The 60,948-nt window shown below is 51.8% G+C and overlaps 2 protein-coding genes across 4 annotated transcripts in view; both read left to right on the forward strand.

The window, feature by feature from the left end:
* Positions 1-5,427, forward strand: part of Igdcc4 (immunoglobulin superfamily DCC subclass member 4) — a 38,154-nt gene extending 32,727 nt beyond the window's left edge. Inside the window, exons 15-21 of the mRNA XM_059269047.1 lie at positions 216-343; positions 494-664; positions 784-921; positions 2,103-2,208; positions 2,702-2,930; positions 3,467-3,631; positions 4,086-5,427. Of these exons, the coding sequence (XP_059125030.1) occupies positions 216-343; positions 494-664; positions 784-921; positions 2,103-2,208; positions 2,702-2,930; positions 3,467-3,631; positions 4,086-4,502 (1,354 nt within the window). The 3' untranslated portion in view covers positions 4,503-5,427. The remainder of the gene's footprint in view (positions 1-215; positions 344-493; positions 665-783; positions 922-2,102; positions 2,209-2,701; positions 2,931-3,466; positions 3,632-4,085) is intronic.
* Positions 5,428-10,414: 4,987 nt separating this feature from the next.
* On the forward strand, positions 10,415-53,401 carry Igdcc3 (immunoglobulin superfamily DCC subclass member 3). 3 transcript variants are annotated; one of them, XM_059266980.1, is made up of 15 exons: positions 10,415-10,529; positions 13,479-13,784; positions 43,954-44,098; positions 44,459-44,589; positions 44,961-45,098; positions 46,411-46,569; positions 47,534-47,699; positions 47,982-48,229; positions 48,423-48,587; positions 48,853-49,044; positions 49,176-49,280; positions 50,025-50,163; positions 50,280-50,484; positions 51,172-51,174; positions 51,575-53,401. In XM_059266980.1, the coding sequence occupies exons 1-15, from the start codon at positions 10,415-10,417 to the stop codon at positions 51,770-51,772; spliced, it is 2,415 nt and encodes an 804-aa protein (XP_059122963.1). In that variant the 3' UTR covers positions 51,773-53,401. The 3 variants fall into 3 exon arrangements, with proteins under 3 accessions (XP_059122963.1, XP_059122962.1, XP_059122964.1); XM_059266979.1 differs by lacking the exon at positions 51,172-51,174; XM_059266981.1 differs by lacking the exon at positions 51,172-51,174 and having other exon boundaries at positions 50,085-50,163.
* The last annotated feature ends 7,547 nt before the right edge of the window (positions 53,402-60,948 follow it).

Consider the following 60,948-nt stretch of genomic DNA (forward strand, 5'->3'; position numbering starts at 1 on the left):
AGGAGGGCCTGGTTTGGAGGTTAGACCTGGAGTAGCATACATCCAGTCTCTCTGTGGGTTACCTGGGTGTGGCGGGGAGGGGAAGTTAGAGGTCCTAAGGAGCAGCTCCCTCCAGGGGGTAGGACGGGCTGGAGACAGGGGCTTGCATCTGGGGTTCTGCCTGGCTTGAAGCCTGCCTGTCTGAGGGCACTAGCCCTATCCGTTCCCCCCGGAAGCTCCGGAGAAGACATCCTCATTGGCGGGCTGAAGCCGTTCACCAAGTATGAGTTTGCGGTACAGTCCCACGGTGTGGATATGGATGGGCCTTTTGGTTCCGTAGTAGAGCGCTCCACCCTGCCTGACCGTGAGTATCCACCGCCCTCTCCCGACATGCGCCGCCATTTGCTGGGTCCAGTGAAGGAGGAAGAAGGGGAGACTGTGTTCTCATCTCCTAACTTCCAGCCGCCCTTAGCTGGGGCTGTCTCTGACCCTTCACTCTTTCCCTGCACTGCAGGGCCTTCAACACCCCCCTCCGACCTGCGCCTGAGCCCCCTGACGCCATCCACAGTTCGGCTACACTGGTGCCCCCCCACGGAGCCCAATGGTGAGATCGTGGAGTATCTCATTCTCTACAGCAACAACCACACCCAGCCCGAGCACCAGTGGACGCTGCTCACCACAGAGGGTAAGGGTGCCATTCCACCCTTTCAGGTGACCAAGTTAGTCATGAGAATGTTCTGGGGGCTTCCGGAGTGGGGTGCTCACCCCTTCTACCTGCCACCCCGCTCTCCACTTCCCACACAGGAAACATCTTCAGTGCAGAGGTACATGGCCTGGAGAGTGACACTCGGTACTTCTTCAAGATGGGGGCCCGAACAGAGGTGGGGCCTGGGCCCTTCTCCCGTTTGCAGGATGTGATCACTCTCCAGGAGACATTCTCAGGTACCAGGGAGGAGGGAGGAGGCCTTTGGGGCAACCTGGGGCCCCAAGACCCCTGGATTGGCTCCCAAGGTCCTGCCTTTGGAAACTGCACTCTCTTGACTTTGGGGCCCTTGGGAGTGGGGCCCTTGGTAGAGGAGCTGTCATAGCTTTGAGAGGTTCTTTTATTTATTATTTTATAGTGTGTGTGTGTGTATGTGTGTGTGTCTGTCTGTCTGTCTGTCTGTGACAGGTGTGAAGGTCAGAGCACATCAGAGAGACGGCTTCTTGGGGAGCTTGCTTTGCTTAGATGATGGGCGTGGTGAGCTAGTGAGCTCTGTAAAGGGGAAGTGGACGGCAGGCTGGACAGACACTCACAGGGTTCAATTAAGATAAAAATGAGAGCCCAGGACCCCTCGTTGAAAACTATCACAGACACGAAGATGGGGCCAACAGAGCAATAAACACACGTAGGGCTGAGGAGACGCTCGGTTGGTAAAATGCTGCCACCCAAGCCTCAGGACCTGGGTAAAAGCCGGATGTGGTGGCTTACACTGTCATCCCAACGCTGAGGAAGCAGAGTCTGGATGATCTCTGGGGCAGAGAGTGGTTGGGGAAATCATTTGATGTGGACCTCTGACCTCCACAGGACACGTACATACACTTGTGCACCTCCCCTACATGAAGATATACATACACCACAGATACATGTGTACACACCACACCTAGAGCCCTTCTGGGTTAGACACACAGACACCATGAAAGCCCTTGTTGGCAGGTAAGAAAAAGACTTCACTGAAGCTTCTGCAAAGTCGTTTTGTGAGGAGCGCAAGTGATGTATAGCAGGGAAGGCCGTGGTGGGCTCAGTTAGCGTGAGGCCCGTGAGGTCCAGTCAGAAGAGAACGAGCTTCCAAGCTAGGGGTGGCGGCACATATCTTTAATCCCTTCACTCAGGAAGCAGAGGCAGGTGGATCTCTGAGTTCGAGGCCAGCCTGGTCTATAGAGGGCATTCCAGGACAGCCAGGACTACACAGAGAATCCTTATCTCAAACAAAACAAAACAAAACAAAAACAAAAGAGAAGAGAGGGAGCATCCCTCAGGGTGAGACTGAGGCCAGCTGTCTTCTGCAGAAGTCCCTCCCCGGGTTTTGGACTTACAAGCACTGTGTCCTTCTGTCCTTGAATTGCTGTGTCCTCCCCACCAGACTCCCTGGATGTGCACTCTGTCACAGGCATCATCGTGGGCATCTGCCTGGGCCTTCTCTGCCTCCTGGCCTGCATGTGTGCCGGCCTACGACGGAGCTCCCACAGGTGAACCGGGGACCCATCAGGACTAAGAGGGTTTACGGGAAGGCTGCAGAGTGGACAAGGGAGTCTATACTTCCCTGCTGCACATGGAACCCCATTAAAGTTAGGGCTTTGGAAGTGGGATGGGTTCAGTGCTACATTTGTCCAGCCTGTGTGAAGCCCTGGGCTCGACCCTCAGCAGCCGAAAAAACGGCTCAATAATCTATTTATTAGCATTCTGAGATGAAGAATCGAGGCACCATTCTCATGAGAATGTGGGGTGAACTTAGGGGAGCCCCAGTCTCCCCACCCCAGCAAAAGCAGGCAGAGCCACCCTGTGGGCTTCCAGAAGTGTGGATGGAGACGCCCCACCTCTCCAAACCAGGAAGGGTGCCGTTTGAGGGGTCAGGCTGGGCGGACAGTAGAGGAATACTACACTGGTTACACACCTTTCTGGTTGCATATGCCACACCAGGAAACCCTATCCACTCTTGTTGACCATTTTGTCCTGTTGCAGGGAAGCCCTCCCAGGGCTGTCCTCCACAGCCACCTCCGGGAACCCAGCACTGTACTCCAGAGCGCGGCTTGGGCCCCCCAATCTCCCTTCTGCCCATGAGTTGGAGTCCCTCGTGCACCCCCGCCCCCAAGACTGGTCCCCACCACCCTCGGATATGGAAGACAAGGCTGAAGTGCACAGCCTTATGGGTGGCAGCGTTTCAGATTGCCGGGGCCACTCTAAGAGAAAGGTGAGACCGAGTCCAGGTAGGACAGAGGCCTACATGGACCCATTCCCAAACTAAACACGAGGGGGCAACCAAGCACAACTTCTGACCGGGAGACGTACACCAGGCCCTGAGCCTGCCAGAGAAGCCTCTGTCCATGTCCAGCCTTATTCTCACCTGGGAGGGCACCAGAGCTGTATTTACTCAGAACACCCAGATCTCTCCTCACTTCCCTGATCACTTTGGCAGTGGCCAAGTAGGGCCGGGCCCAGGATAAGGTAAGACCGCATAGGCCAGGTTCTCTGGGAGCTGCAGTAGTGGCACACCCTGACCAGGAAGACAGTCAGTCCCCCTTTACTCTGTGATGAGGAAGACTCCACCAGGCTTGGCAGCCTCGGGCTTTGCCTATCAAGTGTTGTTAGGGTTATGACTGCCCTTCCTATGCGCCCTACCCCAGTCCCCACGCCTGCCTAGGGGAGGGACTCTAGCATGGAACCTGTCTGGAGATAGCAGGGGTCTACAGGCCTGGACCCTGCATATGACGTCTTCCTTCTCTGCAGATCTCCTGGGCCCAGCCAGGTGGGCTGAGCTGGACAGGCTCCTGGGCAGGCTGTGAGCTGCCTCAGGGTAGCGGACCTAGGCCTGCTCTGACCCGTGCTCTGCTGCCTCCAGCCGGAACTGGACAGACACTCTTGCTGCAGGCTCTGGTGTATGATGCCATAAAGGTCCGTGTCCTGAGAGGAAGGGGAGGCAGGAGGGAAGGGCCCCCTATGCCTTCCCAGGGACTGAAGTGTATTCAGAAGGCCTTGTAGTTTCCAAACGGGAGTAGGTGACAGGAAGTCCAGTTTGGGGACAGTTCCTTCTTACCTGGAACTAAGCGGCCCACAGTAGAATTACAGAGTAAGCGAGGGTAACCTTACCCCTCACATACATTCAGTCCCTTCCTGCACTTCATGGAGGTCCTGTGTCTAGTACTTTCTGGAAGCCCGAATGTAGGCCAACAGGTGACATTCTCTATTTCCTGCCTTTGCCAGAGGCTGACCACCTCAGGTGGGACAGTCCTTGTTGTGTTATCTAGTGGAGGAGGGCCAGCCTCTCTCCACCTCACATATGTTGGCTATCTTTCTGGTGGCCATTCCCAGTGATGCTCACCTGGCCTTTTGTTCTCTGCTCTACCAGAGCAACGGGAGAAAGAAGCCGCCCCCAGCCTGCAGGAATCAGGTGGAGGCTGAGGTCATCGTCCACTCTGACTTCGGTGCATCCAAAGGAAGTCCTGACTTCCACCTCCGAGACCTGGAGCCCGAGGAACCCCTGCCTACAGAGGCTCTGCCCTCCACCTCAGGGGCTGTGGATCTGTCTCAAGGAGCAGACTGGATAGGCAGGGAACCGGAAGGGTGCGAAGAGGCAACCACCGGGCCAGAGAGGCTCGCCTGCTTGCCAGAGGCAGCCAGTGCCTCCTGCTCCTGCCCAGAGCTCCAGCCCAGCACTGCTCTAGAGGAGGTCCCTGGGAAAAGCTGCCAGGTCAAAGCCCTGTGCCCTCTAGCAGTCAGCCCAAGCCTCCCCAGGGCCCCTGTCTCCTCTGCTCAGCTTCCCTGAGCAAAAGGCTGATATGGCTCAGGAACATGACACGCATGGCCACACATATGTGTGCTGAAGATACCAACAAGCCTTTTGGAGCCTCTTAGGATCCTTTGGCTGGGATGGGGGAGAACCTGACTCACTCCCCCGTATTCTGCACCACATATGTGATACTGGAGGGACTTGAGACAGAGCTCCATGTGATGGACGTATGTGAAGTCACCTGTGTGTGCTGGTTGAGCTGGGAAACCTCGCCCTAGGTAGCAGTCACTGTGGCCTAAATGATCCTCCGTGGCAGGATGGCGTAACAGTGACCCGTGCCGGCTCTTTGAATCGCGGCTTGGTCGCCCAGCCTTTTATTACACTCTGAGAGTGTCTCCAATGCCGTGTCTACGAAGACAGCCCCAGCCCCTCTGCTGTCAGCTGGGCTGAGCCGAGTGCCAGTCAACGCTGCAGGCCTGCGTTGCAGCCTGCAAGCTGCATGGCCGTCATCCCCCTGCCGGCCTCCTACGGCCCAGAAGGCTGGGTGAGCCCAGCTCAGCGCCCCTCCCCTTTGAGCAACTCTGCACCTAATTTTGTAATATGGGAAGTGCCTGGTTTGGGGAATCTTCTTTCTCTCCCTGTCCCCTCTTCTGTACCCCTTCGTCGTTCTAGTCATCTGCCTCGTGTCGCCTCTCCCGGGGGCCTTCTCTTCCCTGCGATGCCTCTCATCTCTCTGTCGCCCATGTTTGTCATTGTGTCGTGTGTATCTTGTCCCTGGGTTCAACCTATGCACCCTTCCCTAACAACATGACTACCTCATGTCTGCTTCAGACCATCGCGTGACCCCTGGGTCCCCACGGCTCCCCTGCCACCCCCTTTGCTGGGCAAATGACCCACTCCCGGTAGATTTGGGAAAGAGCTTCTGGCTGCCCTGGCCTCCTCCTCCTCCTCCTCCTCCTCCTCCTCCTCCTCCTCCTCCTCCTCCTCCGTGAGATTGAGATGGGTAGGTTTTCTGTGGAGGTGATGAATCCAGGCTGCGCCGGGGAAGCCACGAGAAGGGGTAGGGACTGAACCCCGGAGGCCACCCATGTGCACAGAAAAACGGGTGTGCGCTTTTGCCCTGCAGTCTCCTGTTCTGGCTGAAGCTGGAGGGGGTGAGGGGAACTGAGTTCACAGGGCAGCGGTGGGTCAGCTCCCTGACCCTTGAGCCTGACTGGATTCAGAGTGGGAAGAGTTTCCTCCAAGATGCTAGAAGGGAGGTCTGTGCACAGGAAAAGGGTGGCTGGCTCGTTTTGTTTTCTTTTTCTTAAAGTTTGAATCCTGAGGTCATCTCACCACACAGGGACAAGCCTGACTTGTACTTCCTGTGTTGTGAGAGCCCGGCCATCTACTAGTCATCTTCCAGGAGTGGAGAATGTGGGATCATCTTGGCTCTCTCACGGAGCGTCTTTTTATTTTAACTGGCTGGCATATCAAGTGTTAACTCTGGCTTCTGGGCCAAATTAGAAATAACCAGTGTATCTTTCCTTTTTTTTTTTTTTTTTTTTTTATGTTTTTGACATACATTCAGCAGAGTTGCAGCCTCCTCGGCCCCTGAAAGCATCTGTGTTTATTACCCTCGTGTGTCACTCACGTTTGACACCTACATCTCCTCCTCTTCCCTCTTCAGCCAGCCTATGATAACACTAAAGATTATTAATGGTGGTTTCGTGTCTCGTTAAAAACAGGATTGTCACTTGAACTACTTCTATAGCATTCAGAGTGGCCACGGCCAACCCCACTGTGCTGTTTCCTCATTGCTCTGAAGGTCAAAAGCCTCATTTTATTTTGCTGGTTAGATTTTCTCTTCCTTGCCGTGAATGAAGTAGCCGTTTCAACAGTAGGCGCTTAGCATCACACCACAGTCATTTCTCATGGTCTTGTTTAACAGGCACTGAGGTTCTGGTTTGAATTCAATAGCTGCAAATGAGACAATTTATAACCCATTAGGTTGGGTGGAAAATTGTTTCTCAAAAGCAAATAAGTAATAAATCTGGTATCTGCCTATAACTCACAGTTGATAAGAAAGTAGCCGTTACTCATGAGCATTGCATATGATTTGGGTTCTGAGGAACTGGGGAGTGTTCGGTTTGTGTCTTTATAGCAGCAGGTTTTATTAGAAAGGAGTCTATTGGCCTTTTACAGGGTAGTAATCCCTTTGTCGCTTGCCATGGATGCCTTAAATTCTTTTGAGTCTCATTTAAAAATCTTCCTTTTCTTGACGCATGACAAGTGTACTCAATACTTACATGCTCACTTATTTACTCATACTTAGTTTATGCTGTATTATTTCATTGCATTTTCCAACATCCTGTTTCCTCCTTACAAATATGATAGTCTTTAGTGTTACACTAAGGCATTGATCATGTATCTGTCCCTATAATGAATTAATAAACTATTTTCCAGACATGTTGTTCTCTTTTCTAAACTTTTCCTCAAAGATTGTGTATGTGTGTATGTGTATGCGCACTCAGGATACACATGCATAATTTTATGTGGACCACATGTATGCAGGTGCTCACAGGGGCCAGAGTGCTTCAGATCCTCTGGAACTGGACTTTCTAGTAGTTGTGAGCCATCCCATATAGGTACTGAGAACCAAGCAAGGGTCCTCTGAAAAAGCAGTGAGCACTCTCAACCACTGAGCCATCCCCCAGCCTCAGGATGTTCTTTATAGAACCGAATGACTGGAGTTTCCTCAGTCTTGCTGGTCTAGGAAGTTTATTTCCTACCAGGACGGGAAATGGTAAATTTTGAGAGGGAAGATGGTCCCAAGGGGGAGGGGGGACTGGAGCCTTTTTCTCACTCAGTTGGCACTTAGGAAACACACATACACGCACACACACATACAAGCATACACTCTCATAGACACATACATACAAACCTGATTATTTTTTTCAAACTTCAAATTAAGACAAGGGGGCTGAAAATGTCATGGTGTGGTTGAGAATGAGCACACCTAGCATGTGTCATGAGTGTTGCCTGCATGTCTACATGTGCACCACATGCCTGCCTGCAGGGAGAGGTTGGAAGAGTGTATCAGATCCCCTGCCAACTTTTTGAAATTTTGACATACATTGGGGCCCACAGATGTGTTGAGCCACATTACTGCTCTCCTAGGATGTACCTGCTGTCAGTCCACTCCTCAGCTCACATCTGCATGCTCATCTTCACAAATACCTTGCTATCCAAGAACTCACATGTATACACAGTCTCACGGATCGTACTCCACACATCGCTGGATCACAGCTGACAACTGCCCTTCTCTGAAATCTTTAAGGAGCCTACAAAGTGCTTTTTCACTGGAAGGAACCATGAGCCAGCAGAGGCTGTCATGCCCAGGACCACCCCCAAAGTGGCTGGTGGGCCAGGCTCAGAGTTAATTGACAGATCACACAGAGAGATACTGCACATTTTGCATGCAGCAGAAAAGCCATTATTTGCATATCACTCTCAGACCAAGGGTTGTGATAAAGAAAAATTAAACACTTGTCAAGATGAATTTAAAATGACAGCAATTCAGGACAGCAACTTGACCTCTCTGGAGTTCCGAACATGCCAAGAAGGGGTGGTTGATGATTCAAGGCCTGCAGGAGGGCATTCCGGGACTTCAGGCCCCAGAGAGGTCCCTCCTTCAAAACCACCTTCCCTGTTGTCTGCAGGGGCCTCGCTCTGGCCCTTCCTCAATGAATCCTTTTGTGGCAATGACAGACCCAGGTCCCTGCTCTTGAATCTCTCCATTGCTCACATGACTCCAGACTTTGGCTTATATTAATTCGGATCTGTGTGTGTACAGGCACCTGATTTCTAGAGACCTGAAGGAGTTTTTATTTATCTATTTATTATTAATTAATTAATGTTGTTGTTATTGTTGTTTTGAGGGTTGTTTTTTAATTTTTTAATTCTTTTTCGAGACAGGGTTTCTCTGTGTAGTTTTGGTGCCTGTCCTGGATCTTGCTGTGTAGACCAGGCTGGTCTCAGACTCACAGAGATCAACCTGCCTCTGCCTCCTGAGTGCTGGGATTAAAGGTGTATACCACCACTGCCCGGGGAGGTTTTTTGGTTTTTGTTTGTTTGCTTGGTTGGTTGTTTTTTTTTTTTTTCTTTTCTTTTCTTTTCTTTCTTTCTTTCTTTTTTTTTTTTTTTTTTTTTTTTGAGCCAGGCTTTCACTATGTAGCTTTGGCTGTCTGGGAACTTGCTATGTAGACCAGGCTGGCCTCAAACTCATACAGATCCACCTGCCTCTGGCCCCCAAGTGCTGGGATTAAAGATTTACACCACTATGCCTGGCTCTTCTGAACGTTTTCTTAAATTAGAAAATTTTAATATATTTAATTTATTTATTGTGGGGTGTGTGTGTGTGTGTGTGTGTGTGTACATGTGCCACGGAGCAAGTGTGGCTGGCTGTCAGAGGACAATTTGCTGTGGGTGTCATTTTTCTCCTTCCGTCATGTAGGTCCCAGGGGTGGAACTTGGTCAGTCAGGCTTGGCCACTGGTGCCTTTCCCTCCTGAACCATCTCATGAGCCCCAAGCCTGCACTTTCTTTACTTACCTGTACCAAAGCATGTGGCACATACTCATAATCCTAGCACTTGGGATGTGGAGGCAGAAGGATTAAAGAGTCCAAGGTCGGCATCCGATACAAAGTGCATTCAACGCCAGGCTGGGCTGTATCAGAGGTGAGAGAGACTTAGTACGTTTCCACCATTCCTGTCGTGTCAGAGCACCTTTGTGAGGCAGACACTGCCACCTTTAAGTCTCTAGCCCCCAGGATTTATTTTTCATTAACTCACCCATTAAGTTGGACCCACCGGGTGGTTGTATAGAGCAGGGAAAGGCCAAGATTCAAGATCTCTGTGGGGTAACATACGTATGTCTCTCTTAAGAGTTGCCTTCCCATATGTGAAACATCAGATACAGCACTGAGATGATCCTGGCAACTCTAACTTCCAGTGTGCTTACTCAGTTCCCGGATCATTTGCTGGACCTTTGCTTTTAAAGATCTACAAAGTTGAGGGGGGATACTGCTGTCTTCAGGTTTCAGACCTACTCAGTGAGAATGATTGGGCTGATCAGCCGGCAGAACCGGGTGGAGTCTCGGGTTTCTATGGGACTCTTATTGTCGTGCTGGGGCTGCTCTTCCCAGGTCATCTACCGGGGTGCCCCAATTCCTCAGTCTAGAGAGTCAGTCTTGTAGCGACACGACCCATCCCTTGAACAGAAGGACCAGGAACTAGGGAATACCGAATTTCTAACAACTTTGAGCAGTTTTAAGAGAATTGTCTTTAAAACAGAGTTGAGCATTGTGGAAGAGGGCCCCGCAGAGAAAGTGGGGGAGAGCAAACCCCTCAGCTTTGCGTGTTTTTTTCCCGCAGCCCGGACCCTCTCTCACAGTCTTCACTTTCCCGGATCCTAAAGTCCGGACCGGCCACGAGGAGCGGATACCAGGCTGCGGCCCGGGTCGGCGCCGGCTACTCCCGCTGCAGTTCAAAGCGCAGGGGGCGCGTCCGCCGCGCAGCCGGGAATGTCCGGCAGCTTAAAGCGCTCGCCGGCTCTTTTGTTCCCCAGACCCGGCCTCCGGGGAGAAGGGGCTGGGGGAGGGGAGAGGAGGGGGGCGGCGGGCAGAGGAGGAGGGCGGTGCGGGCGCGGGCGGAGAGCGGAGCGCGCACCCCGGGCGCGGCTGACAGATCGCCGCGGTGGGTGCAAGATGGCGCAAGCGGTGCTCTCCCTGATCTCCGCTCCCCGCTAAGGCCACCATGCGGCCCCAGCCTCCCGCCGCCCGGGCTCGGCCCCGGCCGGAGCCCCGGCCCCGGCCCCGGCGCCGGCCCCGCGGGGCGCTGTGAGCCCGCGAGAGGCCCCCACCCCGGGTAGCGCCGCGCGTCGCCGAGCCCAGCGGACCGAGAGCCCCATGGCTGCGCCGCGCACCGCGTCCCCGCGCCGCCCGCCCGAGCTGCGCCGGCCCCGGCTCCTGCCGCCGTTGCTGCCGCTGCTGCTACTGTTGCCGCTGCCCGCGCCAAGCCGGGGTGAGCCGGGGATCAGAACCCAGGAGAGAGGGGCGGACCTGCGCTAGGAGCGCGTGCTGGAGAGACCAGGCGGGACAGCGCGCTGTGGGCACAGGGAGAGCCACTCTGGCAAGGCTACCTGTGGTTGGAAGGACTGCGGGGGGCAGAACCTCGGGAGAGGGGTGGGGGTGAGGTCGGTTCCCTGGGCCTCGGGGACTCGGGATAAGTCCAGGGCTGGACCCTGATTCTGGACGGAGGAGCTGAGAGCGCGGCAAAGCGGGAGTTGGGGAGGCAGGCTGGCGTTGGGGGCTGAAGGAAACCAGCCAGAGGAAAATGAGCGGACGAGTCCCAACCGAGGAGAGCGAGTTAGGGTGCGCAGAGCTGGGCTGGCTGGAGGACCCTCAGTAACCAGAGGCAACCGAAGCCGGAAGCAGCAGATCGGGGTCCGGGGATGGGGGCGCGCCTGCACGGGACTGAGAAGGCATCATTCCACCCCACTCCCCAACACCCAACAGTGTTTGGAGGTGGAGGTGGGACTGGGTCCAGACGTATACGAGGAAGAGGAAAGAAAGATTCCCGGTGGGCGGAGAGGGCGACCCTACCAAGAGCCCAGAGAGCCAGAGGAGAGATGATGTCGCCCAGGGCAAGCGCCTGCCAGCCGCACTGCCCAGGGCCCCGCCCTTCCCCGAGGGAGCTCTCTGGGAGTCCCTGCCCTGGGTTTGCGGGGCCACCCGTCACTTCCTCGGTGGCTGTAAAAGATTCACGTCACCCAAGAAGGATGTGGATCTAGGTCCTCCTCTTTCTCAATTCCTTCGCAGACACACATTTGGACTATTCTCTTTCCTTTCCTTCCTTACCAAAAAGCAAAATATTGCTCTTCACCCAGGAGAAACTTTATACCCTACGGCTTCAGCGGGGTTGGCTTGGAGGCGGAGGCGGCTCAAACTTAGGGTGTGTGGAGGATGCGAGGGATTTGAAAGAGTGTGAGCTTCGAACATCTTAAACTGTTCTTATCCTAGAGTGGAGGCAATACCTAGACCCCCTTCCCCCAAGACTAGGTCTCGCTCATCAGGGAAGGGCTGGAGTCTGTAAAGGAGAACCCGGGTCCAGGATCGCAAGGCCCTAGAAATGTGAGGAGGGGGCTCTATGCTCGCAGACAAGGAGGGCTCACTCATTCCTCTTGGAGTGAAGTCATAGCCGATCTGGTAAATTGCTTGCTTGAAAGACTAGCTGCCATCCGTGGGATATAAGTGCATATTCCTTTTGCCCGGGCTCTGATTCATTCCTGGGCACCGTCTCACACACACACACACACACACACACACACACACACACACACGCTCATTTTTATCCTGCTGGAGCAGTGAAGTTAACTGGGAGTGAAGATTTTATACACACACGCACTTTCTGCTAAATTTAGGATATCTATATTGATGTTTACTATTTCTGATCTCTCCTTATAACAAAGGCCAAAGGACCAACACCCAGAGCCCTGGGTAAGGGGGAGAGCACAGGCCACACACAGCCTAGCCTGTACCCTGAGTACTGGGTACTGGGCCCATACCTGCTTCTCCCAACCAGGCATTGGACCAGGTCTCTGATAGTTTTGCCAGCAAATGGAAACCCAGTTTATTACTATCTCACTCTACTTTTTAGGTTTGGTTTGGTTTTTCAAGACAGAGTTTCTCTGTGTAACCCTGACTGACCTGGAACGCCTAACTCACTCTATAGACCGGGCTGGCCTCGAACTCAGAGATCCACTGGCCTCTACCTTCCAAGCGCTGGGACTAAAGGTGTGTGCCACCACACCAGGCTTTTTTTTTTTTTTTTTTTTCTTATTCACAGTGAGGGAGCATCTTTGTCACCCTTGTATGTGGATGGCCAAAATGCGTCCCTGCTTCATTGATCCACCTGCCTCCACCTCACCAGTGCTGGGATTACAACCGTGTTGGATTTTAGTGCTGGGGCCCAACACTTTATGTATGCTAGGCAAACACACTACCAGCTGAGCTGCATTCCCAGCCCTTGGCCTTGCTTTAGTGATTTTAATTTTCCGCAGTGCTCTCTTGTTAATCATGTCACAAGCCACATTTAAATAGTTGACGAGGGGTCACCAGGATACATTGAAAATTTTAAGGTCACATCCCGGAAAGTCTGTGAGGCTTCAGTGCCTGTGCCGAGTGACGGCAAGGGTGGCAGCCGGGAGCTGGCACCGGTCTTGCTTTTCAGACTCTGATTTTTTTTTTGGGGGGGGCGGTTGGGTCGGTAGGGCAGCGTTTCTCTGTGTAGCCCTGGCTGTCCTGGAACTCACTCTGTAGACCAGGCTAGCCTCGAATTCAGAGACCCACCTGCCTCTGCCTCCTGAGTGCTGGGATTAAAGGCGTGTGCCCAGCTGAGACTCGGCTTTTTTTTATTTTGGTGTATTTTATGTGCGCTGGTGTTTTGCTTGCATGCATATCTGTCTGTCTCTTCTGTGCCTGGTTCACATGGAGGCCAGAAGAGGGCATTAAACCCCCAGGACTGGATGCAGATGGTGGTTGTGTCCCCGTGCGGGGGCAGGAAATCGAACCTCAGCCCTCTGGAAGAGAAGTCAGTGCTTTTAATCACTGAGCCGTCTCTCCAGCCTTCCAAGGCTCAGATTTGCAATGACCAACTGTGAGGCCCTGGGCAGGTCCCCTAACGTCTTGAGGCCTCAGTTTTCTTATCTGTGAAAGAAGGAGTGGTACAAATGGCATTCACCTTTCTGCAGTGGTTGGAGTCAAGTAAAATACTGCACAGGACGGCAGTTTGTAACACATAAGAGTTCTGTGTATAGTAGGGATTCCTATTAAGGCTGAAGACACAGCACAGGAATGTGATGGGTACAGAGAACCATCGAACTTGAAATTTCCGTGGATGGCGTTCTTCCTGGCTGTAGGTACATTTCATGCTAACTTCTCCTTTCCTTCCATTTCTCCTTCCCCGATGCAGGTCTGGGCCACTCTGCTGAACTGGCGTTTGCTGTGGAGCCAAATGATGCTGTTGCAGTCCCTGGACAACCCATAATGCTGGGCTGCAAAGTGGAGGGAACCCCTCCAGTGCAGGTCTCCTGGAGGAAGAACGGAGCAGAGCTGCCCGAGGGCACCCACTCCACCCTCCTGGCCAATGGGTCCTTGCTGATCCACCACTTCAGGCTGGAGCAGGGAGGAAGCCCTTCAGACGAGGGTGACTACGAATGTGTGGCGCAGAACCGCTTTGGGCTGCTGGTCAGTCGGAAGGCTCGTATCCAGGCTGCAAGTAAGTAGATGTCCCTTTTTTCCCTTTACGTAGATCAGACTGGTGACCAGGGTCATTCTATGTCATGGGAGCCAGGGAGGAGGCCCATTCTCTATGTCATGGGAGCCGGGGAGGAGGCCCATTCTGTGAAGCTCAGGAGAACACATTTTCTAGCCTGGGTCAGTGGACAGGTGGCACAGTGGTGACTTTGTGTGGCACAGTTATGTCATGTGCTCTTTTTAGTGACTGGAATGTAAACTGACAAGATTGTAGCCAAAGACTCATAGGCTGGAGGTGGGGCCTCATCCACGTCTTCATTCAGGGTATCAAGGTTTTCACCTGTATGTCATACCGTGAGCATCCTGGTCCATTGAATATGTTCTGGTGTTTAAACATAGAAAAACTTGCCTGAGGCTGGAGAGATGGCTCAGAGGTTAAGAGCACTGGCTGCTCTTCCAGAGGACCTGAGTTCAATTCCCAGCAACCACATGGTGGCTCACAACCATCTCTAGTGGGATCTGGTGCCCTCTTCTGGCGTGCAGACAGAACACTGTATACATAATAAATAAATCTTAAAAAAGAAAAGAAAAGAAAAGAAAAACTTGCCTTATTTTAAGGGGGGCACTTAGATTTTCAAAGAGTTTAACAACATGAAATTTATAACTATAGGTTAATTTTCAGTAGGGTGACTTCACTATACCAGTAATAGAGTTCTCAAACCTGTCAATAATTCTCTTTAAAAACAAAACAACAACAAAAACCTGTGGTCGGTGGTGCTGGGGAAACTGTCGGAAAAGCACTTGCTGCACAAGCTTGGGGGCCTGAGTTTGATCCCCAAAACCCTGTAAAAAGCTGAGTGTGGTAGCAGCAGCCTGTAATTAGTGCCGGGGAAGTGAAGACAGGGAGATCCTTGAAGCTCACTGTCCAGCCAGCCCAGTTGAATTGGCTAGCCCTAGGTGCCAGTGAGAGACCTTGTCTCAAAAAAACATGGTGGACAATGTTGCTGAAGAAGATACCTGAGGTTGACCTCCGGCCTACACACACACACACACACACACACACACACACACACAATCAATCAATCAATCAATCACTCAATCAATAGATGTTAAAAAGAGAAGAGATTGCCAGGCATTGGTGGCAAATGCCCTTAATCCCAGCACTCGGGAGGCAGGGGCAGGTGGATCTCTGAGTTCAAGGCCAGCCTGGTCTACAGAGTGAGTTCCAGGACATCCAGGGCTGTTACACAAAGAAATCCTGTCTTGAACCAGAGAGAGAGGAAGAGAGATTTATTGGAGGAAGAGGAAGAAAAGGAAGGAAGGAAGGAGGAAGAAAAGACAGTCCTCTTGAGAAATGGCAGAGTTGAGAGGCCAGTGAACAGTGTTCTCCACCCTAAATCTCTGTGCTTCAGGGGAGCAGCTGTCCCCTGGAAAGGCCGCTTTGACTTTGGTAACAGTGCTAGGCAGCATTTATTTGGTACGTGCTGCATGCTGAGCACCCAGAACGCTTTAGGTGACTTATTCCATTGAACCTTCATGCCTGAGGGAGACACTCGCTAACATTCCCCTTTTAGAGATGAGAAATCTGGGCATGGAGGAGGGTGGGACTCAGTGGTGACATTCTGGGAGGCAGAAGAGCCAGGCTGCAGCCTGGGCAACCTGAACTCCCTACCCTCCCACCTAACTCCTATGGCATGCTGCCTCCTTCCCTGTGAACGCTGACAAGTTCCTTCCTGGCCCAGAGGACATTTGCACTGTTCCTGTGAGCGGGCTGGTGAGTGATGAATTGTTCCAGGCAGGAGCCATCGTGCTGGGCTGAAGATGCCCCTTTGTTCTGAGGAAGGCTGATCCAGGCCCCCATATGGAGCTTGCTGGGAAGCAGCCCTGGACTTTGAGATGGGAATCACTTCTGGCTCAGCCACCCCTGGCCCTGGCCCTCTCCACCAGGCAAAGAGAGACTGGTACAGTCTCTGAGCAGATGGCCGGGTGTGTGAGTGGAGGTTGGGAACCAGAGGAAGACCTGGAGTCTGGGAATGGGAGGAATGAGGGTGGGGGGAGCTTCCCAGGACCACACTGCCTGTCTCCGTGGTCCGTTTTATTTTATTGTATTTATTTTGGCAGGTGCAGTGAACTTTATTGATGGTGTTCAAGAGAGTAGTGCTCCCTAAGCCCTTCCCCTTCTTCTGTGGGTCTGGACCGGAAACTGTAAGGGGAGATACTCAGAGTTTCAGGGCTGACTTGGGACAGGGACTCCTCAGCAGCTGAGGGCCTCTCTCTTCCTCTCTGCTCTTTCTAGGTAGATGGTCCAAGGCTGCTTGCTTATTCCTTGGAGGCCACGTAAGCCATCCACCACCCTGTTGCTGTAGCGGCATTCATTGTCATCGGAATGACAGGGAATGAGCTTTACAGAGTTGTTGTTGAGAACAATACCGGCCCCAGCATCAGAGGAGGATGGGTGGGCAGCACTGTTAGAGACTGAAGAGACAGCCTGGTCCTCAGTGTAGCCCAGGATGCCCTTTAGTGAGCCCTCCAAAGCCTGCTTCACCACCCTCTTGATGTTACTGCAGATTTCTCCATGTGGCATGTCAGATCCACGACAGACATGCCAGGGGTAGGAACATGAAAGGCCATTCCAGTGAGCATCCCCTTCAGCTTGAGGTGACCTTGCCCACATCCTTGGCAGTGCCAGTGGGTACAGGGATGATGTTCTGGGAAGTCCCACAGCCAGCATGACACAGCTTCCCAGAGGGGCCACCACAGCCTTCTGCGTGGCAGTGATGGTAAGGGCTATGGTCAGAGTCCTTCCACAATGCCACGGCCAGTTTTAGTGAGGAGAGATAGAGGCCTGTTGGGTCCAGCAAAGGATCCTGGGAGGTAAAACTTCAGAAAAAGAGAGAAGAGCTGTAAAGGGGAAAAATGGTAGATGAATTTTTCTTTTCTTTTCTTTTTTTCATGCTGGGAGTCAAACCTAGGGACTTGAACATACTAAGTTAGCATTCTATCAGTCTCATTGTATGTGTGCACATGTTCATGTGTGTGCATGTATGAGGGGATGTACATACATGTATGGAGGACAGAAGTTGATGTCAGGTGTCCTCCTTAACCACGATTGACCTTACTTTTTAAATAGTGTTTCTCATTAAGCTCAGAGCTCACTGATATAGCCAGACCAACTGGCCAGCAAGTCCCGGGGGTCCTGCTGTTTCCACCTCCCCAGCCCTGGGATTATAGGCCCGGCTTTTTACATTGGTTCTGGAGATTCCAACCCAGGTCCTCACGGGTGTGCGGCTGGATATCAACCAACCAAACATGGCCTATCAAGTTGCAGTGAGATTAGGCACCTCCCCGCATTTCAACTCTAGCAATGTAAGGAATTGAGCTGTGGGTGGAGCTGGCCTGGTTAATTCTTCGGGGTCCCAGGAACAGCTAAGGGTGTTGTCTCCGAGTGTTAGTCTGAGGTAGTCTTCCCCTCCCCTCCTTAAGGCTGTGCCCGGTGGGGACTTGCTTTGGCCCCAAGCAACTGTGTAAGTGATTCCATCTTTTTACTTCACAGGCTAATGTCCCTGGAGCTTTAGAGCTGATTATCAGCCTGAGGTCCCTCCTTGGGTAGTCACCCCTGGCCTTGCCCGCAGGCTCTGCGGATGGATGTTGTGAGACACGGGAGGGTGGCTTTATGAAAAGGTGTGAGGAGCCCGGAGGGCCCTGCTTCTCCTGTGAGCCCATGGGGGTGACATGCTTGGTACTGCTCACAGGCAGGTCTGCTGGGACATCAGAGTTCTAGGCCAGAGGCCACTCTGACCACTCCAGATGCTGTCCTTGAACCGAATTCTTCCCAAGGTAGGCTGTGCTGCAGGCTGGCTTATCCTTGGAACTTGGGTTTGGGATACAGCAGCTCAGGTTCTGTGATCTATTCATGGTCTCAGGATTCTTGGACTCGGGCTTGCTGTCTCCCAGGCCAATAGTGTGAGGGTTGAAAACCGAGACTCGCTGATGTGGAGATCCCGTTCCCTTGGCCGAGTCTCCTGGCCCACGGCACAAGGTGTATATCATCCTACCTTGAAGGAGAGTCAAAAGGACCAGGGCATCCTAAACTCTGCCTGACAAATAGGAATCACTCAGGAACCCATGTTTGTTTAAAGTCGGCTTCACAGACAAAAACCTTTCAAGGTAATCTCCAGCTGAAGCCAACGGCCTGATTCCACTCCCAGCCTGGGAGTTCTCACTTGTTGGCATTCATCTAGAGAAAGCTCCATGTAAACCTACCAGGCCAGGAGTCTGTGAGCTCCATGCTCTGTTGTAACCCTTCCCGGCCTAACTACCACAGACACTCTGGTATCCCTCTGGGGGGGACGCATGCATTCATTGACTCCCTCTTGCCGAGTGAGATTTTTGTGCCTGGTTTACTTCAAAAAGGGATGATTTCAGGGCTGGAGAGATGGCTCAGCGGTTTGGTTAAGAGCACCTGTAGCTCTTTCAGAGGGCCCAGGTTCAGTTCCCCGCACTCACACGGCACCTTACAACTGTCAGGAACTCCAGTCCCAGATAGGTTAACGCTTTCTCCTGGCTTCCTAGGGCATCAGGCATAGGTGTGATGGTGCACAGGGATACGTGCAGGCAAAACACCCAAACACATGAAATGAAAATTTTAAAGCGGGGGATGGCCTATGCTCAGGTGGTAGAGATTAGTAAGGGATCCATTCCTAGCTCTTTGCCCTCCGGTAGAAGCTCTCCATCCTGCCTCTTGATTCTTGGTCCCAGGCTCCTGGGGGAATGGAAGAGAAACACCCTGTGGTCAAGAGCAGGATTCCCCAAATTGAACCCATCCTGACCACCCCCCAGGGTGGGGGGATCTTGATAAGATATGATTTTGAATCTAAATATCTAGACAAGGCCCTGATTTCTGCATCTAATGAGAACCCAGGTAACAGCAATGCCGGTGACCCACGGCTGACTCTGAGGGGCTACCCAGTCTCACGTCGTAATCTCACATCATAATCTATAGTTTGGGAAACTGTGGGTGGCCTACTGAAGTCCATAGAACAAAGGCTTCAGGGGCAGAGGCTGGGTGGGTTTGAACCAGCTCTGCCACACATGGATCAGAAGCCCTGCGCAAATGTTACTTAACCTTCTTGAGCTACTGTATCCCCACCTGGGCAAAAGCTGTAACCCCCTCTGTGTATCTGGCTTTGGGAACACTCCCCCCCCACCCCCAGCTAAGGACCGAACCCAGGGCCTTGCACTTGGTAGGCAAGCGCTCTACCACTGAGCTAAATCCCAAACCCCATAAAGATTTATTTATTTGTTTTGTATACAGCATGTATGACTACAGGTGAGAAGAGGGCACCAGATCTCATTACAGATGGTTGTGAGCCACCATGTGGATGCTGGGAATTGAACTCAGGACCTCTGGAAGAGCAGTTGGTGCTCTTAACCTCTGAGCCATCTCTCCAGCCCTGGGAACACTTCTGAGGTAGTGGAATAAAAGGCTTAAGATCTAGGAAAAGCTCAAAAGCATCCTGGGTAGTGGTAGGCATTGTCCACTAATGCCAGCTGATGCTTTTCAAGCAGGCTGGGCGGTCCTAACAGTGAGTTCAGATGTGGGCTGATACAAGCAGACCTGAGCAGGGTGGCCTTGGGCCTTAGTCCCCACAACCCACTGGCTCTGGGACCTTGGGCAAGTCACTTAACCTCTTGGAGCCCCAGATTTCCTAGGATTATGTGCACAAAGAGTTCAGCACAGGCCATAGGCAGTGCTTTTGACTATTGATAAAGAATCAACAGCAGGGCGATGGTGGCGCACGCCTTTAATCCCAGCACTTGGGAGGCAGAGCCAGGCAGATCTCTGTGAATTCGAGGCCAGCCTGGTCTATAGAGCAAGATCCCGAACAGGCACCAAAACTACACAGAGAAACCCTGTCTCAAAAAAAAACAACAAAAAAAAGGAATCAACAATGTGAACTATTACTATTCCGACCTGTGACTGCAGTCTTGGATGTGATGTGGTTCCTAGGAAGGACACACAGTGAGACCCTGGTCTTAAAAAGGAAACAAAAACAAACAAAAACAAACCCCAAGTCAGAGATCAGACTCCTAGGTAAAGCAGTGGATATCATAAGAGGGAGAAGGCCAACTCTAGTTTCCTGCTCTCTCCAGAGCTGCTCTTTCTGCTTCTGAAAGCTGACTTGTTCTCAGTTTATGTGAGAGAGAGCAGGTGGGGGGCAGTTCTGGATCCCCTTTCCTCACGATTGGTGGTTGTGTGGATCTGGAACTAGGTTTAGGGGGGCCAAGAGAAGTAAGTATGGGCAGAAGCTCCCGGGGCTCCACTTGGTGGGAGGTTCGGTGTATGGACAGGGCCCTGAGTAAGGTGATGGGTGGTAGGGAAGTGGGTCCTGGCACTGTGCCTGCTAACTGTGAGGGCCTCTGTCACCTGATAGTTGATTGTCCAGGCTTAGTGGAACAAAAGCCTTCCTACTGTCTTTAAAGGGCAACCTAGCTGAGGAGATCCAAGGAAATGTCCCTCGCTGCCTTTCAAACATGTATCTGGTTGCTGTCAGGGCAGGAAGCAGGCTCTGCAGCTAAAATATCAACTGGTGGGTGAGGGTCCACATGTTCAGACGTACTTCCTGCTGAAAGTTCACCCTATCACGATGTGACAGATGGATGAGGGTCAGCCCCTTTTAACCTGCCAATCATGCCTCACCTGCGTGTGCGTGTGCATGCGCGTGCGCGTGCGTGTGTGTGTGTGTGTGTGTGTGTGTGTGTGTGTGTGTGTGTGCGCGCGCGCGCGCGCGCGCGCATTTGAGTGTAAAAGCCAAAGGACAGTCTTGGGTGTCATTCTGTAGGTAGCATCCACCTTGGTTTTTTTTTTTTTTTTTTTTTTTTTTGCTTATTTAAGACAGAGTCTCACTGTGTCCCTGACTAGTCTGGAACTCACTGTATAAACCAGACTGGACTTGAACTCATAGAGATCCACCTGCCTCTGCTTCTCTACTGTTGAGATGAAAGGCATGGCCCACCACACCCAGTGCACCTTGTTTTATTAAGACAGAGTCTCTCAGTAGCTCTCAAAGTAGGGTTGACTGATTGGCCAGGAAGCTCCAGGGATCTGCCTGTATCCACCTCCCTAGCACTGGGACTGATGTCTCATTTTTTTGGGTTTTGTTTGTTTGTTTTTCTACAAGCAGTTTCTGGGGGTTGAACTCAGGTCCTCATGCTTGGAAGGAAAGCACTTTACTAACTAGGCTGTCTCTTAAGCCCACATGTGGACCATTGTTTGGTACTCTTGAGATGCTTTGATAGAAAGGGAAGGAAAGTGGAAAGGCCCTTTTGGGACCCAGGAGTCCTGTGTGCCTGAACAAACAAGTCACTAGAGAGTGTGGCCGGGGCCTGTCTCTGCTGTAAGGTCCTCAGGACAGACCTGCCGTTGCTGGAACTTTCCCCAGTCCATCTTGCCCTTCTCACCATATCCAGTTCCTCCCGAGTCATCTGACGTGCAGTTCTTTCTTTTTCTTCTGTGGTGGGAACGATTGTGGTCTGTGGCATTCTGATCAGAGCCCTTCCCCTGGGTGATGGCTGCTTGCATTGTTAACTAACTGGTTTATAGCTGCACACTCCATCTGTCTCTTCAGCTAGATTTTAAGCTCCTGGAGGGCTTCTTGTTTTTTTGTATTTCTCACAGCCCCTGCCTGAGGAGCTTAGTAAAAACTAAATGAACATGTGGCCTTCTGGGCCCAAAGTACGTGTCGTCCCCCCCACCCCACCCCCCCTTCTTAAATTGATAGGCTGATAGCACAGTTCCAAAGAACAGAGCCCATGCGCGTGGAGAATGGGCCTGAAAGTACACTGTGTTCACATGGGGCAGGATCATGGGTGTCTGCTCTTCTCCAGAAGAACCGAAGCTCTGTCTGCCCCACCAGATGGGGTGTGACTCACACTCGATTGCCTGATTCTCCCTGTAGAGTCTTGGGTCTCCTGCCTTGAACCTTCCTCTCTGGCTGGATGGGTCCTGCAGCCCCAGGCACTTTGGCCTGATGGGAGGGGAGGCCTCCAGCTCTGTGCAGGGCTCTGGGCTGCCCCCCCCCCCCGCCCCCCACCCGCAGGACTCGAGTGTGGAAGTTGAGTGCCTCTGGTTCCCACACCTTGGCTCCACTGTCGCAGGCAGCCAGCTGGCCCCTTAAACACAATGTGCAAATCTTCTCTGTTCCTGTCCCGCATTGTCAGTGGCCAGGCGCCTGGGCTGGGAATGTGGGCCCGTGAATAGGAGAGGCATTTGCAGCCTGCAAATGAAACAGCCCCCCAGCCCCCCTTAACCCTCTGCCCCCTTCCCACCCCTAGGGAGAAAGGACTTTTTCACTCCTGGCCTATTTGTATCGCCTTTCTCTTTCCTCTCTAGAGACCCTGCAGGCTGGTGTGCGTGTGCATGTGTGTGTGTGTGCGTGTGTGTGTGTGTGTGTGTGTGTGTGTGTGTGTGTGTGTGTCCTGAAGAGAGACTTTTGCACAGTAGCTTGGCGGTTATTTTACACTCCCTTAATAAAAGTGAATGGAACAGAAAGGTACCCAGAATGGCAAACAAACAGCTCCTTCCTGTCTTTGTTTAAACTGTACTGAGTAATTCCATCAAAAACGTCTGCCCTGTGTGCAGCTAACCTATGACACCCTCAGTTTCTCCAGCTGTAGCCATGTGTGTGAGTGTGTGTGTGTGTGTGTGGCGGCGGCGGCGGCGGCGGGGGCTGGGGACAGGTCTCGGTTCATCTCTCCACCCTCTTGGTATGAGCAGCATAGCTTGGCTGTGGCTGCAGAGCCGGTGCGGGCCCCGTAAAGGGTTGAGCGTTTCCTGTCCTAATGGACTGAAGTGAGAAGGTCACCGCTCGGAGGGTGAGGTCTTCGACTGTGAGCCAGCGGATACGGCCATAGCTCCACAGTCGTTCATTCCGTGGCTCCCCAAGTCTGCCTGCCATCCTAGTGAACCTATGACGTGTGCTGACTCCCCCTCCCCCCCCAACCTCTCCCTCATTTCTGAGCTTGCTGCCCTGTCCCCAGACTTGCCAAAACGCTGATATTTGCTGCTCTCGAAGAGCGGGAAGGGGAATGTCTATGCACTCCACAAGGAGGGGCTCCTGGACCTGATGACCCAGGCAGAGAAGGTGGGAAAAGGCCAGAAGGGATAGAGGGGCAGGTGGATTGAACCTAGGCACAGTACAGCCTGGTTCAGGTCACGGAGTTTGATATGGAGACTTGTATCCTTCCATCCCCACCACCATTTCAGTCTCCTTTCTGCTGCTCGGAACTTCCATACTCTACCTACCTCTGCCTTCCTCCGAGGCAGCTTTTGGTGTGTTTGCCTTTAACCACCCCAGGACCAGTTTCTTCCGCTCTGTTCTCCTTATCTTCTCCTCACCCCTTCCTTCTTTCCCCATTTACTGGTGTGCGGGTTCGGTTCTCCTGCCTTCCTCCACCGTGACTTCTCTAACCGGCTGTGCTCCCGGGGAACCCTCTGCTATGGGAGCAGATGGCCTCTGTAGAGAGCCAACGAGAAGGAGGTTCAAAGAGGACCCCAAAAGAAGGGCTCCACAGGCTACACACACACACACACACACACACACACACACACACACACACACAAGTAAGGGCCTCCCCAGCGCTGGCCTTTACTGGGAGGAATCTGAGACACTCTTTGCTGCCTCCTAGCTGGACACTGACCCTGACTGAGAGCTGGGGCAGCCCTGGGCTGCTCTCTGGAATGCTGGTGTTGGGTTGCAAAGAGATGTTAGCAATTGATAATGGGCAGAAACTGGACTTTCTGGTCTCGCTGCTGCCCCCAAGGCCACTGGAATGCGAGGGAGTGGAGCCTATCAAGAGGCCCTGGGGACGTGGGGTGGGCAGATGGAGACCAGACCACCTAAACGGAGAGGAGGGGCCGATGAGGGGCAGACCACCATGAGAGAGAACCAAGTTGTAGCTCTTTCCCAAACCGCATGCTGCAGAAAAGCACCCTAAAATGCTCAGCCCACTGGGACCCCTGTGGCCTTCCCAGTCTCCAAGACAAACCAGAAGAAACTTGAAAGTGAATCTAGCTACATTTTTTTTTTTTTTTGGAGACAGCATCTTCCTAGGTAGCCCAGGCTGACCTTGACCTCAAGGCAGTCTTCCTGGTGCTAGGATTACAGACATGTGCCACCACACTTGGTTTTATAGACTTAAAAACTGAGGCTTCAGGGTTGGAAAGATGATTCAGAGGTTAAGAGCATTTGCTGCTCTTGCAGAGGACCTGAGTTCGGTTCCTAGTACCCACATCCAGCTGCTCACACCATCTGTAAGCCTGCTTCCGGGGGAGTTCCAATACTCTCTTCCGGCCTCTGTGGGCCACCGGCACATGTGTGGCATACACTCATACAGAAGCATATGCAGACACATGAAATTAAAAAAAAAAAAAAAGTTTCTTTTATAAACAAAAAAACTGAGGTCTCAAGGGCAAGACCTGCCCAAGGACCTCTCAGTCCTTCCGCCTGGTCTTCCACCTGTTTACCCTAGGTCCCCCAACCCCATCGCTCCATCCCATTCTTCAGGCCTTGGCCCAGCCACTTCCATGTCAGATATTTCGGAAACCTGGCTTGTTACCTCTCTGAATTCTGGCCTTCACCAAGAACCTTATTGCCCCCTACTTCAGAGAGAGGGTGGGGATGGTCCCTTGTGCCCCTCCCCAGGACACACTGGGACGAGTATGTCTCTATTTTGTTTTTGCCGTGGCTGGAATTCTGTTGAGGGCTGCTGACACACATGTGGCAGATTGCGGAGGACTTAATGAGTTCCCAAAGCACACTGGACACAGGGGACTGGCCATGAGTTGGCGGCACTCGAGTGAACCGGCTAATAATAATAAAAGATGTAGTCGTGGTCATGGGGGGCTGCTCTGTGATAAACTCTCTCTGGGCTCACTGACTTGATTCCCACAACAGTCCCACTCGTATTTCCAGGGCTGTTTTGCAGATGAGAAAATGGGGATCCAGAATGATTGATTAACTTGCTCGAGGGACCCAGGAAGTGGGGAAGCTGAGATTCGAACCCAGGTTAGCCTGTTACAGTGCACACAGATACCCAAGCCACATGGGGGTGGGGAAGAGCCCAGCTTTGAACCCTGGCCTAGGAGGTTCCTCTCCCTCTACCCGGAGCCCCTGCTAGGAACTCCCAGGAAGGCTTGGGGCAGAGCAGTAATGCATGAGGGAAGGAAGTTGGGGGGTTTGCTGGGGCTACGGGAAGGTAGAGGTGGGAGTTGCCTGTTCCTGAGGAGGGAAGACAAATTTCCCTCCCCCCCACGGGGTCCCTAGGCTCCCTTTCACTTCCTTGTTCCTCACGCATAATGATGCTGATTGCTCCACATCTGTCATAATTACTCTTTGTTTGAAAATTCAGAACAAATCACAGGAGAGGAACTGGCTTGGTTTGTGATAGCTCCTTCTCCCCAGGGGTCCTGGCAGGAGGGGGAGGGGGAGGAGGGTGTCAGGGAAGAGCCATAATCAGCCCGAAGGAGCTACGCTGCTGATTGTCCTTGTACTGTTGTCCCCTGGCCAAGGCGGTAACTCCAGTCCCCCAGGCTTGGTGGCCCAATGCTTCCAGGAGTTACCTGCCCACCTCTGCCCAAGGTTATAGACTCCTGGCCTGCTATGGAGGCCAGATGAACACCTCTTCCCGCTATTCTACAGAGAAGCCCATGGTGGTCCCCTGGCCCTCTTGGCCTCGTTGAACAATGCAGCAGCCTGCCCAGGAGGGGAGGGCAAAAGGTATCTGTTGGAGGGGTACAGAGCAGGGGTCCTTACTACTGAGGGGAAGATGTGGCCCCGAAACAAACAGATCAGTCATTGTATCTTTTGGAACTCAGCTGACAGGCATGGTGCTCAAGGCTCCAGTCTTCCCCAGCCACTGTTACTTCTCTGATTCTGCTCGGTACTCCTCCTGAAGTCACTTGGACTCGGAGTTGCTCGCAATTGCATTGTCCCAGCACTTGTGACTCTGCTGGTCACGTGCTGCCCTCCATGCCGCTCCCACCTCTGTAGTTTATTACAGAGTGACGCCCTTGCTGACGCGTCACCTCTGCAGCCACAAACATGTGTACAAGTGTGCAAGTGTGCAAGGCTGTGCCATGGTGTGTTTCTTCACTTTCTTGGCTCTGGATGTCCAGGGGCCAGTGTCTCAGGGTCCCTACTCCTGGAGTCTGCTGTGGTCATTTTGAACAGGGACATCTTTACCTGGCTGACTCTGAAAACTTGCCCTCTACTCAGTTTGGGAATCTGGAACTGCAGAGAAAAAAAAAAAAAATGGAAGCGCTGTAAGCCTTGGTCTCCCCACTCTGCTCTTTCCAAGGGGCGTGGCCAAGGATTTCTGACCACGGGGCAGGACTAGACAATTTATTTGCAATTTGAAATTGGGAGGGAAGAGAATCAAAGGTCTCAGAGGCTACAGGATAGCACACTTAAACATGGAGGGCCTTCTGCCCAGACCGCGTCGGAATGGGAAGGACACAGCTCCTCTGGCGTTGCAGGCTCACACCGCCCCTGCCTTCCCCTCTTCCCACCCCCCGACTTGTCTGATTCTTATACCACTGCCCTGGAAACTGAGAACCTTGTCCCAAGTCCTGAATATAGAGCTGTGGCAGAAGACAGCAAGGGACCAGCAAGGGACCAGATGCTCTTTCCCGTGTGCTGATTGGTCAAATGGGATTTGAGTTTTAATTTCAGAGCCAGAGTTGAATAGGACCTTAGAGAATTGGAACCCAGCGATAAACAACAACTCCTGGATCTTTTTCTGCCGTCTTCAATTCTGGCTTCCTTTTCCCTTTCCTTTTGGGGTATTTTTTTTTTAAATCATGTCTCTTATATCTCATCTTATATAGAATGTCACACTCTTTCTGCAACAATCCTCTTCACCCTGATTTTCTTGAGATCCCTGATAATTATGTCACACTCCTCTGTCACCCTGGAGAAGCCCTGTCTAATGTAGTGTCACCTGCAGGTTGCGTTAGGACATGCTGTTCCTATTGCTTCAGATCACCAATGATGGCATTATATAGAAACAGCCCAGCATCGTTCCTATTTGATATTCCTGTCCCCTCCCTTGCTTCTGACTTTGCTTCCTAAGTCAATCATTTTCCCATCAAACTGTGCCAAAATTAATACTACAACAAGCAACCTGGTCTGATGTTTCTGAGATGAAGACTTTATGAGATAAAATGATGCTTTTTTTTTAATTGAATGTACTATTTTATTTTAACTTTTTGAGAGAGGGTCTCATGTATCCCAGGCTGGCCTTGAACTCACTATGCAGCCAATGATAACCATGAACTTCTGATCCCAGAGTGCTGGGATTATAGACATATGCCCCCATATCTGATTTATGTAGTGCTGGGGGTCAAGCCCAGGACTTCCTGCATGCTGGCAATCGGTCTACCAACCGAGCCACAGCCCTGTTGCTCTGGAGACAATTCCAGCTGCTGAATTACAAGCACAGTGCCATCAAGCTACTGCTTTTACCACATCATTCTGAGGAGGATCCACTGGGTTGTGTGAACAGCTTTGCCCTTCGGGGGCCTTAAGAGGGCTCAGTCCTTCTGGGACAGGGGTGTATGGCTCAGCTTTTCCTCTGGTCTGTAGAACAGACATAGGAGAGGACAGAAGAGAGGATCCTTCCTTCCTGCAGCCTCAGAGCATGGCCTGGAGCTGGTACCTGAGGATGGAATTGGGAGTCCCATGTGAGAAGATAGAAACCGCGCCTGCTGTGATGAGCTTGCCCTGTGGAGCCCCACAGACAGGATGGGGTGGGTGAATGAAGACACTGAGTTTATCTCCAAGGGCTCCAGGAGTGGCTTCCCCTAGCCCACCCTCAGTGACCTTCTCAGTCCCTTGACCCAGAGTCCACGGTGGCTGTGTCTGGCTGCTTTTAGCTCAAAGACGATGGAAGAGTTCTGTCCAACTCTCTTCCTCTGACTGCACCCTTTAGTCCTCATTCTAGTCACTGAGAGTCTTAACAAGCACCTGCTCATGTACCACTGTTCGGTTCAGGTCTCTGAAGGGCCTTCCCTCCAAGGTCACAGGTACCATTAGCAAGTGTCCAGTGAGTAGGGCTTGGCTTAGTGAATTCAGACCTCAGCCCTCCCCACCAAGAGAGGTACTGTCACCTCAGGGTGGGACTATTTCCTGGGAAAAGCAAGAGGCACTTTCAGGATGCCGGACTACTGACCTCACCCCAAAAAGCGGTAACAGGCCAGACTCTATGTTAAAAGTCTCCCTTTCCTCCCGTCCCTGTGCCTTCTCTTTGGAAGAGCTGTGCATATACATGCCTGCCTTCCTGTCACCTGAAAGCGTTACAACCGTAATGGCATGAAGCACCCCACAGGTGGATGTTGCTGTGGAAATGTGAAGGGAAGGAAAGCCCACACTCTTATTATCCTCATTGTCTTTCAGAGTTCTTACCTGTGGAGTATTTTCTCAGCAGTTACTTGAGAAAGTAAGAGGTAAAAGGCTTTGGTTAAAAGTGTAGAGTCAGCCGGGCGGTGGTGGCGCACGCCTTTAATCCCAGCACTCAGGAGGCAGAGCCAGGCGGATCTCTGTGAGTTCGAGGCCAGCCTGGTCTCCAAAGCGAGTTCCAGGAAAGGCGCAAAGCTACACAGAGAAACCCTGTCTTGAAAAACCAAAAAAAAAAAAAAAAAGTGTAGAGTCAAACTACAAAGGCACGTGCACACACAGGTCATTTCTGTTTGACTGATTTTTAAGGACCTGAGTTCTGATCCCTAGCACCCATATTAAAAAGGCTGATACAGCACCGCATGCCTGTAGCCCCAGTGCTGGGTAGGCAGAGACAGGAGGACCCCTGGGCCTTTCTGGGTAATTGTTCGGTGTAGCCAGGGAGCCTACCTCAAACATGAAGGCCGTGGGGTCTAAAGAGAAGGCACTTGCTGCTCTTCCAGGGGACCCCAGTTCAGGTCCTAGCACCCACTTCCGGTGGCCAGGTGGCTCACAACAGCCTGTAACTCTAACTCCAGGGGATCAGGCACACTCTTCTGGACTCCAATAGCATGTGAATGCACATATGCCTGCACATGTGTGTGCCCACGCACACACATAAATAAAAATCTTAAAAAAAATTTTTTTTAAATAAGATGAAGCATGATTGAGGACATTCAGGCTCTAGCCTCTCTACATACATGTGCACACAGGAACACATGTACACATATGCATTCGCACGTACACACACAGGGTGAAGGTAGCCTCTACATGCATGTGCACACAGGAACACATATACACACACGCATTCGCACGTACACACACAGGGTGAAGGTAGCGGACTATCAAATTAAAAATGATCTCTGATCTGCTACTCATAGCCGTCCCTTTGGATAAATCCTTTTTCTCTATAGAAGGACAAACATTAAACATCATTCTTAGAGTCTTGTGGTTCTGCAGAAGGGGCTCAAGAACCGGAGACGGAAGAAGAGGGAGGTGGGAGTCGCTCTGGGCTGGGGGCGGTCCCCAGACCTCCTGCCTCTACCCCATACACAGCAACTCCGCTTTTATCTCTTTGTTTCTTCTGGTGTTCTCTAAATTGACTAACTAGGCAGATCTTTCAGATGTAAGTAGTTCACAGCGGCAGGTGTTGTGAAGCCAAGCAGGCTTAAAAGGTCCCCAACAGCCTTAGGCAGAAGAAATAAGTCTAGGACAAAGATTTACTTAGAGCTATGAAGGAAAACATTGTGATCGCATCTAGGGCTAGGACCAGGGTTTCCACTAAACCTTGTTTCGGAATCGGAGAAGGAAAACAACAAGCTACATTTTGAAAGCATGCTTTTCACATGTGATTACAGCCAGTACTTGGTAACGTTAAACATGTTTGCTGCAGCCAGGAACGGCTTGGTGGCTGCTCATCCGTTCCCTCCAGTGTTGTTCCATTCTCTTCTGAGATAGGGTCTCATGTAGCCCAGGCTCGCTTGTAACTCCCTGTGTAGCAGAGGATAACCTTGAACGCCTCCTGGGTGCTAGGGTTATGCAGTACTGGGGATCGAACTCGGGGCTTTATGTGTGCGTGCTGATGATATCTGGGCTCCATCCCTAGCCCTCCATCCTTTGATGCTATTTCTCAAAGTCGATGGTTACTCCACGGAAGGAGTTGGCTGTGGCTGCCTGCAAATTTGTCGTAGAGACACGGACATTAGAAAAATCCTGCAGATGGAGGGAGAACTTTGTGGTAGGTGTCAAAAAGGTGACGCTCACTAAAACCAGGCATGGTGGCACACACCTCTAACCGTGGGCAGAACAGAGGGTAGAGAGAAGACACTCCTAATATGGAAGGGTGTGCTGTCCGTGTTACCCCCAAGACCCCTGTCTTTTTTGGTAGTGGTGCCAGATGCAACGGGAAGCATCTCACACAGCAGGACCATCATCGCCTTGCCCATCTGTATCAGTTTCCTTTAGTTCGGATTGATTTCCTGGCTGAGCTAACTGTCCTAATAGATGAAGAAACGCCTCAGGCTTGACTGGTTTCTGATGAGCAGTCTGTTCTCACCTTTCTGTGGCTGGAGCCCGTGTTGGTACCTATCAGCCCATCACCCTGCTATCGAAGCCCAGCGTTGGCCTCAGAACTTCGCTTCAGTGCTTCCGATTCAAATCCGCCTCCTGGCCTCGCTGACTTCCCCCTGCCGTTTTTTTTTTTTTTTTTTTCCTATTTCTTATAAGCTTTTCTGAGTCATCCTGCCCGTTCTCTGAGCTCTTCGGTGGCTTACAGTTGGTGACCCACAGGTGGGCACCAAAGTGGACAGTTTCCCCGGCTCTCCCGCCAATGGTTTCATGTGTTCTCACGAAATCTAATTAGGTCCTGGTGAATGCAGGCCTCGCCTGGCTCTCAGACTCAAGCGTGGAAGCGGGAGAGCAGAGGAGGTGACTGCGGATGGAGAAGGCTGGCTGAGGAGAGAGAGAAGGCCCTGCTCCCGTCTAGTCCACCATCTCTTTGGGGGACAGGAACTGCTGCCTCAGTTTCCCCTTACCAGAGCAGGGGGCCAGGCCTAGCTGGGGAATTCGAAGCGCTGGGGAGGGAGGGAGGGGGTGGCGGGAAATGGTGCTTTGCTCGCCCCAGCGACATCAAACCCTCGTTTGGCGTGCGAGGACAATGGCTGTCTTATTTTCTCCATTCGCCGCGCACAATGTCGGATTCTCTCATTCACCCGCGGTGGTGCGAGCGAGGTAATTAGCCAGTGCCATTCAGCGCGGACACTATTGCTATGCGGGGGGGACGAGGACGCCCGCGTCGGCCCGGATTAGCCGCGGGGCGGGGTGTGCAGCTGCGGCCACTTCAAAGGGGCCCGGCGGGCCGGGCGGGCTGTGGGAACCCGGGCTGCCTCCTGCGGGAGCGCCCGCCGCCCGCGCCCGCACCGCGCACCGGCATCGCGCCTTGCGCGTCTTGCGCTGGGGCTGCGCAGATTCCGGGGCCGCGGCTGTGCGGGGCCGCGGGGGCTGGTGTCGCTCCCCATCGCACTCCCACTTTCATCAGGACCTCAAGTGCTTTTCTCCCTTTGAGTCTCGGGAGTCAAAGGGCAAAGGGGGAGAAAGGAAGGAGGGGAGCGAGGGGGATGGGGAGCTTGACACAAAGCAATGACCTCCGAGGAGTGGAGCAGATGGTCCCACTTACTCCTGCCGCTGAGCGAGCGAGACTCTCAGGGCCCCCGGCTCGGGCCCTGACCTCGCCCGCCCGCCCCCCGAATGCCTCCACCCGGGCCCCGCGGGGGCTGCGCTCTGAAGGCTCCCCCACCGCCTGCTACCCTCTGCGCCTTGCCTTGCCTAGGGCGCTGGAGTCGGGATACTAGGACCAGCCGGCCTCTAGGAAGAGGTGGGGGGGCTGGGCTGAGAATCTGCCCTTGTGGCTGTTCTCAAGAACCTGCACAGGGCCAGAGGTGGCCACAACTAGCTAAGTATGTGAGTCCTCTCCTGGAGCTTTAGTAGAAACGGATTCTTGTCCCCTTCATCCACCCCAGACCAAGGAATCTGACAGTGGGGTACTGCCGTTTGCATTGTTAGACAGAACTCTGGGTTGTCGGAATCCATAACCCAGTTTGAGAACCGCGGTCTGTCCAACTTTTTAAATTTCACTGAAGAAGCTGAGGGGTAAAGCAGAGGACACTGTGCACAGGTGTGGACGGCAAGATGAGGACGACATGGGGACTTAGCTCGGTGCCTGTCTGGCATGTATGAAGGCAGTCCTTCATAAACAGGATCTCATCTCGTAGCCCGTATCTGTAATCCCAGCACCTGGGAAGTGGAGGCAGAAGGATCAGAAATTCAAGGTCGATCTCTGCTACATCAGGGTGCAGGCCAGCCTGCCCTAGAGGAGACCCTGTCTCAAAAGAAGAGGATAGGAACCACTGACCTCCTAGACCATTCAGAGTAGACTACACTTTATGAGGACTTACCGTTTATTATCTTTTGTGTCTGTTCTCAGGGCTACAAATAGGAAGGCAAGTTAGTCTGTTCTCCTTTCTCATGGAACTCGTAGGCCACAGGTGACGAGGCAGAAAGATATGTGGGCACTTGACTGATACAGTTTGATAAGGGCTGGGTGGGAGCTGTAGGCAATGCTGTTTCTTTTGGGAGACGTGGAAGATGGAAGGGTTTGCAAGGGAAAGTACAAAATAGTTCCAGGCCAAATGAAGAGAAAAGCAGAAAGAAAGAAAAAAAAGTGAGCATAAACTTCCATGGTATAGCCTGGTGCCCGGGTCTATACCTTTAATTCCAGCACTCAGGAGGCAGAGGCAGGCAGATGGATCTCTGAGTTTGAGGCCAGCCTCAAACATATGTCTACTTAGAGAGACCATGTCTTTTTTGTTTGTATGTATGTTTGTTTGTTTTTTCCAGACATGGTTTCTCTGTGTAGTTTTGGTACCTGTCCTGGATCTCACTCTGTAGACCAGGCTGGCCTCGAACTCACAGAGATCCACCTGCCTCTGCCTCCCGAGTGCTGGGATTAAAGGTGTGCGCCACCACTGCCAGGTGTGAGACCATGTCTGGGGGTGGGGGGCACAGGTTGCTAGGGAGATGGCTCAGTGCTTAAGAGCACTTGCTGTTTTTACAGAGGACCTGGGTTGGGTTCTCTGTATCTTATAACCATCCTTAATTCCAGTTCCAGTGGATCTGGTGCCCTCTTCTGGCCTCTGAGGTCACCTATTCATGTAGAAAGAATACTCATACATATAAAAAAAAACTAATAAATCTTTTTAAAAAATCAAAACAACCATGATATATTCAGGGGAGGACACTTATCTCATATGACCGAGTAAAAATCATGTGATTACAGAATTGCTGTCTTTTGAGCATAGAGAGATGAAAGCCCCTAATAAAGAAGACCATGAATGCCAATCTAAGTAGAGTCCCCTGATAAACAGCACCAGAGAGACATTAACCACGCTTTAAGAACATCGTGGCTTTGGGATATTTGGGAAGAGGGACAGGAGACCGAAAGAGAGAAGGGTGTAGGTGGGTGTGCTTTTACCGCAGCAGTTGCAAGTGATGAGATCCTAAACCAAGGCCGTGTAGGGAAGAAAACAGAGAATAAATCGGGATCAGTTAGCCTTGGGAGGGAGGGAGGTGGGTCAGTGACTCCTTTGTTTATAACCTGGCCTCCTGGCACATGATGAGGCTACTAATAAAGTATACAGGAAGAAGAGACTCTCCACCGAGTGGGTCTGATGGTTCCTGTGACTTCATGGGAAAACTTTTAAAACCCACTGTAAATGGTTCCTAAGTTGTTAGGAGACCTCCAACCACTGTTCCACTCTAGCCAAGAAACTCCATCGTCCTCCCGGGGCTATGGACCTCTTGCCTCCTGAAAATAGATATGTCTTGTTCTAGGGTTATTGGGGTGGAGGGCCTACAGGTCTCCATCTGTTAGGTTTGGTGTTGAGGCACCAGAGATTCCAGGAAACAACAGTGTGCTTTGAGATATAATGCAGAAGTGCTCTTCGCTGGATGGGGAGGGGACATTGCCTAGTGTTGTCCTAGATCCTTTTAAAGTTTTTAATTGTGTGTATGTGTGTGCATGAATGCAGATGCTCATGGAGGTCAGAAGCCAGATCTCCCTTGAGCTGTGTTATGTGAGGGTAAGCTTCTCAACAAGGAAGCCGGGAAACACACTCAGGTCCTTTGCAAGAACAGTAGATGCTCTTAACCACTTAGGCCACCTCTCTAGTCTTTAAGAAAACAACAACAACAACAACAAAAGACCCCAAGGTCTCATGTAGCCTAGGCTGGTCTCAAACTCAATATGTTGCAAAGAATGACCTTGAACTTCTGATCTTCCCGCTTTTCCTCCTGAGTGCTGAGAGTAGATGTATGTGGTGCTGGGGATGGGACTCAGGGCTCTGTACATACAGGGCGAGCACTCTACCAACGGAGCTATGTCCCCGGCCCTGTTTTAAGAATCTTAGAGCCGGGTGGTGGTGGCACAGGCCTTTAATCCCAGCACTCGGGAGGCAGAGCCAGGCGGATCTCTGTGAGTTCGAGGCCAGCCTGGGCTACAGTGTGAGATCCAGGACAGGCTCCAAAGCTACACAGAGAAACCCTGTCTCAAAAAACAAACAAACAAAAACAAACAAACAAAAAGTTTAAAACTTTGGGGTGGGGATTTAGCTCAGTGGTAGAGCGCTTGCCCTGGGTTCGGTCCTCAGCTCAAAAAACAAAAAAACAAACAAACAAACAAAAAAAGAATCTTAGATATTCTCTTTTCCATCTTTAGGTCTGGATTTTAGGTATTACCTTTTCTATCCTCCTCCACTTCCGTTTTACAGACAAGTAAAACCAAGGTTGGACTTGTTTGGTCCGAGGATACATAGGCTGGTCAGAGCCGTGCCTGATCCAGCTCGCCTCTCTTACCTAACCTCTACTCCATCAATCCCTACAAATCCTAATATATGGCTCTGGAAATTCGGGGGAAGTGTCTGTTTTTATTGAGTCGTCCTGGTGGTCATGTGAAAGCAATTTACTTAATAGCTCCAGCCTGGGCCCCCTAACCAGACGTCCTTCCGGGAGGTGAGAGAGATCCGGTGTCCGGACCAGAACAACGGAAGTTAAGGATATGGTGGGACCTGGCAGGTTTACATAAGGAAGATTGGTGACCCTGACACTAACAGAGACACACAGTCTGCCTAGAGAGGCTCTGCTAGACCTGGGCATTTTCAAAGCCAAAGCAGAGATTCACCCCCTAGGTCCACCCCCACCCCCTTCCCTGCACCCCGGGCTGCACTTGGTGCCTTGAAGGTTGTTACATCTGGGTAACACTTTGTACCTCAACAACCTTAACTCCCCAGCTGGACAGAGGGAAAAACAAAACAAAACTTAGGCCCAGAGAAGGACTTTGACTTTACCAAGACTGAATAAGCAGTTATTTGAAGAGTTGGGTCAGGCCTCTCTCTCCCCCACAGAAACCACTGATATTTCACCATGCTTTGCCCTCCCAGCCTGAGGGAAAAAAATCCCACTGGGGTATCCTGGGCCTCCCCACTCTGGAAAGATCTGTACCTCAGATTCTCTAATGGGAAGAGTTGGACTTGCTTAGAAAAGAGCCAGCTGGGACCAGCGCATCGTGGCTATTTATTTACCTGTGTTAATAGAATTTAGGGGCCATTAGTGTGGTGATAACACCACCTTATCGTGGTGCTTTTCTGCATTAGTTACACTCTATAAAACCACCAAGCCCGGGGCCAATTAAACGAAAGTGAAGCTTGCTGTGTGTGGGCATCTCTTAAAAGTGGTCAGGAGTGATGGGGGCAGGGTCTAGATGTAGGGCACCCATGTGTCTCCCTGTGGGCATGTCAGTCGTACATTGAGCAGCACGTGAATGTGTATTTTCTTACTGAGGGCAGCTGGGATGCTGGGAAAGAACTCTGGATTTGGAGTCAGCCCACCTTGAGTTCAAACACCTGCCTTAATTCCAGTGATTATCTGGGTGATCTTTATCAAATTCGTAACTTCTCTGAGCCCTAGAAAAGCTATCAATCTCTACCTCACATGGTTATTATGCTAACATAAGTCATATGGGCCTGTTTTTTTTTTTTTTATTGTTTGTTTTTCTTTCAAGGCAGGGTTTCTCTGTGTAGCTGTAAGTTCCTGGCTGTCCTGGAACTTACTTTGTAGACCGGGCTGGCCTTGAACTCAGAGATCACCAGCCTCTGCCTCCAAAGTGCTGGGAATCAAGGTGTGTGCCCGGCTCCCAGGGCCTGTTTTCAGAGCCATGTTTTAAAATCTTTGTTCTATGTATGTGGCTGTTACTGTTACGGTTGCGTCTGGTACTGTCAGAGGCCAGAAGAGGGCATTGGATCCCCTGCAGTGATACACTATTGTGAGCCACAGTATGGGTGCTGGACATCAAAACTGGGTTCTCTGGAAGAGCAGCCCATGCCCTCCACTGCTGAGCGGCCATCTCTCCAGCCTTCACAGCCCTGTTTTTTTGACAGCACATAAGAGCCTGGTGATTTCACTAGGCGTTTTTCAGAATGGGAACAGAGTAGTGCCCAGGGGTGGGGCAGCTTTGTTCCTGGGAGGCCGGAGAGTGTGACGTTGGCACTCCCGTTATTCTGTGTGTGTGTCTTGAATGAATGCTCAGAGTGGGCTCAGCGGCTCTGTTGTGTGACTGGGACAGGTGACTTGTACTTCCTGAAGCGAACCCCGGACATATGTTCACCTGATACGTGGCATGAAAACAGGACAAAATACTTGAAATTGGGTCTGCTTTTGAAATCGTGGTGGAAGGACTCAAGGAGCTGGAGTTGAGGTGGGGGTGGGGGCTTCCTTACATTTCCTCTGTCCCCCCCTCACCCCCACCCAGCACCTCCCAGGGCTCCAGAGGCCACCGCCATGTGTCACATCCACCCTTAGGCACACATACTTAATAGGCAAGCACGCCCTCTCCAGGCATACTTCACATCCTCCATGGGAGGCTGGAGGACGAGCCATCCAGGGAAGAGCTGGGGCCTCCAAACTTCCAGGCTAGGTGATTAAGTGCAGGGCTTTGAGGAGTTTTATTCTCCTTGGCCCCAGCCCCCTGGGCTCCCCTGCCATCCTGCCTTAGGCCTACTGTGGTATCAAAGTCTGGAGGTTCCCCCCGTCTTGTAGCGGCCAGTAGTTGGAAACACAGGCTTTCCTAAGGAGAATGCAACCCCCTCCACACACCATCCCGCACCACTCCCCCTTCCAGGCCCCCGTTTGTCAGAGGCGGCTGCAGAGGGGCGAGCTGTGGATTTATGGCTGGGGACTTGAAAGACAAAGTTGCCTTTTGTGTTGGAATTGGGGCCAGGGTAGGGGAGATTGGTGAGCTGGTGGTGGAGCCAAGGGGTGGGAGAGAGAGCCTGGGGTTCAGGGGCCCAAGAAGGGGTCAGAAGCTGGAGGAGCGGGCTGAGGGATGCAGGGGTTTCTCAGCAGGGTCACCTGGCAAAAGCTGGCCCGCAAAGCCCAGCAGGCTTCTGAGCCGACCACAGTCTTATGATGCTGTCTGTAGGTCCATCTACCCTCCTCTACTATTTCAGCATCACACAACGCTTCCCATTTCCTAGTGCACTTTTGGATTCAGAACACACACACACACACACACACACACACACACACACACACACACACACCCCGCTCCAGCCACCGTGAAGTCCACAGGACTACTGAGTTGTTGATGACCACAGCTGGTCAGGGTGTGTTCCTTAACAGAGCTAAGGGCTAAGGGGGATCTGCATGACGGGGAAATGTGAACAGTGTTAGGAGGAGTGAGCCAGAAACCTGTGGCCAGATAACTGTGTTTAAAGGCCAGTACTTCCCACCCCTGGGGTAAAGGCAGCAGTACACCAACTGCCCCAGGACCCCAGCATCCCTCACCATCTCTGCCCTCCTTCCCCTGGGCTTTTTGGAACGGGGCATTTACAGAAGTGTGTGTCCCTGGGATTAAAGAGCATGTGAGGTGGGCCCTCCAGAGTCCAAATCCCACTAGGCCTCACTGCTGGTTCTGCTGAACGGGGTCTGGACGGAGGCCAGAGTCGCCATTGGTGCCTAGTTCAGCAGGTGTTTTAACTACGCCTTAGAGAGCCACATCCAACACGGGGAATGAGCCCGACCAATAAAGGCATGAGTTTATGGGCTTCATAAACATTTTACTAGAGAAATCAAGGCCTCGATTACCCAGCGGCCTCTTCCAACTGACAGCTTGTCTCCGTGAAACCTCCAAGCAGAAGTCGCTAGAAGAGACCACACTCTAGTTAACACCCCATTGCCCCTCACCCCCAGGAACTCCTCCCCATTCACTGTCCTCTTGCAAATTCTCTTCAGTCCCATCTCTGGAGGAGGACTCGAGACTCCTGCCTCTGCTTTGTCCTCTGCAGGGAAAGACTGCTTGACCCGTGATGGAGTCATTAGCCTCCAACCTTGCTCTTTCACTACCGTGTAGCTCTTTTAGCTTAGTTTTCCTGACCCCCTCCAACAGGGGTAGCAGCAGGCCTTGAGAGGAGCACACCCATTTTATAAATGGAAAAACAGAGGTTCTGAGAACCAGGTGGAATGGCACATAACTCTCATGCCAGCCCTTGGGAGGCAGAGGCAGGTGGATCTCTGTGAGTTTAAGGCCAGTACTTCCCACCCCTGGGAAGTGAGTTCCAAGCCAGCTAGAGCTATATAGTGAGGCCCTGTCCCAAAACAAAACAAAAAAACAAAAAGCGAGCAAGAGAGAAGTTCTGAGAGATGGTATCACTTGTCCAAGCTCTCAGAGTTCATGATAGTGAGCTGAAGTTAGGGTGAACTGTAGCGTTGAACTTTGAACTCCATTCTGTGTGATTCCAGAGTCTTCCGTGACGTCTGTACCACTACTCCAAAGAGTTCTTAGCAAATATTTACTACTGACTTGGTGCAGGATAGAATCTTGCCATGTGAAGCCACCTGGCTCACAGGTCGACATCCCAAATGTGCACCTTGTCCTGTTTCTGTGTGCATATGGCCAAGAGGAGGGCAAGCTGTGAGAGACAGGGGCAGGACAGGAATGAAGATGGAGAGAAGAGGGGCAGCAGTGAGAAAGAGGAAGAGAGAAGCAGTTAGGTCTCTGAAGCCTTGAGATGAGCACTATAGACAGAACTTTGTGATGACCGAAATTCCATTGGGGCTGCCCCATAGCCAATAGCCAATAGTCAATAGCCAACTTATGGAATAGACCTCTTTGATGACCGAAATTCCATTGGGACTGCGCCATAGTCAATAACCAACTTATGGAATAGACCTCTTTGATGACCGAAATTCCATTGGGACTGTCCCATAGCCAATAGCCAATAGCCAATAGTCAATAGCCAACTTATGGAATAGAACTTTGTGATAATGAAATTCCATTGGGGCCGCCCCATAGCCAATAGCCAATAGCCAACATGGCTGTGGAGCATTTAAAAAGTGCCCATAAGTCTAAGGAACAGAATTTACATTTTCTGTTTTGTTTTTGTTTTTGTTTTGTTTTCAAGACAGGGTTTCTCTGTATAATAGCTTTGGAGCCTATCCTGGAACTCCCTCTGTAGACCAGGCTGGCCTCAAACTCAGAGATCCACCTGCCTCTGCCTCCTGATTGCTGGGATTAAAGGCGTTCGTCACCACGCCCAGCTCTCTTTTGCTTTTTTTTTTTTTTTAAGTTGCTAATCCAGTGGTTTTTTTTTTTTTTTTTTTTTTGGTTTTTCGAGACAGGGTTTCTCTGTGTAGCTTTGCGCCTTTCCTGGAACTCACTTGGTAGCCCAGGCTGGCCTCGAACTCACAGAGATCCGCCTGGCTCTGCCTCCCGAGTGCTGGGATTAAAGGTGTGCGTCACCACCGCCTGGCTCCCAGTGTGTATTTTGTATTTATAGGATATCTCAGTTTTACCTGGGTGCATATCAAGTGTCTCATAGCTTACCACTATACTGTCAGTCCTGTAGCAGTGGGCTGTGAGTCCTCAAATTCCAATCAGTTGTAAATTGTAGATTGAATATACATATATGTGGTTTTGTGTGTGTGTGTGTGTGTGTGTGTGTGTGTGTGTGTTTAGCCTCCAGGATCTTCGGATAAGTCTTCACAGTGATCCCGACTCTAATGAGTGTATGAGAATGGGGCATTCAGCTCTCAGGGACCCCCACTCCCCAGCTACTAACTTTGGCAAAGTCTAAGTTTTCCAAATATGTCCACAGCTCTTTTTTATCATCACACACCAGATAGTAATCTGGCTGCAGCCAGAAGGTGGGAGACCTGAGCTTCCTTCCCAATGCTCTGCCTTGACCTGTCACTGCCCCCTGCGTCCCCCTGGAGCCTGTCTAATCAAATCCAGGCCTGACCTCTGCAAAGGCCCTGGACCAGGCAATAAGTTGCCTCCCGGAGCTGCTGTAGATCTGGTTCTCAGGAGATCCCGTCCCTCGGGTGATTTATAGGGGTGTCCAGGAACATTGCCTGTCGTTTCCGTTCCCTTCCAACCGAGGACTGCTGGCCTCACTTTCAGCCCCTCCGGCCTCTGCCATAACCTGCTGTACCCATGGTGGGTCCCAGGGAGCTGGAAGACCCTTTTCAAAGGGCCAGGGCCAGGGTGCCTGCCATCTTCTTTCCCCTGATGCGTCCTTTGGCCCTCACACCTAGCAGGGCTCCCACCTACTTCATCGCCTCTCCTGTCACCCAGCTTGAAGAGAGGGACCCCAAACTGTCCTCAGAGGACCAACAAGTGTACAAATATCTCACAACAAACAAACAGCACACACACACACACACACACACACACACACACACACACACAAGACTGTTTATGATGCATAAACTAGGTCACTCAGTGAGCCCAGGCTGACCAGGGAGTCAGTGAAGGACAGGAAGAGGCCAGGGAAGCAGAAGCCTTGGTGATAAGCGCACATCTGACAGGCCAGCTGGACTCCCCAGGTGAAGCTGAGGAACTAGCTCTGTCTATGCTCTTGACCTTCCCTCTAGCCTTTAAGAAAAGCCTGGCCGGGGCTGGAGAGATGGTCCAGTTTAGAACACTGGCTGTTCTTCCAGAGGACCCGGGTTCAATTCCCAGCATCTACGTGGTGGCTCACAACTGTCTGTAACTCCAGTTCCAGGGGATCTGACCCCCCTCTTTTGGTCTATTTGAGCAACAGGCACACACAGATACCTATATTTTTGTTTGTTTATTTTTTCAAGACAGAGTTTCTCTGTGTAGCCCTGACTGTTTTGGAACTCCCTCTGTAGACCAGGCTGGCCTCAAACTCACAGAGATCCACCTGCCTCTGCCTCCCGAGTGCTGGGATTAAAGGGTTGCGCCACAATCACCCAGCCTAAATAGTATCTTTTAAAAAAAAGAAGAGGAGGAGGAGGAGGAAGAGAAGGAGGAGGAGGAGGAGGAGGAGGAGGAGGAGGAGGAGGAGGAGGAGCCTAGTTTACCATATAGTCTGCTGCAGGGTTTCCTGGCCTTGGAGAGAAAGGAAGCTGGCTGAGGTACTAAGGCACACCCCTGCAGAAGGCCTGGGCTTCAGGGCCCCTTTTACAAGACAAAAGGATTCGCTTCAAAATGGTTTCCAAGCGTTTTTGGACAAGCAAAGCAACCCAGTAAGACGTCACACAGGATCTGCCAGGCCACTCCAGTGAAGACAGTGAGGGCCGGGCGCCACCCCCCCAGGACCTTTAGGAGTCCAGTGACCCTACAGGTCTGAGGACTGACTCCTTGCCCGTCCCCTTCCAGCATCAGTGCTGCTTTCCAGCATCTTTATACTCCACCACGCTGTGCTGGTAGTTTCCTTCTGAGGTTGGGGTTTGAGGGAGGGCTCCCCGTAAAGGCCAGACTCCGCCATCCCAGCACCCAGACCTGAAAAGCAGCAGCTTCTTCCATGTCTCTCCTCAGACCAGTTCTAGGGGCTCCAGGGAGTCCAGCCTGGGGGCCTAGAGGCACAAAAGACTTGGTTCCATAATGAGGAGGCCTCTGCGGTCAGCAGAACCATCAGTCCGCGCCCCAGGTCGGGGATGGGGGGCTAGGGAGATACAGCTCCTTTCCAGCTGGAGTGAGAAGCGGGCATCAGCTCCTACTTAGGCAGAGTCTGGGTGAGGGAGCAAGACTCTGGAGCCCAAGTGCTCTCTCCTCCACCCCAAGACCTGTCTCCAGCCCTACCTTCCTGGAGGTTGAGCTGGACAGGGCCCCAGAGACTTCTCAACCTCCACTCCTGAGGCCTGGGTTGACCCACAGGCCTTTGGCCAAGCACAGCCTTTGGCCTGAGGCAGGGCAGGCTGACCTCTGGCTGCTCCCTGGGGATCCTCTCATCAAGCCTGATGGGGTCCCCAGCTGGACCACTTGCCCTTCCCTCTCAAACCCAGGCTCCAAAGTCCTGTCCACAAGAGCTTTACCCACAGGAAGACACTCGTGATTGATTACCTTACACAACACCAGAAACGCATACCCGCCGTGGTAGCTGGCAGATTCAAACCCCTACCGTTGTCCAGATGGGGACAGTTAGGCCAGATACAGGAGACAGAGCCAGGCTTCCCAGCAAACACCCAGCCCGGAACACGTGTACAAGGATTTGTGCACACACATCCACCACACTCCCAGGAGGCCAGCAGAGAGGAGGAGGCTGGGCAGGGGATTTTTATGCATGTTTATATTTAATGAACCACAAGCAAATGAGATGGAGAACGGCCACAAAGGAGCCAGCCCCCAGAGACTCCTGAGGGGAAGGCACAAAGGCTCGTCCTCATCCTTTCAAGCTGCTGAGCTGCCATGGAGTCCAGGGCAGGACTGTGGGTTGAGGGAACCTGAGCGGGGACATTGGGACCACGAGGAGGGCTGTCCCGGCATGCCAGGGAGCCTAGAGCAGGGACAGCCAGCAACAAGCTCCGGGGTCCCTGCTGCTGGGGGTTGGGGGGACTCATTCTAGGAGGGAGGGAGCCACTGCCCCAACTGATGGAGTGCCAGAGGGGAGGGGCTGTAGCCTGGACAGATGGTGTCCCGCCTTCCTGCACTTGAAGCAAAGTGGATTTTAATGAAATCTCGGTCCGGGTGCTGAAGCTGGGAGCGCGTATGGGAGGGGCCTTTCCCCAGGTTTTCAGTGTGGGGCCTGAGCCAGGGTGGGAGCAGGGTGGGAAGAACACTTAACCAGCTGGGGGTACAAGGGGGCACCATGGCCCCCTCTGTAGATCAGAGTTTAAGTGTGAGTCTGATCCCCAAAAGGTGGGGAGGGGGTCCTTGAATATTTATGACACATTGAAATGTAGATTGGTGGGTTTGACAGTCTTCTGAGAGGCCTGTCACCTTGCGTGGATACACTACCCTCTTGGGGCTCTGGTGGAGACTGCAGAATTGCCTGTAGGGGGGAGAGGACAAGGAAGGAAGGAAAAAAAAAAAGATAGAAAGCCACTGGGCCCTGGTCAGGAAGAGGCTGGCAATGTCCCCGCAAGGCCACAGTGGTGAACCAGTTCCCTGTCTGGGACTCGGTTTCCAGTTGTGTAGAATGTGGCACACATTGCTCAGGTCACAGCAGATCAAAACAGGGTAGCCAGTTTGGGAGGAGTGCCTTTCTCTAGGTGGCCTTCGTGAGTGGGGTCTGAGAGACCCTTTCCTCCCCGGGGAGCCTCCCACAGCCCGCATATACCTTAATAGAGCTTCGTCACTCTGCTCTGGTTTTGATTTTTTGAGACAGAGTTTCTGTATGTAACAGGCTGTCCTGGAACTTGCTCTGTAGACCAGGCTGGCCTTGAACTCACAGAGATCTACTTCTGCCTCCTGAGTGCTGGGATTAAAGGCGTGCGCCACCACCGCCCATTCAAGCTTCGTCATTCTGGAATTGGTCTGCCAAGCATGTCCACCCTACAGCCAAGGGAAGCCATAAATACAGCCCAGCACAATGTTGTAAATGTATATTCAAAACATTACTATTATTATTATTATCATTTTGCCTTTTCTTGGTAACTCGATTGTATGGTTCTCGGCCGTGAACTTTGTGTAGGACAATGTCTTGTCTCGGTATCTCCTCCTCAGGTCTCTTAAAGATTATGTCATCTCTGGGATCAGAGTGTTGCCTACCCATGGTGGGGAGGGCTGGTAATGTCTCTTAAGCTACTGTCCTGCCTTAAACAGATGGCACCTCAGTGCGTGACCCCTCATCTTTCCCTCTGCACCTCCACAGTGCACCTTATCTGCCCCCCCTTCTGTTTTCCCAGCCATGTCGGACTTCCATGTGCACCCCCAGGCCACCATAGGTGAGGAGGGGGGTGTGGCCCGCTTCCAGTGCCAGATCCATGGGCTTCCCAAGCCCCTGATCACGTGGGAGAAGAACAGAGTCCCCATTGACACGGACGATGAGAGGTGAGCCTCTAATGGGAAGGACTGAGAGGCTGACTGAGGTACTGACTGGAAGATGACTGTGGAGGTCTTGTGTGTGCCACCAGTGCCCACAGCCCGGGACACTGCTATTTATGCAAGCTACAGTCAGAATTGGGGGTCCACATGGTTTCCTGGGCCCAGACTCTAGGCTCATGAAAGTGTGTGTGAGGATTGTGTGTGGTTGTTATCAAGATTAGGAGGGTATATCCACCTGGGAGGGTCCCAGTGAACGTCTGGGATCACAACTGTATGGTTGGGTTAGTGTCCACATCTCAGTTTATGTCCCGTGACTTGAGGCTGCAATGACCCGTGCTGGTAGTCAACTGTGCCCTCCCCTCACAGGTACACATTACTGCCCAAGGGGGTCTTGCAGATAACAGGACTTCGGCCTGAGGACAGCGGTGTCTTCCATTGTGTGGCCTCAAACATAGCCAGTGTGCGGGTCAGCCACGGGGCCAGGCTCACCGTGTCAGGTGAGCTCCTTCGGCCTGCCCAGTTCCTTCAGTCACCCCAGTTGGTCTACTCCCAGACAGACCCAGTTCCCCAGTGTGACCGAGTGTGTATGGAAGCCCTGTGAGCACCGGCCAGAGGCAGCTGAGGCTGGTCTCTAGCCCGCCTCCCTTCCAGAGAAGCATGTCTTCCCAGAGATCCCTGGGCTCCCCCAATGATGGAGGTGTGGCTGGGAGAGGAAAGATGGTTGTCGGGACCCTCAGGTTCCCCCAACATCTCCTTGTCCTCAAAACTTGGTTTGGGACTGGTATGTGTGTATCCAGGGTCATGAGTGGGAGCCAGGAAATGGAAAAGCTTCCAGCTGGAATAAGGGAATGTGGTCTTCTCCTCTCAGGCTCAGGCTCCGGGGCCTACAAGGAGCCCACCATCCTTGTGGGGCCTGAGAACCTCACCCTGACGGTGCACCAGACCGCAGTGCTGGAGTGTGTCGCCACGGGCAACCCGCGCCCCATTGTGTCCTGGAGCCGCCTGGGTGAGCCTTATCCATAGCCCCAGCTCTTTGGCCAGCCTACCCCCTGGGAGGGCTGGTCTCATGGTCTCATCACCCAGCTCTGGGGGACTTTAAAGTGTATTTGTCCTCCCCAAGGGTCAATCCCCTCCCTGTGGCCTGGGGAGGGGCTGAGTTTCTCGGGAGGGTCAGCCTGCTGCTGCATTCTCTGTCTCCCTGCGGGGCTGGCTTAGTTCCCTGGGTTACCGAGTATAGACAGTTCTCCCTCAGTGTCTCTCCAGCCCCCAGAGCTCTCTGCAGCCCTCAGCACCCAGTCCCTCCCGCCCCACCCTCTATGCCCTGGCCACACACCCCCGGTTACGCAATCCTATGCCTTCAAAATCTCAGCCAGCGTCCCACCCTGGCTCTGCTCTCCCCTCTCAGGGATTGCCTGCTCCCAAGTCGCCCCAGCCAGAATCCCCAGGCAACAGAAGAAAGCCGTGAAAGGGTGCAGATGGGCCGAGAGGTCACTGGGGGAAGGAGCCTCTACAGGGGTGGGGTGGGCCCGCATTCACAAGGAGACCACGCCACACTAGCAGCTGAGTGATGGGGGAAGGAGGGGCCCTGTGGGATAATGGAGTAGATTTCACCACTTCAGGGCCTGAATGGGGAGCTGTCTCCTTGTGTTCTGGCTCTGCTAATCTGATCCCTGGGGTGGGGGGAGGGCCTGGGTCCCAGGGAGAGGCTGGAAAGGGTAGGCTACCATCAGGAGCCACTAGGCACTCCAGGGGCCATCTGCTCCATCATTTCCCAAAGTATGGCCTAGCAGGAGCAAAAGAATGGCTCAGGGGCCTAACAAGTGTGGGAAACAAAGCCAACCAAGGCTCTTTACTGAGGGACTTCTTAGAGCCTTTATATTCGTGGGCATGTGCCTCAGCATCCTGGAGTAGGACGGAGACACAGCCATGGAATTCACAACTGCCGATCAGATTCACATTCTCTGTGGATTCAAGGAGAAGGGACTAGAAATACTTAGGGACTGAAGCAGGAGGATGTCACCCTAGGCTGTGCAGTGAGATGCTGCTCACAAAACAAAAAAAAAAAAACAAAACATAAAAAGCAAGTGCGAAACCAGCTCGCCATCACCACGCTAGAATCAGGACACTGGCCCCCCTCTGCTGGGCTCGCGTGCTGAGTTTTTCTGCCACTTCTGGAGCTGTGCAGAGGGATGGTGCCAAAGCCATAGGCCCCGGGCTTTCCGAAAGACTGGTAAAGGGGCAAGCCTTCTGGAATATTCTCATCCTTCCCATCTTGCACACTCCTGACACTGCTCATTCTCCCTTCACTTCCATTGCAGATGGCCGTCCCATTGGGGTGGAGGGCATCCAGGTGCTGGGCACGGGGAACCTCATCATCTCAGATGTGACCGTCCAGCACTCAGGTGTCTACGTCTGTGCGGCCAACAGGCCTGGCACCCGGGTGAGGAGGACAGCCCAGGGCCGGCTGGTGGTACAAGGTACAGAGCAGCCAAGCCCTTCCCATGCCCCGCCCCCGCCTCCCCAGCATCTCTGGTTCATACCAGAGATCAGTACCTTCTATTCCTGCATTCCTGCAGCTGCCTGTCCTCACCCTAGCCTGTCCTAAGTCTCTGCCCGGGTCAAAGACACAGGTCTGCCCCAGAACACGAGTACTAGCCCCAGAGGGGTATGGCGTTCTCTGACTTACAGCCCATGAGAGTGCCACCCCTCCAGCTTGGAAAGCACCGCCACTTTCTGATATCAGCAGGTCCTTCCCCTGGCTCACACGTGGCCCTTCCCGTGGAGCCGTTTCATTCACACATGTGGCACTTCCACGCTCACACCTGCCTGCTGTGCGCTCCAGTGTGCCTGTCACCTCTCTCTCACGGAGCAGCTCCCAAGATGTGGGGCCCACAGCCAGCCTCAATTTCCATTTCCGGGCCTTTCCCCAGACCGCCTCTCCTCCTGTGGCATGGGAATGGAGATGGGAAATGGGGAAGTAGGAACTTAAATGCCGTTTGTTTCGCGTGCTATGTGCCGTTAATCCGTCCACAGGAAAGTGATGGAGTATTTTATTCTTGGGTGTTAATAGAGGCTTGAGGCCGTGCATTGGAGGGAAGTGGAATTGGGTGGTGAAGGGGGGGGCTCATCCGTCTCCTGTCATTACAGCCTTGGAGGTGCGGCCAGCCCTATTAGCACATTTATTTATTTAACAATTTCCTGAGCAGGGAGCTCAGCTTGATTGCTTTCGGATACAGATGTCAGTCTTTTAAATAGTCCTTAAGATGGAGTCCTATTCCTAGATGCTGGGCTGAGGGAAGAAGGGAGGGGCTTCTCCTGGCCTACCTAGAATACTCTTCTCTGACCCATTACTCCTTCCTCCTCACCCCCTCATTTGTGGCTGTCCCTGATTCCTCTCTACATGACCCCTATGACTCTCCATGCTTCCCTGTGCCCACTCAGCCCCGGCAGAGTTTGTCCAGCATCCTCAGTCCATCTCCAGGCCGGCTGGTACCACAGCCATGTTCACCTGCCAAGCTCAAGGTGAGCCACCCCCTCATGTCACATGGCTGAAGAATGGACAAGTACTGGGGCCAGGAGGCCACGTCAGGCTCAAGAACAATAACAGGTGTGTGTGTGTGTGTGTGTGTGTGTGTGTGTGTGTGTGTGTGTGTGTGTGTTGGGGTGCCATCATGGGAAGAGACCGTGGTCTGAAATAAGTGACCCAAATATAAGTGTGTGTCTCTAGCCAGGGGAGAGTGCTGAGATGGGAGTCTGGGACCTGGGCCTTAAGTCTTGGGCCTGCCACCCTCGTGCCGATAAGTCTTGCTCAGGACAAGGAGGGGCTCAGTCTCTCCCTCTCTCAGGTGGGAGGTGTGGCCCACCTCTGAGGTCCTCCCTCCTCCTCCAGCACACTGAGCATTTCTGGAGTTGGTCCTGAGGATGAGGCCATCTACCAGTGTGTGGCCGAGAACATTGCCGGCTCATCCCAAGCCAGTGCCAGGCTGACCGTGCTGTGGGCCGAGGGGCTGCCGGGCCCCCCACGCAATGTCCGTGCGGTCTCCGTGTCCTCCACTGAGGTTCGAGTGTCCTGGAGCGAGCCTCTAGCCCACACCAAGGAGATCATTGGCTACGTCTTGCACATCAGGAAGGCTGCCGGTGGGTAGTGGCCGTCAGGACAGCCCTGTCACCCACCCTCACTCCCACTAGCCACCCCGCTGAACCACACACATCCTGACCCAAAACCTTCCTTCCCTTCCACACCCTGCTCCCTGACCACCTCATTTCACCAAAGCCTCCAAGACCCCCTCCTCCCCCTGAACACTCCCTGGCACTACCCTTTGCCTCCCAGACTCACCAAAGCTGGAGTATCAGGAGGCCGTTAGCAAGAGTACCTTTCAGCACCTGGTCAGAGACCTTGAGCCCTCCACAGCATACAGCTTCTACATCAAGGCCTACACACCCAGGGGGGCCAGCCTAGCCTCGGTCCCCACCCTGGCCAGCACCCTGGGTGAAGGTAAGGAGGATGGGATGTCCAGTCTATGAGAGCAGAGCCAGCCAGCACATACAAGGTTGAGGTTGCGTGGGTACAAGGTGCCTGGCCCGGAGGCTGAGTGCGGACTAGCTGTGCTGGGAGGAAAGGGCAGCTTTTGCTAATTCATGGAAAGGTGCTGTCTGGGTAAGGCCCTGTGCCTGGGGTCAGAGGTCTGTCAGGTTCTTGGGTTCTAGGTCACAGGTGGAAAGCTAGAGCTCCAACTGACTGCTCCCGTCTTGGCCCTCAGCCCCCCTGCCCCCTCCGTTATCCGTGCGGTTGCTGGGCGGCTCCTCTCTGCAACTGCTGTGGAAGCCCTGGCCGAGGCTAGCCCAACACAATGGGGGCTTCAAGCTGTTTTACCGCCCGGCCAGCGCCGCCTCCTTCACCGGCCCCATCTTGCTCCCTGGGACGGTCTCCTCTTACAACCTCAGCCAGCTTGGTGAGACCTGCAGGGCAAGGGGGGGCTGGGCAAGGGGTGCCACTGGGTGCCAGGGGTGGCGTCCCTTCCCTGCCAGGACAGAGCTGCCTGGCGGGGAAGGGGAGGGTGCTCAGTAGCCCTGCTTCCTGCAGACCCCAGCACCGTGTATGAGGTGAAACTCCTCGCCTACAACCAGCATGGGGACGGAAACGCCACGGTCCGCTTCGTGTCTTTGAAGGGAGCCTCTGAGAGGACAGGTGAGGGCGGAGGGTAGGACATGGGCTGCAGCCCGGCCCGAGAGGAAGGAATTGGGCGGCAAGAAGACTAGGTAGGAGGGAGAACAACGTTTGTAGCCCCCACGCACACAGCTTAGCCAGAAGCCTGAAGCTTGACTGAGCAGCTTTTCAGCTGTGTGACCTTGGGCAAGTGGCTTAACTTCTCTCAAGTTTTTGTTTCTGTTTTCCCCCAGTATGAGACAGGGTTAACGATACCTACTCTAGGGTTGGGGATTTAGCTCAGTGGTAGAGCGCTTAAGGCCCTGGGTTCGATCCTCAGCTCAAAAAAACAGAAAAAAAGATACCTACTTTATAAAACTATGGCAAGGATGAAACAGTCCATAAAAACAAAACAACGTACCTGTCCTGGCTAGGAATCCAGCTCAGCTGAGTGCTTGCCTAGTTGTCTACAAAGGCCCTGGGTTCCACCCCCAATGCCACAGAAACCAGGCATAGCATCTATAATCACAGCACTCACGAGGTAGAAGCTGAAGGATGAGAAGTTCAAGGCCATCCTCAGCTACATAGCAAGTTTGAGGCTAGCCTGGGATACATGAAACCCTGTCTCAAACTAAACAGCACCAGTCTTGGTATCTGGCACAGAGCCGGTGCTTGGAACTTATAAGAAAGAACTGAAAGCCTGAGCTGGGGTCAGGCAGAGGAAGAGGGCTGGGGTGTCTTGCTTCAGGCCAGGCAAGCTGTGCCCCAACCTGCCCTGCCCTCTAGCCTTGAGTCCCCCATGTGACTGCCGGAAGGAAGATGTCACCAACCATACATCCACCACAGGCATTGTTATCGGCATCCACATCGGAGTCACGTGCATCGTCTTCTGTGTCCTCTTCCTCCTGTTTGGACAAAGGGGCAGGTGGGTCCTGAGTCTGGGAGGAACTGCCCCTGCAGGGGAAAGGAGCCAGAGCTGGCACCTCAGCCCTCTGCCTCTGCCCTCGATGCTGCTCCCCTAACACTCGCCTCATCTCTTAGGGTCCTCCTGTGCAAGGATGTGGAAAACCAGCTTTCCCCTCCCCAAGGTCCCCGGAGCCAGAGGGACCCTGGCATCCTGGCCCTGAATGGAGTGAGCCGAGGAGAGGGGGGCCAGCTAGGCCGAAATGAGAAGCATGTGGATGCCAAGGAGTTGGAGCAGTTGTTCCCAACTGGATCGGCTGGGCACCCGGACTCCAGGCTTACTGTGAGTGTTCATGCCTCCCACCCATCTCCCTCAGCCTCGGACTCCCCCATGCTGCCCCTCCATTTCGGTCACGGGGCAAGATCTTCCTGGGGCACCTAATTCCTGGTCAGGCTGCTCCTTGGGTTCTGAGTCAGGCTGGGAGACCTAGGGATGGCCAAGCACACCCAGTCTGCAGCCTGCAGGCCACAAGTTTCTGCCCTTGGCGATAACAGCTATGAATGTGACCCAACACAAAATCGTAAATTTACTTAAAACAGGATAAACTGGCCAGGAATGGTGTGGTGAATACCTTTAATCCCAGGACTTGGGAGGCAGAGGCAGGTGGATCTCTGTGAGTTTGAGGCCAGCTGGTCTTCAGAGTGAGATCCAGGACAGCCAGGGTTACAAAGAGAAACCCTATCTTGAAAAACCAAAAAAGAAAAAAAAAAAAAGAAAAAAAAAAAACAAAACAAAACAGGATGAGCTGGGTATGGTGGTGTGTTACCTGTAATCAGCAGCACTCAGGAGGTAAAGGCACAAGATTCAGAATTCCAGGTTAGCCTTGGCTACATAGAGAGCAAGCCTACATGGTACCCTCTTTTAAAAAATTATGATTATAGCCTTGGTGGTCCACATCTTTAATCCCAGAACTCAGGAGGCAGAGACAGGTGGATCTCTGTGATTTCTAGGCCAGCCTGGTCTCCATAGCAAGTTCCAGGTCATCCAAGGCTACACAGTGAGACCTTGTCGCAAAGAAAAAAGAGAAAGATTTTGGTTTTTTTTTTGAGGGGGGGGGATTGTTTTTTGTTTGTTTGTTAGTTTGTTTTCTGAGATAGGGTTTCTTTGTGTAGCCTTGGCTGTCTTGGAACCGAACTCACAGAGATTCACCTGCCTCTGCCTCCTGAGTGCTAGGATTAAAGGCATGTGCCACCATTGCCTGGCCTGAAAGGATTTTTCTATGTGACTTTCTCCAGCATGATCTTTTTGATGACCGTGTCACAGTGTGAAAAGTTTAGACCCATCTGCTGGACCCACACCCTGGGGTGGGTTGGAGACTGATCTTTGCCTCTGGCTCTGATCCTGACTCCCATGTTCAACCTTCCTTCCTCAGGATCCCTCGGCCCCTGCTCCATGTGGGGAGACCCAGCTCTCCATGGTACAGCTTCAAGGCTTCAACCTTGGGGCAGGAAGGACAACAGAGGCCAAGTCCCCCTTTGCAGGGCCTGGGCCTGCTCCAGAACCCCAGAATGTAGGCCTCCTCAGTGAGGGACAGGCCACCCAGCCTCCAGCAGTCCCAGCGTCCCTGTGAGCCAGTGTTGGTGTGTTCCGGAGGGGCAGGGCCCCATTCTCAGGTCGAAGGCGAGCGTTTTCCTGTTCCGTGGGACGTGGATGGTTCTAGGAGCTCGCCAGTGCTTCTAGCTTGATTGAAGGACAGGGTTCTGAAACCACAGGAGCCAGTGGGTCCTACAGGGAGGCATCTCCCGTACTAGAGCGAATGTCCCCTCACCAATGCCTGCTGCCCACATGACTTCTAATGAAACAAAGTTTTCCTTTAGTAGTCAAAATTTAAAGTCAAAAAACGAGAGAGAAAGAAGAAAGAGAGGAAGTGAATTATACTCCAGAAATATGTCCCCGCTGTGGCTTGGCCCCTGATGCTGTCGCCCTGCTCCGATCTTGTTTTCTCAGGATGGATTTTAGCTGTTTTGACTCTCAGCACCTACCTCAGCCGGAATGAATGTCCTTGGGAGTGGCGGGGCAGTAGCCTCAGCCCCCTGCCCCACAGAGCCCGAATGCACTCCTACCTCAAGCCCCCTTTTGGGTACCCCTCCCACCCCATATTCTTGCCCTGAATAAAAGAAAAAGGAAAAAAAAAAGAAGAAAAAAAAAGAAAAAGAAAAAAACAAAACAAAACAAAAACCACTTTCCCAAGTGTGAAAGAAACCGTCTACCTCAGACCTCAGGCCCTGGGTGTGGGTCTGTGTTGTCACTGGACCCTGCTAGGCCTCCTTCTCCTCTAGCCTTGCCTGTCTCTCCCCCAGCAGAGGAGACTATGGCTAAGTGACCCTGGGGCTTACAGAAATAGATGAAATTGGCCAGGGAGAAAATGTGGAACAAGCCAAAAAACGAGGAAGATTGTTCTTGAAGTATAAATTGTTGTCCCAAACTAGTCACTTCCCTGCATACCACCTGCCCTCCATCCCTGTGTCTCCCGGCCCCTGTTCTGACCTTCTCAGACAACCCACTGTGGGGTCCCTATAATCCTCCCTGCCTGGGCCTGGGGAAGGGAGGACATAACCTGGATGCTTCTCTCCTGTCCTGCCCAGACACGGGGCCCAGTCCCTGGAATGTACTGTGTTATTTGGAGTGGGTACACCCCCACAGAGGCACCCCAGCTTTCTGTATCACGGGACCCAGGTAACCTGGCCTACCCAGTCAGCAGGGGTGGCCAGGAGTTATTTTTGTATGAGGTGTGTTTACGTTTTTATCTCTCTTTTCTGTTATATTGTTCTTTGAACTCCTTAGGTTAAAAAGAAGAAAAAGAAAGAAAGAAAAAAAAAGTACCTATTTTTGGTTACACTCAGAAACATTTTTTTAAATAGCAGAAGGTAAACTTTTTTTAAAGAAAAAAAAAGGGGGGATAAATGTATTCCTTAAAAATGAGGTTAGAACATAAAATCCCTGACCCCAAATCCTGTCGGGACTGCCCGCCCTGAACTTTAGATAATTAGCTGGTAAAGGTAGAATTTGTGGCGTTTTATTAGGGAACTAGAGTCTTGTCCAAGTGGACTTGGGAAGGGCAGTCTGTCCCTTCTCCCAAATGATAGGTGGCTTCCAGGGCTCTTCCCACTCTGAGGCAGAACCCTCTGTCCCATTCTCCTTTGGGGAGAGGGGCTGTGGGAAGAGGGACTGGCCACCTCCTTGGCCTGGCTTGGGTTTGTCACAGTCCATTCATTTTAACTGAATAAAAGTACTGTTGCCAAAGTGAACACTGTGTTTTCTTGATACTGGGTCAGGTTCTGGGGATTGTGGGGGGATGCATTTCGGGGAAAGGACCCTCACAGGGTCAGGGTCTGGGATAATGGCAACCAAACCTTCAGAACTGTGTGAGGCACCCACAAGTGGGCACAATGTGGGCAGGTCACATGTCTACACACGGCCTCATGAAGTAGCTGTGCCAGTAATCATTTTCATTATTAGATATATAACTCAAAAGCTACACAGAGAAACCCTGTTTTGGAAAGCCAAAATAAATAAATAAATAAATTTTAAAAATGCTTAGATATATAGCTCAAGAAAGGGGAGGAGCTGGGGGGTAGCTCGGTGGGCAGAGTACTTGCCTAGCATAAGGCTCTGCGTTACATCCCCAGCACTACATAAACCAGGCATTGTAGTGAGCGGCTATAATCCCAGCACTCGGGAGGTGGAGGCAGGCTGATAAGTTCAGGATCATCCTCAGTTACATTAATACCCTCTCCTCCCACCGGCCACCCCACCTGCCACCTCATGGCAGAAGATGGTAATAACCAGGGCTCGAAACCCACTTTGAGTGCCCAGTAATGTGTTCTAACATGGCATCTACACTGCTTATGAGCTGTGGTTTGGGCAGGCCTGGGAGTGGGTAGCGATCCCTGGTCTACTCGACTTCACTGGCCTGGCCCCCTTCCCATTAGTATAATCTATTTCCCTAAGTATGACCAGCCCTCATGACTTGCTTTAATACACAATGTAGCAGTAACACTGTGTCACTGGGGCCAGGTTAGAAATGATCGTACAACTGCTATATGGTTTATTAAAGCAAGTCACGTAGGTTCAGTGAGAGATGATGTCACACACACACACACACACAGAGAATAAATCAGATAAAATGCAATCAAGGCAAGCCCCAGCCCCAGCCCCAACACACACACACACACACACACACACACACCTGCACATACATGTGCACACATAGGCATGTAATACACACAAAACTAGAGGCTGGGAATGAGGCTCTGTTGGTAGTCTGGCACGAAACTCTGGATTCAATCCCCAGAATTGCATAAACCAGGCATGGTGTTGCACACCTCTAATTCCGGCATCTGGGTTGTAGAGGCAGGAGGATAAGAAGTTCCGGGTCATCTTCAGCTGCGTAGAGAATTTGAGGCCAACCTGGGCTAAAGACCCTGTCAAAAACAAACAGGAGTTGGCAAGTTAGCAAGTCAACCAAGTGAAATGGTTCATCAGGTAAGGACACTGGCCACCAAACCCGATGACCCTGGGACCCACATGGTGGAAGGAGAGAACTGACTCTTGCAAGTTGTCCTCTGACCTCCACAGGCACACTATAGCATGCACAGTCACACAGACACACACATAACCAACCAACCAAACAAGGCTTAAGTGAGGGGAGAGGAGCCGCAGCTGAGGTGGAAAAGAATCCTACACTTGGCCTGACTTCCCTGGAGCTCTCTGGAGCTCAAGGAGCCTCTGGTTCCACCCTGGCAGCCTGGTAGCCCAGGACTTACCGTGCTCGGCTAAGATAAGTGGGCTTTGCTGCCACCTTGTGGAACCAATGAACACTACAGCCAACGGAACTGGTGTGCCTCATTAAACACCAGTAGCAATCAAGACATGCTTCACCCTCCGCAGGAGAGGCACGGAGACAATACAAATAACAAGTATCAAAAGACTGTCTTCCATGCATAACAGGCTGTGGAAAGGGAAGGCGTGGGGTTGCTGGGTTAAGGAAGGCTTTGAAGAGGAATGGAATAGTCAGGGAACGGCAAAGCAAGGTTGGAGGTGTGGAAACGAACCAGGAGGTCACTGGACAGCCAGGAAGGAGGCTGTCCTTCGCTGTGTGGGGTGTGGCACTTAGGTAATCACATGGAAAACATATGAATGGAACGACTACTAGATCCCCACGGCGTATGCTCTTTGCATGGTTTGACGTTGCGTGGAATCTTCTGAGGGAAGAAAGGGGCCTTAGTGATGTCTTACGTCTCAATAATAATGATGACATCGGTAATTTCTTCTTTTCATTTTGTATTAAATTTTTTTTATTACATTTGTTCATTTACCGTGGAGGATGACACTATGTACCTCATGGTGCCCATGTGAAGGTCACAGGACAACTTAGGGAAGTCTGATCTCTCCCACCATGTGAGTCCCAAGGACTGAATTCAAATCATCAGATTTAAAAGCAGGTGCTTCGTCACCCGGGCAACACAGGAGAGCTGGCTCTGGTGGTGTAGGCGTGGGTGAGCCAGCCCCGAGGGTGTGAGAGCAGGAGAACTGGCCCCGCCCCTTGTTCCTTACTGCACAGGGTGAGCTAGCTGGGGTGGTGCTGGGGAGCTCGCCCTGATGGTGAGGATGAGAGAGCTGGTGGACTGATCAACCCAGCAACCACCTAGGCCCAGAAACAGGGCTTTGAGTTGGCCCACCCCAACATCCACCCCATCTGTGATCTGCTGAGCATGTGAAGAGGCCGGTCCTGCAGACCCAAAGCTGCAGGACCTCTATGACACAAGGCAACAACAGGATATCCAGGAATCGTCCCAGTGAGGGCCCAGTATTGGTGGTAGCAGAAACCAGAGGCCTCGAACCTGACCAATGACTCATTGCAATGAACACTTGCAAGTAAAGATGAATGGACTAAAGGGTAAACTGTGTGACTCACTGCGTCACACTACAGCTTCCACAATAAGATTTTTCTTTTCCTTTAAATTTTATTTTGTTTTATCTTATGGGGGGGGGGGGACCGATGGGGGGGGCGGGGAGGCTGTAAAGGCAGAGGGCGGGTGGGAAGGGATAGAGAGATGAACACTGTGGAGTATTAGTTTAAGATGTGTTACATTCATTTATGTTGTGGAATATTTGTTCAATGATGCAAAGATGTGTGGCATTCTTTTTTTTTTTTTTTAAGATTTATTTATTTATTATGTCCACAGTGTTCTGTCTGCAGGCCAGAAGAGGGCACTAGATCTCGTTATGGATGGTTGTGAGCCACCTTGTGGTTGCTGGGAATTGAACTCAGGACCTCTGGAAGAGCAGCCAGTGCTCTTAACCTCTGAGCCATTTCTCCAGCCCGTGTGGCATTCTTTTATGTTGCATTTGTTTAACTGTGAAGCCGTGTTACTGTGCCTGTCTAAAACACCTGACTGATCTAATAAAGAGCTGAATGGCCAATAGCTGGGCAGGAGAGATAGAGATAGAGTGAGAAAAGCAGAAGGAGAGGAGGACACCAGTGGCCAGGCACACAACCAGTCATGGAGTAAGAAAGGAAGAAAGATATATAGAAAAAAGAAAGGTAAAAAGCCCAGAAGCAGGCTAGAGAGATGGCTTAGCGGTTAAGAGCACTGACTACTCTTCTAGTAGGACCCAGGTTCAATTCCCAGCACCCACATGGCAGCTAACAACTGTCTCTGACTCCAAGATTTGACACCCTCACATAGACATATGTGTAGGTAAAACACAAATGCTAATAAAACAAAAATAAATTAATTAAAAAAAAAGCCCAGAGGCAAAATGTACTTAAGGAGAAACCAGAAATTATAAGTTAAAAAGGCTGGCTAGAAACAAGCCAAGCGAAGGCCAGGCATTTATAAGTAAGAATAAGTTTCCATGTATTTATTTGGGAGCTGGATGGCAGGTCCCCAAAGAGAAAAACAAAAAATAACAACAACAAAAACTACAGATGAAGGAGATCAAGGTGCATGATATGAGATCCACAAAGAATCAACAAAAAGTTAAATTAGAAAAAAAAAAAAAAAAAAAAGCAGGTGCCTTAACCAGATAAAACCAAGGCCCAGAGAAGTGAAGGTGGATCGGGGGCTTGTTTTTTTGTTTTGTTTTGTTTTGTTTTGTTTTGTTTTGTTTTGTTTTTGTTTTTGTTTTTTGTTTTTTTTAGACAGGGTTTCTCTGTGTAATTTTGGAGTCTGTCCTGGAACTTGCTCTGTAGACCAGGCTGGCCTCGAACTCACAGAGATCTGCCTGTATCTGCCTCCCAAGTGCTGGGGCTAAAGGCATGCGCCACCTCTGCCCGGCCTGGGTCCGGGCTTGACTCCCAGAGTCCTCATCCTAACAGGCTGCTGACTCCTTCTGTGTTTCCAGAAGGGAAATTGGGGGATGGAATCAAAATGAACTGAAATGGGGTTGTTTTGGTTTTGTTTGTTAGAATTTTTTGAGTTTAAAATATAATTACATCGTTTACCCCTTTTCCTTTCCTCCCCTCAACCTTTCCAATATTTTCCCTTTGCTCTCTCTTTGTGGCCACTTTTTCTTTTATTGTTGGTGTGTGTGTGTTGTGTATTCCTAAATATATCAATACAATCTGCTCAGTCTACATAATGTTACTTGTGAATGAGGAGATCCTGGATTGTCAGACTCACCTCCTGTCCAAAGGAGTGTTAAGTATATCATAAAATGAACAGGGAACCTGCCATAAACTCATTGCCCCAGAACAGACCAAGGACCAACGCTTTATGACCATCATTCAAGGTCTCCTCATAAGAGGCAGGGGCTGTTAAGAGTATGGGCTAAGGTTTATAATCCTGGCCCTGTCGTTGTCCATCGGAGCGACCTTGCAGACACACACTAATCTTTGTCCTAATCTCCTCCCTCATGGGTTGCTGGAGGAGGGAACAAGTCAGAGCACAAGAAGCCCCCAGGGCTGAGCACACTGTCACTATTATTAATGAGGAATGAGGCTAATGTTCTAGTTCCATCACCGAGCCCAGCTACCTAAAACAAGCCTCTGGCCTCTCCTGGCCTGCTTTACTGCAAGACCTCAACCTTTCTGCAGGCTGTACCTTTGGTCTGTAACAACCACCACCGTGGGCTGGGGAGATCTTTCCCCTCCTCTCCAGCTAGAGCCTCTGCTGTGCTCTCCGCTGGGCCTTGCTAAGCTCTCTTATACTGAGCCCTCTCCCCTGAAAACACTACAGCATAGTGGACTCATCTTCAGGTGCTTGGTGATCTTAGGGTTCAATTTCCCAAAGGCCAAGGGACTTTATGACCTGACTGAAGTCGCATTAAATGCTCAGTGAAAACTTGTGGAACAGTAGGAAATGTGGGAGAGAGAGAGGAAAGGGGAAAAGCAGAAGATGAACGAGAGATGAAGCCGAGGGTGACTGAGGTCGGGCTTATCAGTACATGCCTTTAGTTTCAGCATTTGGGAGACAGAACTCTGTGAATTCAAGGGCAGCCTGCTCTACATAGCAAACTCCAGGCCAGTCAGGGATACACAGTGAGATCCTGTCTCTCAAAACAAAAGTTAGGCCAGGCCGGGCGGTGGTGGCGCACGCCTTTAATCCCAGCACTCGGGAGACAGAGCCAGGTGGATCTCTGTGAGTTCGAGGCCAGCCTCGAAGAGAGCGAGAGATCCAGGACAGGCACCAAAACTACACAGAAAAACCCTGTCTCAAAAAACCAAAAACCAAAAACCAAAAGTTAAACCTGAGCTGAAATTTCAACAAAAAAAAATTTCAACCAAAAAACAAAAGTTAAACCTGAGCACCCTGTAATTTCAACCCTGGGCTACATAGCAAGACCACATTTCAATAATAATAATAATAATAATAATAACAGGGCTGGAGCGATGGTTCAGTGTGTAAGTGATTGCTGTACAATCGTGGGGACCAGAGTACAGACCCCAGAACCCAAGTCAGCAGGCAGCATCCCCCATACCTGCACGCACACATGAACAGGGGCATACACACACATAAATACGTATTTAAAAGTAAGAATGAACAAGTGAGCTTGCTCCTGACGGCACAGGGCAGGTAGAGTAGACACCTAGCATGTGTGACGCTCTGGGTTCCAGCCCCAGCTACCTTCTAACTTCTTAAGGGAAATGAAGGAAGAGCCTGGGGACGCTGGCAGTTTCATGCTCCCCCACCCCTCCTTCCTCCAGGGCAGGAAAACAGACTTGGAGACTCTCCGTGCAGCTCCAGACTTGACCTTTGCCCCACTCAGCGTTTCCTGAACCAGTGGCGATCATCACCAGACTTAAATGCCTGCTTTGTGAAGAGATCAAATGAGGGCCCGGCTAGAAAATTCTGGGCACCTGGTGCCATGTAGGCACTCAATAAACATTCTGTGTCCTGACGGCGGTTGTTTGGCGAGCCTCAGGATTCCAGTTGGGATAGAGGTCAGGGAAACGGCTTGCCTAGTGTGCAGGAGGCCCTGGGTTTGACCCCTGGCACCAAGCAGTAAAACAGAAAAAGATTTTGCAGACGTGTGACAAAAGGCTGCTCCCTGCAGGCTGGCTTGGTCTTCAGTCCAGCCCAGCAGCCACACAAAGGTCGCAAAGCTTTCTCCTGGCCTCTCCCTCTTCCTGCAAGACACAATAAAGGGCCCCGACAGCCTGATTAGAGGAAGCAGATATACAATTAATTTTAATTTAGACCTAAAACCCTCCTCCTACCTTTCAAAAAGAATTGCACACCTATTCCAATTTGCACACTGAACAAACACGGGATTTTCCAGCGGGTTTTGGAGCCTTTGAAGTGACCAGACTAGACTATTGATTTATTTCCAACTAACCTCTTTCTTTGAACCCAGAAGGGTCAAGGTTAATTATATAATAAAACACACTGTGCCCAGCTGCCCTTCTCAGGGTGCAGGGAGTCCCCACTCCCTTTCTGAGCCCGCAGAGGTGGATCAGATTTCTGATTCCTTACCCCTCAATTCATTTCCTTCATCAGGGCCCATTAAGAAGAAGAAGAAGAAAAAAATCTGACCTCTCATTTCCTCCCTGAGAGATAAATTTTAATTTGCTGGAAACCAACAAAGGGATGTGAGCCATGCGTCCACATTATCCCCTTCAGCTGGAAGATCCTGCCAGGCACACCCGTCCGAGAGCTGCGGCGGTAGGTGGGGTAGTCAAGAGGTACAGACCTCTGAGTCGGGAGTCTTTGTCGCCTACGAAGTGGGACCCTGTCCCCCAGAGGGACCCTGCCGGTGCTGTTACCACAGTCAAGGCTCCACCAAGGTTGACATGATGATGAACGACCTGGCCATGGTCTACTCACACACATGCTCGGCCTTCAGTGGCCCCTGAGATGGGCAATGTCTGCTTTCCCCGTAGAGAGCAGTGGTACCAACTGCAAGTGTCCCAGGGAGGAACTACAAAGGCCTAGTTAGGAACCCAAGGGTTTTGCCTTGCTGTGATTCTGTATCGTCCTCCTTGTAAAATAGTCTTTGGGGACTAAGAACTAGTCTGTGAAAGTGTAGACGGATCTAACTTCATTCACCAGAACCCACATTAAAAAAAATTAAGCTGGCCATGGTTGGCACATGCTTATAATCCTAGTGCTGAAGATGTGGAAATTGGTTGATGGTCCCTGCAGCGCACTTATCAGCCTGTTTGGTGAGTTTCAGGCCAGTGAGAGTCTCTGTAGATAGATAGATAAATAGGTAGGTAGGTAGATGATTGATAGATAGATAAATAGATAGATAGATAGATAGGGGAGAGAGAGAGAGAGAGAGAGAGAGAGAGAGAGAGAG

The sequence above is a fragment of the Peromyscus eremicus genome, chromosome 7, assembly GCF_949786415.1.
Source record: "Peromyscus eremicus chromosome 7, PerEre_H2_v1, whole genome shotgun sequence".
NCBI lineage: Eukaryota > Metazoa > Chordata > Mammalia > Rodentia > Cricetidae > Peromyscus > Peromyscus eremicus.

Bases quoted from the DNA above. Each gene is read 5' to 3' on its own strand.
- Igdcc3 (XM_059266980.1), top strand. From the start codon at position 10,415: ATGGCTGCGCCGCGCACCGCGTCCCCGCGCCGCCCGCCCGAGCTGCGC. The intron at 44,099-44,458 runs GTGAGCCTCTAA...CTCCCCTCACAG, and splicing joins ATTGACACGGACGATGAGAG to GTACACATTACTGCCCAAGG. The intron at 45,099-46,410 runs GTGAGCCTTATC...CTTCCATTGCAG, and splicing joins TGTGTCCTGGAGCCGCCTGG to ATGGCCGTCCCATTGGGGTG.